The sequence below is a fragment of the Gracilinanus agilis genome, chromosome 2 (genome assembly GCF_016433145.1).
Source record: "Gracilinanus agilis isolate LMUSP501 chromosome 2, AgileGrace, whole genome shotgun sequence".
NCBI lineage: Eukaryota > Metazoa > Chordata > Mammalia > Didelphimorphia > Didelphidae > Gracilinanus > Gracilinanus agilis.
In genome coordinates this window covers 352,137,800-352,209,888 of record NC_058131.1, presented here as the reverse complement: position 1 = coordinate 352,209,888, position 72,089 = coordinate 352,137,800, and positions in this window count along the sequence as shown.

The window sequence follows — 72,089 nt, the reverse complement described above, 5'->3', positions numbered from 1 at the left end:
TCACTGTCATTCATTGGAAGTACTCAAGCAGTCCAAAAAACAAGAATCCCAGAAATCAGTAATGCTTTCAGGTGGCATGATATGTGTCCACATGAATCACCAGAAGTGCAGAATAGTCATCAGGCCTAGGAGGCTCTCTATCATGTCATGGAAAGCAGCAGACTTGTCTATTGCTAATGTCAGGTTGACAAATTGCTGCTTCCTTAGCAGAGATACCGATGACCATCATGATTTGTGTCTTCTTCCTCTGATCCTGCCTAGACAATCTCTTAACCAACAGCATCTGTGTACTCAGTCTTCCTCTGGCTACGGACAGCTGCATCTTCCTTTCCTCTCTGTTCTTCATGTAGTGCTTCACTCCCAATTTTCAGGGGTTCCTCTCTTCTCTTTCTCCTTTGTCATATGTCCTTCCAACTTCCAATCTCCTGGCATAGGTCAGAATTTTCTCTGCCTCTTCAAATCCTGTTTATTCTTTGTTTTCCCTTCAAACCTTCATTTCATTCAGCAGTGGAACTTTCCCACCTGCCTGATAGCCTGGCGAGTCCAGAATCATCTTCACTATCAGGGATCTTATAGAGGAGATTCCTCTTTTGGGTGAGAGATATGAAACTGGCATGCCTAGATGTGGGGGCAGCTTGGTATAAAGAACAAAATGCTGGGGTTCAAATTCCATTTCTTATATTCACTAACTGAATAACCTGGTTGGTCTTGCTGCCTCAAGTCTCTTCCCCAATCCAATCCATCCAGCTGCCAAAGTGATCTCCCGAAAGCACAGATCTGACCATGTCATTCCCTCACTCAGGAAACTTCTTTTCCTCCACATTACCACCAAGTTACCTCCAAGATCAAATATAAAAGCTCCACTACTGAATTCTCTCTTGTCTTTCCATCTTTTTACCCTTTACTGTCCCTCCAGGTCCTTTAAGATCCAGAGACACTCACCTTCTTCTAATATAACAATTGTAATAGTTAGAATGGGTGGTCGCCAAAAATTGTAATTAACCCTTAAGTCATATAGAAAAGAGGTGAAGAATTTCCTAGCCTAATAATCCAGAGCCTAACAACTCAGTGTCTGTCTCTGAATCTCAGCCTCAGAAAACAACAACACCCCCCACCCCCACCCCCAGCTTCCTGCTGGGTATCATCTTTTAAGTCCTTACTACGCCCACTAGCTCTCTTACATCACTCCCCAGGATCAACCACAATTCCTCAACTAGGCTCATTGGCTATTGGGGGGGGGGGGGCTGTGGCACAGTGTTTGGGTTTGGGGGAGAGGAGAGAAGGGAATGAACATGAATCATGTAACCACGGAAAAATATTCTAAATCAATTAATTAAATAAAAATTTTCAAAAAAAATTATAGATGGAGATGTGTAAGAATGATAGGGAGCAATAGGAATTGTATTTTCCTATATTCTGTTGAGATAAGCACAATAAGGAAAAAATGCTTCAAATATAAATAATAAACAAGATATTCTTTAATATGTAGAATTCAGATCTGGATGGGCTAGATGGCTCTAGGATTTATGGCACCTTAGACTATTTTTCAAATGACTTTAATAAAACTGAATTACATTATATTTTGAAATATATTTTTAAAAAATTCCTCAATTAGCTTGGTACCACTCAGTAGGGCAGTGCCTGTGGGATCAATTCTCTGGTTGCTGAATGACCCAAATTCAAAACAAATGGAAGGGAAGTCTAAAGCTCTGATTGATCAAATAAAAATACAAATTCCCTTTTCACACAATCCATCTCCTGACTATGCCTTTTGACTAAATGTAACTCCATTCATGGAATGCTTTCCCATCTTACTTCTACCTATTGGCTTTGCTGGTGTCCTTCAAGTCCCAGCTCAATCCAATTTTCTCCAAGAGATTTCTCCTTGTCTGCCTCAATACCAGTGTCTTTCCTCTGAAATGGCCTCCAATTTACCCTGCATATATCTTTAAAAAAAATACCTTCCCTTCCATCTTAGAATGGAATCAAGTATCACTTCCAAGGCAGAAGAGTGGTAAGGGCAAGGCAATTGGGGTTAAGGGACTTTCAGGAAGTATTTAAGGCCATTTGAACTCAGATCCTCCTAACCTCAGGCCTGGCATTCTGTGCACTGAGACACCTAGCTGCCTCCTGGCATATCTTTATGCACACACAGTTGTTTTCATGTTGTTTCTCTGATTGAATTGTTGGCTCCTTGAGAGCAGGGGTGGTTTTTGCCTTTTTTTTTCTTTTTTTTTTGTACTTCTAGCACTAAGCACAGTACCTGGGCATTGTGAAGGCTTAACAAATGCTCACTGATTGGACTTGACCTTGGGCAAGTCACTCATTCTCTCTCAGTCTCAGTTTCCCCATTTGCAAAATGCAAACATTATTACCCATAGTACCCTGTCTCACAGAATTATTGGGAGGCTCAAATGAGACACTGTATATCTATAATTACTTGTGATTATGAATTCAAGTCACTTCCAACTATCATATTCTATAATCCTAGTATAACTCTTTCACTCTGGAAATGAATGAATGAATAAAAACCCATTGAGTGTTCACCACCTACAAAGAATTCTGCTGAGTTCTGGGGATACAAAATAGATAAATAAGACAGTCTCTGCTCTCAAGGAACTCACATTCTAACAGTGGAATGGGGGTGGGGTGGAGTTGATGATGATAAAATGAGGAATCTGGTGTGTTAAGATTATTTGATTTGCTCAAGGTCACACAGTGTCGATTCACAACTCTCCCAGATTTTTCCAAAGAAAGTACTCCTGTATAAAACTTTACATTTATTCCTACCAAGTTTCACTTGACTAGATTCAGCCCAATGCGCTGGTATGTCAAGAACCTTTTGGATCTTGACCATTGACTATTGTATAAGCCAGCCCTCCAAGCTCTTCATCCACTGTACCACATATACCCTATCCAAGTTATTCACATATATGCAAAACAGCAGAGATCCAAGAGCAAATCCTTAGGTCACTCCATTATAGACCTCCTGTCAGCTAACATCCAAACAAAGACTTGTTTAGTTGTTTTTAGTCATGTCTGACTCTTTGTGGCCCCATTTGGGGCTTTTCAAGACAAAAATACTAGAGTTGTTTGCCATTTTCTTCTCCAGCTCATTTGACAGATGAGGAAACTGAGGCAACCAAGATTAAGTGATTTGGCCTTACATAGGAAGTAAAATGTGTGAGGCTGAATTCGAACTCATTTTCCTGACTCCAGGCTTGGTACTCTATTCACACATCGCAAAGACTAACTAAACCAAAGAACCAAAAACTACTAATCGGTATTCAGCTATTCAGCCATTTTGAATCTATCTCATACTAGCTTCATCTCTTTTCGACAAGAATTATAAGAGATACTTCATCAAATATTTTGCTAATGTCTAAATAAACTATATTTCCAGCATTCCTGATTTAACAATTTAGTACCCCATGTTTGGAAAGAAAAAAAAAAGGAAAGGTTAGAAGACATGCATGATCTGTTGTTGGTAAAGCCACGTTGGCCCTTTGTGATGATAGCTTCCATTTCCAGACATTCTAGATCCATCTGTTTAGTGAGCCCTTCTAGAATTTCCCTAGAAATCAAGCCCACTTCCTATTGTTGCTGACTCTATTGTTTTGAAAATCAGAACACTGGCTCCCCGCCATCCCTGTGGTACCTCTCCCATTTTCCATGCTCTTTTAACCATCACTGGCAGTGGCTCAGCAATCACATCTGCAGTCCTTTCCGTACATGACGATCTAGTTCTTCAGGGCCAGATGCCTTGAATTCATCGAGGGCAATGAGGTGCTTGCTTAATATTGCCCTTTGAGCCTTAGACATCAACTCCCCGTTATGTAAAGTCATGTCAATGCAGTCTCCCACTTTATTTAGGAATTCCTTCTACAGCATCCCAGACAGGCAGTCGTCCAGTCTCTGCCTGAACACTTTCAATGATGGGATTCTGCTTCTTTTCCTACAGTGCTACTTGCCAGTTCTTCCTTTTTACTAAACTTCTATTTCCTCCCTCTCTCTCCTATCTTGGCCGTAGTTATTCCCTCTGGAGCTGAGCAAAATCAATCCAATGCCTCGTTCCTATGGCATTCCTTTAGGTATTTGGGGAAAATATCTTGCATAGCCTAAAGCTCCTCTTCTTCCAAACCCTCACCTTGCATCTTAGAATCAATACTATGTACTGGTTCCAAGTCAGAAAGAGCGGTAAGGGCTAGGCAATGGGGGGTAAGTGATTTGTCCAAGGTCACCCAGCTAGGAAATGTCTGAGGCTAGATAAAAGTCCAGTGTGATGGTTAAGTTCTCCAGTCTATTTTGAAGACTGCAAAGGATGCAGAGAGTTTTGTCTGTCAGTCTATGAAAAATAGTTTCTAACGTATAATTCTTGGCCCTAGGTCTTGTCTTTCTAAAGACTTGATAAGTACTAAAATTTTAGACCAAGGTGACAATTGAAGTAGCTCAGCTGTTTCCCTGTATAATTTATACTTATCATTAAGGCTAGACTCATTCCCTAAAGAATTAGTGCTCCTGCCATTTCTAGGGGCCAGACCTAGTATGGAATTACCATCATAAATCTCTGTTTCCACAAACAAGTGCTTATGGCTCCACCATTTGCTTGATAGTCTTTTTTTTTTAAACATATTATTGGCGAAATTCATGTGGGTGTTACTGATCGAGAGTTTTTTGATTTCCCTTTTAAGATCCTGGTCTCATCTTAAGCTTCTTATCCTAGCCAACTCCAGCTTTCTCCTTTGACATCTTTAAGCCTGATGTATTGTGCCTGGAGGAAACCAACATATCTGTAGGTATCATCTTCATTCACTGATTCAATGTGCCCTCCAGATTCAAGCTCAAAGTCTTCAGACTCTATCTTTATTTGGCACACATTAAGAATTTTATGCTTATTGAGCCCAGATGACATTCCGATACCACTGGAGAAAGGTTTGCTAAGATGAAGAAACTGTTTAACTTGGTTTTTGTGGAGCCATATAAACTCAATGCATCCTTATACATCAATTGGTTGATAAAATGTTTTGGTTTTGCTTCTATCATTTGGAAGCCAAAGCTAGTCCTATTTAGGTGAGATGATAATGGATTTAAAGCTAGGCAGGACCATCTATCATCAGCTTGAACTGCTTCCCTGAAAATGCCATATTTAATATGAATTATTGCTGACATTATTCTATTGATGGTATGTTTTAAATAGAAAGCAGTTCCCCAAGTGGTATAAAAAACTCATCTTCCTGAGTTCAAATCCAGCCTCAGATATTCACTAGCTGTGTGACCCTTGGCAAGTCACTTAAACCTGTTGGCCTTTCTGTAATTTCCTCATCTGTAAAATGAGCTGGAGAAGGAGATGGCAAACCACTCCAGTCTCTTGGCCAAGAAGACCTTAAATAAGGTCACAAAGAGTCAGACAAGCCTGAAAGTAACTGAACAAAAAAATCAAATATTCGAACATTCTCACCATACTTTGATATGAATAATAAGAATAAGCCATGAGGAAGAAACTGCCAAGACCATGTGTTATTCAACAAGGGCAATTTATAGGATAGTGCTCCTGGGTATCTTGTTCACTGGTTATTCTACTAACAATGCACTGCTCTTTATTTGGATGCTTTGGCACAGTTTTTTTGGTCCATAAACAATACATTATTTTCTTTTGTTTATAGTTTTTTTAAAATATATACAAACACTGTAAACAATTTGTATAAAATACATAAATACCTTACTGGCCTATATTGGGAAATATTCTTATCCTTTCATAATAAGCCATTGGATCATAAGCTTAGAATCTGATGGGACTTTAGAGGTCAGCAAGTTCAATTCTCTCATTTTACACATGAGAAAAATGAATCACAAGGAGATGAAGTGACTCATCCAGGTTCACACAGTTGTAATTGGCTGAGGTAGGATTTGAACTCTAGTCTTCCTGACACAAAATCCAGGACGTATGTACTATTCTACCTCTTTGGTTCTTTCTATTAAGAAAACTGGTGTCAGATTCCATCTGAGTAGAAGCTGGTAAAAAAATCTTCTTATTCATTTTTCTAGCCCCGTCCCTTCCCAGTTTTCCAGAGAGGTTAGGATTTCAATGATCTCTTTTGCCACAATAGTTCTGTCCCTTACTGGTGTGCAAGCTATTTTAATTTGATCCAACTTGCATTTCTACTGCATTAAACTTCTTAATACCAAATAGTCATCCAGAAATTTTCTGCGACTCTTCTTTGTCTGGCCCTTGCTTTCTTTATTTCTCCTGTGTTTAAAAATAAAATGAGATTGATTTTTATAAAAACACTTGCCTGTTGTCTTAGAATTGATATGAAATGTCATTTCCAAGGCAGAAGAGAGGTAAGGGTTAGACAATTGGAGTTAAGTGACTTGCCCAAAGTCACATAGCTAGGAAGTATGTGAGGCCAGATTTGAACCCAAGACTTATCAACTCCAGGCCTGGTGCTCTGTGTTACCTAGCTGCCCCAAGATTTATTTTTAATTGTTTATTTTGTTCTTGATATAGCCACCTTTTCCAAATTGTTAGAGACCTCAGGGCTCTCTTTGTTATTTGTTTCATTATTGGATAATTTTTGGAGTTTGCATTGAGTAAAGATTTATAATGGCCTGTAAGCCTTCAGCCTTTTCCTTTCCAGATTTTAGTAACTCCCCAACTTCATTTAATTTAAGCTTAGAGATGAAGTTGTTGTAGGCTTGGCTCTCTATTCGCAGAATTAACTGGCTTTCCCCACTTCCTCCCAATTCTTATGGTCTGCAATGACTATAGTTAGTACTCAAAGAACCCAAGATGCCAAAGAATCCTCTGGGGGGTCAACGGGTAGATATAAACTCATTAGTAGGATGTTCTTAACCAAGGACAACTCCATGCAATATTGTTGGGTTTCCCCCGTTTGGAAAACTTTGCCTCTGAAGTTGGCTGTGACCTGCTATTGAAGCGAGATCTCCCTCTTAAGCGATGAGAGAGAAATGGACTGTAATTATTTCCCAAACATTTTTATTCAATGTTCTTTTGAGATCTGAACTAAGAGACTGTTTATCTATGGGGCACTGGGTTGCCAGAGAAATCCCTGTGAGCAAGGATTCTTAACCTTCTTTGTGTCATCGACCATTTTGGCAGCCTGGTAACTCCTATGGATCCCATCTCAGAAAAATGTTTTTAAATGTATAAAATAAAATACATGGTATTACAAAAGAAAGCAATTATACTGAAGTACAGTTTTCAAAGTATTTTTAAAAAGTCAGACTCCAAGGTAAGGATCCCATCCATGTCTCTCTCTCTCTCTCTCTCTCTCTCTCTCTCTCTCTCTCTCTCTCTCTCTCTCTCTCAAATCCCTTACCTTCTATCTTAGAATCAATACTGTGTATTGGTTTCAAGGCAGAAGAGTGGCAATGGGGGTTAGATAACTTGCCCAGGGTCACCCAGCTAGGAAGTATCTGAGGCCAGATTTGAACCTAGGAGCTAACATCTCTGGGCCTGGCTCTCAATCCACTGAGCCACACAGCTGCCCCCTCTGCTTTCTCTCTTGAGACAAAATGGTGGATTAGATCAGCGTCTTGGGGCATATATGTCAGAGAAATATTCATACAATCAAATTAACAGGTCTCCATGGAGAGGACTTGACTATAATTGAAGTTAAGCAATAAGTGACATTTGAGTTTATTAAATTAGACCATCTTTAAGGTCCTTTTCAACTTGACTTTTTTTTAACCCTTACTTTCTGTGTTAGGCTCGATACTAAGTATGGATTCTAAGAGAGAACTGTTAAGGGCCAGATTGGAACCAGGGACTGTCCCCTGACTCCAAGCGTGGCAATCAATCCACTGAACCACCTAGCTGCCCTTTAAGCTTGACTTTCTGGGTTCAAGAAATTGGGACACATGGGGAGAGGAGGGCCCTTGGCATGGGGAATGCCCTCAGTGTCCTCTTCTAGCCTCCTCTTCAGAGGCCAGTCCATACCTCCCAGAAAACAGAAACCAGATGCTCCAAGTCAATGCGCCCACTCCAGGGCTAGAATGTTTATGCTTTAATAGTCCAATAGAGCTGCGCGCTCATCTGCATGGGTGTCTCCTCCATGACGCAGCCCCCCATCCTTGCCTGTCCCGGGCCACTTTCACCCACAACGTCCCATCCATTCACCTCAGAGGGTCTCCTCAACATGTCCCCACCCCGGTTTCTCTTGGCACCTCAAGGCTATCGATGGAGTACACAGGCTGTCCATCAATCACTGCGGGAACGACCCGACTATCTTATTCTCACAGCGGTGCATGTCTCTGAGAACGTGAGAGGAACTGGGGTGGAATAAAAGGGCTGGGCATGTAGTCAGGAAGAAATACTTGGGTTCCAGTCCTGCTTCAGAGACTCTGTGCATCTGCCCAGGGCCTATTTGAAATAACAGTGGTAGAGCGTCTGGTGCAACGTATCCCTCGGAGCCCTGGGGTTCAAGCAAACAGTCCTTTAACTAAAAACATCTTCCAGTATCCCCAGGTAGAAGCAGTTCCCAAGTTACCTCGATAAAAACAGTTTAAGAAGATAAAAACAGACAAAAGCCCCCCACAAAGAGATAAGAAGCAGTGGCAAGGAGGTTCCCGGGGTCGAAGAGGCTCTGTGCCAAAATCCTAAAATTGCCTTTATATTTGTCATGCCCAGCTGGGGGCAAAGCTGACCCAAACCGCCCCGGCTCTGTACAGCTTCCTTGCTCATGGGAAACAGTCCTGGCTGGTTTTATGAGTGTAAAGGGGACAGCGAGGTGGTGGCGCGCCGGGCCTGGAGTCAGAAAGACTCCTTTTCCTGAGTTCAAATCTAGACTCAGATACGTACTAGCTGCGTGACCCTGGATAGGTCATTTAACTGTTGCCCTCAGTTTCCTCATCTGTAAGATGAGCTGGAGAAGGAAACGGCAGACCCTTCCAGTATCTTGGCCAAGAAAATCCCAAATGGGGTCACAAAGAGTTGGACACAACTGAAATAACTGAATAATAGCAATGGTATTCCACCAGCATCCTGGCCCATTCCCCATGATCTAGGCCTCGGTCTGTTCGTCTTTAAAACGAAGACGGCAGACTCAATGGCTTCTAACATCCTTTCCAATTCAGAATCCATGATTTTGTGACATCCTTTTCACCACTTCATCGTGGTATTTTCTCCTATGCAAGGCACAGTCACCACCTGTTCCGACTCTCCTCCAATCTCTCCGCTGCTCTCGGTGTGCTATTCACTTCATTTTCCTCACAATCCAAAGAGTTTACATAAAGTACCCTACCTGACAGGCCCTGTATGAGGAGAATGGGACCAATAAGGCAGAGGAAAAGGACATGGCCACGAGCATGGTGATGGCCGGGGAAGTTTGCAGAGGGCCACTATGAACGTCCACTCAGATTTCAGGGCCTGTAAGTAATACTCCATGGTTCCCAGTAGGAATTCTGATGAATAAGAAATTGTGAAAAAGCTTAACCAGGAAAAAAAGGGCGTTTACCCCCCCTTCTCTTTCCCCCCAGTGTTTGGTGGCCTCCCGGTGGCTGCTGGCGGCCTGGGGGAGCCTGCTGGGCCCAGCGACAAGCCTACTTTATCTGCCCTCTTGGCTTTGTCAACAGTTCTGTGTTTGACCAGGCTTTGAAGCTGACTCACCGAGAAACCAATTACAAGGCGCAGCAAACAGAGCAGCCCCTTTCTGAAGAGGCCGCCCACACCCTGCCACGGCCGTCACAGACCCGATTCAGCTGACATAACAGCAGCCCGGCTACCCCACTGATCCTGGCCTGCCCGCGCTGCGCGGCTTTCAAGTCTATTGGAAACAGATGACAGATGCCATTCCCACCCAGCAGGAGCCACCTGCAGCCCGCGGAGGGAGCCCGGCGCGAAGCTTCCCAAAGCCCAGAAAAAGCTCCGGGACGCGCAGGAAGGGACAGGAGCTCCCCAGGCCGGAGGAGAGGGCGAGGCGGCGCCTCCTCCACAGGGCCTTCCAGCTAGAGATCTGTGAGCCTCTCAAGGCGGGAGCCCCGCTTCCCACGAGCCACGGAACTTGAACCACTTAGATAATCCAGTGCGGATGGCTAGGCCATTCTCTTTAAAATCATTATGGATCTCAGTGGAGACCTGGACGAGCTTTCGTATTTTTTTTAATTCACTCTAGGGCAGCGGGGTGGCCCGCGGGATAGAATGCAGGGCCTTGAGTCGGAGAAGGATCACTTTCCTGAGCTCAGGAAATTTTTTATTTTATTTTTTTATTAGCAGCGTGACCTTTGGCAAGTCACTTCACCCCGTTTGCCTCGGTTTCTTCATCTGTAAAATAGATAGGTGAAAGAAATAACAAATCACTCTCAGTATCTTTGCCAAGAAAACCCCAAGGGGGTCAGGAAGAGTCAGACCCTGAAAGATGATTGAAATGTTCATTCTAATACAAGGACATCTGGAAGGCTTCACCATCTCTAGGGAATTCCTTTTCCATTGGCCTTTGCATAAGCCATTGTCTATGGCAGTGGTGAATATCCAAGGAAAAGCCTATGTCTCTCCGATTTTCGCCTCTCTTAGTTTTGATACTCAATGAATCACCAAATCCTATGGAGTCCCCTTTGTCCCACCTCTCCCAGAATGCAAACTTAGGTCTTCCTTACTTTGGGGCAGTCAGTTACAGCTGAGTCTTTGTAAATGTTGTTTTTGTATTTTTACAAAACTGCCCTATTTATTACCTCCCCCAAATCATTTTATTTGATAATAATTCAATTAAATAAGCATTTACTGAGTGCTTACCATGTGCCAGGAACTGTGCTAGGACTGGGTACACAAAGGCAAAAATGCCTTGAACTCAAGGAACTTCTATTCTATTGCATAGAACAAAATGCAATCTTTTTTTTTTTTAAACCCTTACCTGCCATCTTAGAATCAATACTATGTACTGGTTCCAAGTCAGAAAGAGTGGTAAGGGCTAGGCAACTGGGGTTAAGTGACTTGCCCAGGGTCACATAGCTAGGAAGTGTCTGAGGCTAGATCTGAATCTAGGACTTCTGGTCTTTAGGCCTGGCTCTCTATCCACTGAGCCACCCAGCTGCCCCCAACAAAATGTGATCTTTAAGGCTTCTCCAACCCCCCAAAAAGGTATCTCTAGAGGGCAATATGGTACAATGGAAAGATCTTTGGATTTGGAGTTGGGGACTTTGGGTCATTTTCTCTCTGGGCCTCTCAGTTTTCCTTCTAAAAAATTAGGGAAGTTTACTTGATAAATTTGGTGATCCACTGAGTTATGTCTAAGACTGTATTAGAACTCAGGTCTTCCTGACTCTAGGCCTGATGATCTATCCACCATACCCTCTAGTTGCTTCTAGATGCTGCCTATGGGTCTACAGAGAAGTTATTAGTTTCCTCATCTGTAAAACGGATAAAAATAGCACCTACCTCACAGAGTTGTCGTGAAGGCCAAAAAAACAATATATAAAGCTCTTTGCAAACCTTTAATTAAATACTATTTGTTGTTGGGTCATTTCAGTTGTGTCCAACTCTTCATGACCCCATTTGGGGTTTGCTTGGCAAAGATAGTGGTATGGTTTACCATTTCCTTCTTCAACTCATTTTACACATGAAGAAACAGAAGCAAACAAGGTTAAATGACTTGCCCAAGATCACACAGGAAGATGAGTTGCCCTGATTTCACATCTGGCACTCTACTTACTGTGCCACCTAACTGTCCCTATTAAGTGTTATATAAATATATGGTATTATCATTACGGCTACTATAAGACACCAGGGGAAGATACAAAGTTTAGATAAACCGTAGTCCCTGGATTCATATAACTTTGTCATTTAATGGAGGATAAGACCCCAACTGCAGGCAGTTATAAAAAAATTGGCTCATTATTCCCTTTTACTTAAACACACACACACACACACACACACACACACACACACACACACACGATGTCGATAATATATTCCCTTACCTGTACCTCTTAGAATTGATAGATTTCTCAAGGGTCACCTTCTTTGTAAAGCCTTTCCTGATTTCCCCTAACTACTAGGTGCCTTCCTCTCTGCCCTGCACCAGAAATTATCTGGTATCTCTTCTGTTTCTACTAATCTAAGTACAGGGGGCCTTCTCCAGCTAGATCAAGGGTTTAGTCTCTATGTCCCTTGGCTTTCAGGATATCTTCCTGTACCTCTATTTGATAAAGAAGGAAATAAATTCCAGAGTCAGAATACCATGCATATGCACACAAGAAATAAGATTAATTTTGGCAGGATAATATAGTTACCAAATACTTCTTGTCCTTCCTGATATGTTTTTTCATATAAATGCATGAAAAATAAATAATGAATTCTGAGTGCAGATTGAAGTGCACTTTTTTATACTTTGCTTATTTGCCTTGCTTTTTCTTGTTTTGATTGTTTGCAACATGGTGAGAGAATTGATGGTATTAGGTTAGCAAATGGTTAATTTGTGAATTAAGTGAACCACGCGCCTCAATTCTGGAACAAGCTCAATTCCCTATTTAGTTATGGGTCTTATTCAATTTCTGTCTTGTAAGAAAACTTTATTAAATTGTGGAAATTGGGAAGAAACCTTATTGCATTGTTAGGAACTCTGCTTGTGTTACTAGAAAACTGATACGTGCTGCTTAAGCACTTCGGTTATTTTGACCAGAAATCATGTCGGATTCAAAGATTGATTCAAGGAGTTTTCTCGAAGTTGTACATCTCAAGCACGATGTCTTATTTGAAAAATGACCCATAGTGATCAGTCAGTTATTGTTTCTATAGTCCTTTGATTATTCACAAACACTCCGGAGGATTGCTATCCCTCCTTTATTGAATTCAAGGAACTGTACCTGCTTGTTTTCCCCCTCCCACGTTGGAAAGTCCCTACTTTTCCTCCAATTAGTAATCACATCACTTAATGTTGTTTTGTTTCCTTGTAATAAATTGGTCTTATTTGATTGTTTTAACATATAAAAGTTTGTCTCCTCCTATACTTGGGGTTCAGCCCTAAGCTGAGGAAGGGGCCTGGTCCCAATTTGTTAAGCAATTGGCATGCATTGCTTAATAAATCAATATGCTCAGAAAATTGGCTCTTTGCTTCCTCAATCATTTCATTTTTCACTTGCCACAGTTTTTAAGGAAACCAAACCAGGCCCTCTGGCTTTCTGAGCTACTCCCTAGAAAAATTTCATAGAATATTCCAGTTAATCTTTTATCCAAGGGACTTAATCCCCGAAGACTTCCTCTGGAGATTGGACTTCTACTCTTGATCCCTATTTCTTCTGAGCTAATATGGAAATATGTTTTGTATAACTTCATATGTACAAATGGTATATTGTTTGCCTTCTCAAGAGGTAGGGAAGGACCAAAAGAGAATGTGGAACTCAAAAAAAATACCCCCCCCAATGTTTAATGTGATTGAGAAATATTTAATGAAGTAAACAAAAATACAATTTTTTAAAAATAAGTTTTTCATACCTCCTGGAAGCAAATGTACCCTGGTTAGGAACCCTCAAGCTAGAGTATAAGCGCAATTCTGTGTACTTAGCTTTCCTTATAGTCCACTCACAGTTATATAACACTATTGAAAAAAAAACAACATAACTTTGATTATATGGACCTTTTTTGGCAAGATGATGTCTATCCTTTTTAGTATGCTGTCCCGATTTGCCATACCTTTCCTTCTAAGGAGCAAGCATCTTTTAATTTTATAACTGCAGTTGCCATCTGCATTTATCTTTGAGCCCAGGAATATAAAATCTGATACTGCCTCCATTTCTTCCATCTCTATTTGCCAGGAAGTGATTGAACCAGTTGCCATGACCTTGGTTTTCTTATGGTAAGCCTCAAGCCAGATTTTATACTCTCCTCTTTCATCCTCATAAACAGGCTTCTTAATTCTTTACTTTCTATCATCAGAATGGTATCATATGCATATCTAAGATTATTGATATTTCTCCAGGCAACCTTAATTCCAGCTTTTGATTCATCTCCCTTGGCATTTAGCATGATGTACTCTACACATAATTTAAATAAATAGACAATATACATTCAGCCTTGTCATACTTCTTTTCCAATCTTAAACCAATCAGTTGTTCCATGTTTGATTCTAACTGTTGCTGCTTGATACAAGTTCCTCAGGAGATAAGTAAGATGATCTAGTACTCCTTTCTCTTTGATGACTTGCCACATTTAGTTGTGATCCTATATATAGTCAAAGGCATAGGCAGGGAAGCAGGAGTAGATGTTTTTTCTCAAAGTCCCTGGCTTTCTCCATAATCCAGTGAATACTGGCAATTTGGTCACTAGTTCCACTGCTTCTTCAAAAACCAACCTTCACAAGGTAATTCCCATATCACTGAAACTTATCTTGCAGAATCTTAAGTATAGCCTTGCTGGTGTGTGAAATGAGCACAACAATATGGTAATTTAAACGTATTTTGGCACTGGCCTTCTTTAGGACTGTGACATAAACTGATCTTTTCCAATCCAGTGGCCACTGTTGAGTTTTCCAAATCTGTTAGCTACTCGCCTTGTTTTCTCACCCACTAGAATGTATGCTACTTGATGGCTGAGACCATCTTTTCATCCCTTTTTTATATTCCCAGCATTTAGCACCCACCTGGTGGGTAGAAAGCAATTAACCCATTTGTATGAACAATTAAGAAGGAACTGACACCATCCTTGAAACTTTTGGTTCAGGGGACTAAGGCTCTAGCCATTGATTGGGATTTCCTGGAGGCCCAAGTATGAAGAGCCAAACTCCAGGATATCAGCAACTCCTCCAACAGATTTTGGACTGATGGCCAACACAGAGTCTGGGAACCTGCACCCAAATGAATCTTTGCCAAATGACTTTTCCCTGCTACCGGAAACCTTTGGTTAATTGATAGATGGTGTAAGAGTGCCTCATTTCCTTTCACTTTCAAACCTGAAACACACAGACTGGCCTAGATCAACAATGAATATCTAGAAAATACAGAAGGACCCAGAAGAAGGCCTACAAACACTTCCATGGAGTATTCTATGGAAAGACATGAATAGGATTGGTGCAGGATGAAGAGGTAAGGATGGGCTGGGAGCTACACCACTGGAGGGCAGGAAGGGATCAAGAAACCATCTAAGTAATCCGGCCTCAGACACTTCCCAGCTGTGTGACCCTGGGCAAGTCACTTGACCCCCATTGCCTACCCTTACCACTCTTCCACCTATAAGTCAATGCACAGAAGTTAAGGGTTTAAAATAAAAAAAAAATTAAAAAAAAAAAAAGAAACCATCTAAGTAAGACAGGTGAACAATTCCATTTCCATCCCCTTCAAGGGACCAAGGATCCTGTTCCTTACAAGCCCTGCCTTAAAGCAGTCCATAGGGAACAGTCCTAATCTCAAAAGCTTATCTGCTCTTTCCTCTGGGCAGGGAAGGGGGATATCAATTTTGTAGTCAGACTGTAAAACCTCCCCAAACTAAAACCTACCAACAACATAAAACAATTCCCCCAAAAGACAGATAAGCAGAGAGATAGTGGGGGCCCTGCCTTAGCCTTGTCCTAAGGGGCTTTTCACATACAGAATCCTTTCTTTTATTTCTTTCCAAATTTATTCCCTCCAAATTCTAAAGCTGGACTACTTTCCCAATGAAAACAGAAGTCTGATTACCAAGGATATGGGGGTGGGGAAGGGAAAAAAAGAAGGGGACTGCAAACTAAGGGGGAAATAGAAAAGCCTCCCCCTCTCCAACATGAAGTAAAAGGAGAAAGTGTTTGCATCTAGGTTATTTTGCTTAGCAAGAATATGCAATATCTGCAATTCAGTATTTGTTAGCTCCAGATTGAAAAGAATAGTCTATTATTCTCTCACCTCCTTCCTCCCACCCCCAAATTATTCTGTATTTATTTTATATATAATTGGTATTTCCTTCTCTGTGTACATGTTGTTTCCCCTCCAGTCAAATGCAAACTCCTCCAAAGACAGATCTGTTTTTGTGTGTTTAGGTATTTCCCTGACACATGCCCTCTTTCCCCTCCTCAATAAGCTCTAGTGGCTCCCTATTACTTGCAGTACTGAATAAAAAAAAATCCTCTGCTTGACTTTTTTTTTTTAAACCTTTACCTTGCATCTTAGAATCAATACTGTGTATTGGTTCCAAGGCAGAAAAGTAGTAAGGGTTAGGCAATGAGGGTTAAGTGACTTGCCCAGGTTCACACAGCTAAGAAGTGTCTGAGGTCAGATTTGAACCCAGCATCCCCCATATCTAAACCTGACTCTCAATACACCCAGCCACCTAGCTGCTCCCTCTCTGCTAGGCTTTTAAATTCTTTCACAACCAAAACCCTTCCTATCTTTACCCTTTAGAAATATCCCTCCAAGGAACTAAAAGACAGAGGGAAAAGGACCATTCCGTCTCAAAGCATTTTCTTGTTGTTAAAACCCTTATCTTCCATCTTAGAATCAATATTGTGTATTGGTGCCAAGGCAGAAGAGCGGTAAGGCTAGGCATGGGGGTTAAGTGACTTGCCCAGGGTCACACATTTAGGAAGTATCTGAGATTAGATTTGAACCTAGGACCTGCCTCCTTGCTATTCTTTCTTCTTTACCTTCCATCCCTTACCCTTAAGGAATTTACATTCTACTATAGCTAAGTTTTTAGGGTATGGCCCAGTCATCAGAGCTACCTCCAAGGTGGGCGAGAGAAACATCAAGAACAGAATGCCAGGAGAGAAAATGCAGCAAGACACCCAGAGTGAGGAATTAGAAGAAAACACAGGTTGGAGTGCCCACAAACACAGTAAATCAGGCAAACAGTGGTTCCTCAGTTTGTTTGCCTTAAGACTGGATTGACTGTGTTGGCAAACAGATGGAACGCAGACTTCTGAAGCATCTCTGGAGAACTTGCCCTAATTCCTGCAAGTTCTAGAAAGTTTATATGTGAGAACAGAGAGAGAGCATTGGAGGGATTGTGCTGTGTTCTCTCAGGGCTGTGGGCATCTTTCTGACTGGGCTGCCAAGCTGATCTCAAAGTGCTGACACTTGAGAGCCCAGGGGGATGAGCTATAATAATAAGATGTCTGTTAGGGTTAGCAGAAGTTACTTCCCCCCTGGAAGTACGAATTCCAAGCTCCATGGCCACCTTAAAGGCCAACAATTGTGGGATCCAATCATCAAGGAACCCTGATACCTAAGAAGCAAAACTAAAACACCAAAGAGACCTGCCATCAGACCATCTTGGCCACTCACATTATATGTCAGGATTTGACTCTCAAGAGAGATTGTTAAATGTCTTTGGAGTGCTGGAAAGAGCACTTGATTTGGAATTCTAGATATTTTGGAGAAATGTTTTCATTTTATTTCTGGAGGGGAGTCTCTTCCCATAAAAAAAAAAGCTACAGGATTTTCAAAAAGTACACAGCACCAAATATGGGAACTGAGGGCAAAATGAACCAGGGGACCCTGACTATATGGAGTATGAGGGCCCTTGAGAAAGAAGATATTGGTTCGCAGTTGTTTTCTCTACTTTAGCTCAGAAGTAACGAGGTCTCTTTTCCTAGAGATTAATTCTTTCTCCTTTTATGGCTCCAACTAGAAGATATTGGCTTCATTTGTGATTTTTGCCCATACAAATGCTGCTACTGCTATTCCTGGGCAAGGCTAAGAAGCTGGCTCACATTAGGCTAAAACCACACTGGCTTTTGTCTTTCACTGAGATCACTGCTAGAACCTGTATAGGCTATGTTTGTAACAAATTGGAGTGTTTGTCTTTCAGAGTGATGTGGTCTAATCATGGGCTCTAATGTATTTGATCACTGATGTAGGAGACTGAAGATTTAGAGATTAGGGGCAGATCCTCCATCTTCCATATTGGATGTAATTTATGCTTTCTATTGTGAGAAGTCACTTTTCAAATATCCAAAGGCTACATCTCTTCTGAAAATAACCTCTTTATCTTTTCCTCTGCATTTTTTAGAATGAAACTGATGTGATCTGAAGTGTCCCATGGACATGGCCAAGTAGCTGTTCACAATCAAAAGAACACAGAAACAATAACTAGTTGATTAGGATGGGGCTACTTTTCATATAAGACACAGGGGTTGCTTAGATTCATAATTATGAGAAAATGCCTCACATCAGTCTTTAGACATAACCCCAGGTCATTTGTTGGGGTCTCTGGACAGCAGTTACAGGGGATTCAGTTTCCCAGTCACACAGGACTAGGTTCAAACAATGCTCAATTTCCACACTTCCTTGGAAACTGCAGAAAAAAAAAAAAGCAAAGCTTGACCTAAAATTTTCCTAGCTATTCAATATATCATTAACATCTTATTTACATTGCAGTTTACAAACTTCCCCCCTGCCCCACCACAATGGGCAAACAGTGAACCATGGATAAAGCCACACAGACCAAAGTGGACCACGGATGAAGTGACATTAGTTCCCTGGAGACATAAGACAACAACGGCCCAAACAAATGACCCCTTCCTTAGTAACTAATCAGGATAAAAAGCATCCCTAAAAGCCTCTACTTTTTTATTCTCTCGCTCTCTCCCCCATTCCCTCTCTCTGACTCTTGCCTTACTATTCTTGCTCCTCTGTTACTATATTATCTGATAATAAAGCTTATTTCCTCAAAATGGAGTCAGTTTGTGCCATCAATCAATTCCTTGCACAAGACCCAATCATTTTGTCTCCATCAGAATCTTTCCATGCAGGCTCTAAGATGATGATTTGACCTACAGAGTACTCAGTATACTCTGAAGGGAAGATTAAGGATGATGACTTTGCACAACTCTGCCTCTCTGAAATCCAACTCAGAAGCAAGTCAAGACATCACCTTCTTGATGTCATTGGCTTACTTTGAAAAAGAATGATGAACAACTCAGTATATTTAATCCCTTCATTGTAAATGGTAAAAACACAGAGTATTTATCAAAAATAAAGGAGTCTTAATATGCTCCAAATCACTATTAATTAGAAAAATGCAAATTAAAACAACTCTGAGGTACCATCTCCTATCTCTCAAACTGGCTAATACAACAAGAAAGGAAAATGATAAATGTTGGAGGGGATGTGGAAATATTGAGACACTAATACACTGTTGGTAGAGCTGTGAACTAATAAGCCATTCTGGAGAGCAATTTGGAACTATGGCCAAAGGGCCATAAAACTATGTATACTCGCTGACCCAGCAATATTATTACTAAGGCTCTTATCCCAAAGAGATCAGAGATGGGGAAAGACCTGCAAGACTTGTATAAAATATTTATAGCAGTTTTGTGTGTGTGTGTGTGTGTGTGTGTGTGTGTGTGTGTGTGTGTTGGAAAACAATTGGAAACTGAAGGGATATCTATCAATTGGGGAGTGATTGAACAAGTTGTGGTACATGGTTGTATTGGAATACTATCATGCCATAAGAAATGACAAACAGGATGATCACAAAAAAATCTGAAAAGACCTATATGAAATGATGAAAAGTGAAGTGAAAAGAGCCAGAAGAACATTTTACTCAGTAACAGCAAAAAGTATGATGATCAACTGTGAATGAATGAACTACTATTGGCAATGCAAGAATCCAGAACAATTCTAAGGGATTCATGACAAAAATGGATATCCACCATCATAAAAGGAAATGATAGAGTCTGAGTGCAGACTGAAGCATACAAATCTTCACTTTGTTTCCTTCATGAATTTTTCTGTATGAATATGTCTTCTTTCACAACATGACAATCATGGAAATATATATTGCATGATAGCACATATACAACCAATACTGTATTTCCTGCCATCTCAGGGAGGGAACTAGGAGTATGGAGAGGAGTAGATGGGAGAGAGGGAATATGGATTGCAAAATTTCAGAAAATGATTATTAAAATTGCATTGACTTATGTGACCCTGGGCAAGTCACTTAACCCCAGTTGCCTAGCCCTTACCCTCTTCTGCCTTAGAACCCATACTTAGTATTGATTCTAAGACAGAAGGTAAGAGTAATTTTTTTATTTAAAGATATTTTATTTTCCCAATTACATGTGATAATTTTCAAAATATGTGCCAAAAATTATAAGATCCAAATTGTCTTTCTCCCTTCCTTCCTTCTCCCCTCTCAGAGATGGGAAGCAATTTGATCTGGATTATACATGCATTATCATGCAAAATGTACTTCCATATTGGTCATTGTTATAAGAGAATACTCATCTAAAACCAAAACTCCAAAATAAAACCATAAATAAACTTACATAGAAGGTTATAGTACGCCATCTTATTCAGAGAAAGAATTGTGTCCAACAGCTCTTTCTCTGGAGGTGGATAGCATTCTTTGTCACAAGGCCTTCATAACTGTCCCAGAGCATCGTATTGCTGAGAGGAGCTAAGTCTTTCACAGTTGATCATAAAGTCCTCTTTGATACTAGTCATCTTTGAAGCCTAAGCCCTAGAACTCAGCCCAGCTGATAGATGACTGAGTCCAAAATAGTACTCTTGATCCATTCTCTTCACTGCTCACCTTGGACACCAGCCATCCATTTGTCTGCCCAGACCATCTTATCACCTACCTGCTGCTGCTTGAATGCACCCTCTCTGTGACTCCCCAAGTCAAAATCCCATTCCCTGGCCACCACTCCTTTGAACCTGTTATTGTCTCATATTAGAAGGCAAACTCCTTGAAAGCAGGGACTTGTCTCTCTTTGAATATTGCTACCTTATCATATTATGTTGTTGTTTTTTTTATCCTTTCTTCTGACTTAGAATCAATACTAAACATTGGTTCCAAGGCAGAAGAGTGGTAAGGGCTAGGCAACTGGAATTAAGTCACTTAATTGGAATTAAGTGCCCAGGGTCACCCATCTAAGAAGTATTTGAGGCCAGACTGAACCCAGACCTTCTGTCCCCAGGCCTGGCTTTCTATCCACTGAACCACCTAGCTGCTCCTATATTACAGCTTAATAAATGCTTTTTTCATTCATTACACATTCATTAATTTCAGCATGGAGGTGACTCTGGCTTCTGGAACTCTGTGCTCTATAAGGTCCAACTGGGATATAGAGATTGAACATCTGTCATAGGAGAACTAGCCAAGATAAATTCAGAAAAATGTTGTATCAGTCAGTTAGTAAATTAATAAATAGGCTTTAAGCACCTTATAAAGGTTGGGGTAGGGCATGTAGGTGGTGCAGTAGATAGAGATAAAGTCAGGAAGACTCATCTTCTGGAGTTCAAATCTGATTTTAAATACTTACTAGCTATGTGACCCTAGGTTAGTCACTTTATTCTGCCTCAGTTTCTTCATCTGTAAACTGAGTTGGAGAAGGAAATGGCAACCACTTTAGTATTTGTGCCAAGAAAACCCCAAATGGAGTCATGAAGAGTTGAACATGAATGAAAATGACTACAATAACATGTCGAGCACTGTGCTAAGTGTGCTGGGGGATACAAAGATAGGGAGAAGACAGTCCCTGCTCTCAAGGAGCTCAGACATTCAGTTACCAGATAGGATTTTTTTTTCAGTTTTAGTAAAGAATTAAGATGATCTACTGCTGTATCAAGCTGCTTCTCTATAGGCTAGTCCTTCCAGTATTATGTCTAGCTGAAACCTTCTTTTCTATTGGCTTAAATACTTCCAATTTTTTTAAGTGACCTTCAAAAAGCATGAACTTCACCATCCTGAGTGGCCCCTCTGGATGCTTGCTCTCCAGCTTATTAACATTCTTCATCAAATGTCATGAACCATTATGATTATCTTCTTAAATTACCAAGTAAGATTATACTTCTATTCAGCTGTCATCTAATGAACTCACATTGCTACTTCAAGTCTGGATAAATAATCAAATGTCAGGGCAGCTAGATAACACAGTGGATAGAGCCCCAGGCCTGGAGTCAGGAGGTCCTGGCTTCAACTGTGGCCTCAGACCCCTTCCTAGCTGTGTTTCCCTGGGCAAGTCACTTAACTCCCATTGCCTAGCCCTTTCTGCTCTACTGTCCTAGAACTGATATTAAGCAGAAAATAAGGATTTTTTATAAAACTAGCAAAATACTTCAATACAAGAAGCTCCCAGACCTACATCTGAAAGCAACCCAAAACTTCCTGGGGGGACAGGTGATGGACATTTCAAAGACAAGTCCTTTGAGTGATTTTATGGGTAGTTTCCCTTGGAATATATCTCATTCATACTGATTCTATCCATGCCTCACACTAAAGTAATTACTTTTTCGTCATTTTTCATTTTGTCTTTTATCTGAAGAGTCTAGCACAGTGCCTGGAACATAGTAGGGTCTTAATAAATGCTAGCTCACTGAATGATCTTACTCAGTTATCCCAGCCATAGAGAATGACAGCTTGGTTAAAATCAGGCTGAGAACCGAACTCTAAATGTGCCCTAATTGGAGCCGTACGAGCGTTAAGGAGCCCAAACAATCTCCGATGAAGTAACCATAGCCATTATCTTACTATACTCATCATTGGCTCATTCACCCTAAAAAATCTCACTATCACCCAAGGAAATATGTGACCACTCGCATCAACGTGACCCCTAGCCAAAACATGGTATATTTCCACACTAGCCAAAACAATCCGAGCCCCTTTTGATCAAACAGAAGGAGAATCAGAACTGGTATCAAGATTCAATGTTGAATATGCCACAGGCCCTCCCACCATATTTTTCCTTGCAGAATATGCCAACTTAATTGCAATAAATGCTGTAACCACTATCCTCTTCTTAGGAATATCTATTAATTACAAATATGAATGGCAAGGATACCAGTATTGCTACATCTCATGAAATTACCATCAATTAGTAAATTTTCTTTTTTCTTTTCTTTTCCTTTCTTTTTAAACTCTTACTTTCTGCTTTACTAACATCTCTAAGATAGAAGGGCAAGAATGAGGAAATGAGCTTAAGTGACTTGCCCAGGGTCACATAGCTAGGAAGTGTCTGAGTCCACATTTGAACGCAGATCCTCCTGATTCTAGGCCTTGCTTTCTATCCACTGTGCCATGTAGCTGTTCTTGATTAATAAACTTACTTTGTTTCTTTTTTCCTTCCTCTCTCTCTCTCTCTTCTCTATTCCTTTCTTCTGTTCTTCCTTTCTTTCTTTTTCCCTTACCTTTCATATTAAAATTAATTCTGCATCTTGGTTCCAAGGTGGAAGACCAGTAAGGGCTGGCAATATGGGTTAAATGACCTGCCCAGGGTCCCACAACCAGGAAGTGTCTGAGACTAGATTTTAACCCAGGACTTCCAGTCTCTAGGCCTGGCTCTCTATCCACCAAGCCAGAATTACCTGTACCCTCATAAATTTTTACTGTGTGTATTTATACTTCTGAAACTGGCAATCTACTTGATTTGCTGTTATGTTGATTTCTAGATTTAAGAAAGTGTTGGTAACACAAATTAAATTTGAAAGTATGCATGCATGCTTTTTTTCCCCAGTTTTTAAACATTCCTATAAGTCAGTGGGAAAATCCAGCTATCCTCTGCCCTAATGGAACCACATCCAGATTGAATTTAATGATAAGATGAGTATCCACCAAGGGGCGACAAGGATAATTGGGACACTGGTGAACACGTCCCAGAAGAACTGGCTGAAGGAACTTTGTTGTTGTTCAGTTATGTCCTACTCTTTGTGACTCCATGAGACCCCATTAATTATATCGTCCATGAGGTTTTTGTTTTGTTGTTTTAATTTGTTTTTGTTTTTGTTTTTGTTTTTTGGCAAAGATCCTGGAGTGGCTTGCCATTTCCTTCTCTAGAAGGATCTTTAGTCTGGAGAAAAGATGGCTTAGATCACATAATGTAACCACAGCCTTCAAGTACCAGAAGGATAGCCATATGAGGAAAGAATTGAAATTGTTTTGCTTGGCACAAGGGATAGAACTAGGAATAAAAATTGACAATTTTTAGTGGAGAATCAGACTTAGGTTCAATGGAAGAAAAACTCAACTATTAGGGCTACACAAAAATAAAATTATCCACCTTGGGAAGGAGTAAGTAAGCTTCTCATTCCTGTAGGTCTTTATTTTGTTTTATTTTTAAAGAAACTTTTGCCTTCCATCTTAGAATCAATACTATGTTTTGGTTCCAAAGCAGAAGAATGGTATGGGCTAGATAATGGAAGTTAAGTGACTTGTCCAGGATCACACAGCTAGGAACTGTCCAAGGCTATATTTGAACCCAGGGCTGCCCACCTCTAGGTCTGGATCTCTATTACTGAGCTACCTAGCTGCCTCCAAAAAATGTAGAGTAGAGGTATCATTTCCACCCTCCATGCCGACAAAAGTGTGGCCAGACCAGATTAAAATATAATTGGGAAATGTTTAATAAAACAAATAGAAATATAACAATATATAGATAATATTAATTTGTGGTTTTCAAAGTCAATATGAGGCCTGCAAGGACCCATTACTAGAGGATGCCTCGCTCTGGCATGGCCAAGTCTAGAGACTTTGGTAGTTCCTTCAAGCTCCAAGATGCTAGGATATGGAAAGATGACTTGTCAAGAATGTCCACAGTCCCATCCTGTGTAGAGCACAGATAGTCATTGCCCTTAACTCACCTCTCTGGTGGTTATACCATCCTCAGGGACCAATTTATCTACCTGAAATTGTATAACTGCTCACTCAGCAGGAACAACGGGAGGCAAGCCTTTATTTAACTGTGTAACCTTCAACATCTACAGATATATTTCTACGTTTCATTTCACAGATGAATCTGGATCCAAGTAGTCTATACATTCGTGCTGCCCCAGAAATTCTTTGTTCTCTCAGCTTCCATGTACTCACTGCCTCTCCTGAAGACTGCCTCACCTGGAATGCCAAAGACTCCAGCTACTGGGGTAAGAAGTCACTATTTAGCAAAACCCACTGAGAAAACTGGATGTAAACTCCAAATGCTTACATAGCTTAGACATAATCATAAACAAATTAGAGAATTAAGAAAGAAATTTCCCTTTAGAAATTGGGATAAGAGAAATTCAAAGGAGAAAAAATGGGAAGTTATTATACCCTGAAGAAATAAAAGATGGGAAAAGGACTCATTTAACTTATATATATATATATATCTTTTTGTGATAGCAAAGAACTAGAAAGTAAGTGTATATACATTCATCAAATGGAGAACAACTGAGTAAGTTGTAGTATATGAATATAATTGAATTCTACTGTGCTGCCAAGAAAAGATAAAAGAGATGGTTTCAGAGAACCTGGGAAGTACTCTCTGAACTGATGAAGTGAGTAGAACCAGAACAAAAGAAATAGATTACAAAAATATGAGATTGTAGTGAGCAGAACCAGGAGGACAGTTTATACAGTAAAAACAACTTTGTAAAGACAAGTAATTTTGACAGACAAGAACTTTCATCAAAATAATGACCAACCACAATTCTGGAGCATCAGTTGTAAAGAAAGTTACCTGTCTCCTGAAAGAGAAGTGAAGGACACAAGATGCATATGAGATATCTTTTGGATCTGGCTGACATGGGAATTAGTTTGACTGCATATTTGCTGTAAGAGTTTTGGTTCTTCTTTTTTCCTAGCAGAAGAGGGGACTAGGAGAGGAAATAAATTTTTTGTTAATTGAAAAATAATTTTTAAAATAACCTTACCTTCCATCTTATTACATTGGTTCTAATGCAGAAGAATGGTAAGATCTGGGCAATGAGGATTAAGTGACTTGCTCAGGGTCACACAGCTAAGAAGTGTCTGAGACCAGATTTGAACCCAGGTCTTCCTGTCTCTAGGCTGGGTTCTCAATCCACTGAGCCACCTAGTTGTCCCCAAAAAATAATTTTCTCGAAATAAAGCAAATAAAGAGTTCTACTTCTCTGCTACATCTAACCTTTCTCCCTTTTCCTCAGGTGCCAGAGGAACTTAAAATCTCCTCCAGCTTGAAGGACACAGATCAGCAGGAAAAAAGTTTTTCAAATAGCTTTGCTTCCCTAGGCATAGCGAATTCCTAAGCTGTTCTGGGAATTTTAGGGTGATTCTGTTCCCCAGGACACAGAAACCGAAGAGCAAGCCCTTCAGAGACATCCCTTTGATCGAGTTCCCAGTTAATAAATGCATTTCACTGACACCCTGAGAAAGCAGTAAAAGCGTGCAGAAACAGGAGAAGAAAGACTAAGCATTTCCCCCAAGCTCTGCACAGAGGGGAAGTGATGGGATGAGAAGTTTTGCCAATATATCCCCAAATGAAATTATTCTGCATACTTTCAGTTATTTGGGTATTCTATACGTCAGTCCTCAAAGACCTAGTCTTTCTTCTATTTCTTTTTAATCATCCTTGAACCTTTTACTTTCTAAGGAATGCATTGTCCTGAAACAGACCACAGTCTAAACTGTACATCCCTCTTGCAGCTGGACACCTGTGGTGGTACCCAACTTCCTGTCCCATCCTGGCATGTCTACCAGCTCCCAAAGTGAAGATGTGGTTATAACCATCTCCCAGGAAAGCTTAGCTCTAATTGAATGTATGAGGCAAACAGGTCGAGGAAAAAGAGAAGAATGATACACTCCAGGGCTCTGAGTCCATCTGCAGTTTCAAAAGAAAGCAGAGTATACCATCAACATCTGTATCCAGTTAAGATCTGATTTGCTATCTGTTATGTGTTTTTATTTAGAAAGATGCTTTGATGTATGACAATCGATAAAATATGGAAGATACATGAACTAAAAATATGCTGGGATGGGTAGAAAGTGCCCCCCCCCAATTTGCCAACAGGTAACCATGCTAATCAAAACCATTGACCCCATAGCCCTTCCTCTCCATCGCCCATCTCCTACATACATGGTCAAGAAGATAAAATGAATGAGGACAAATCCCACCCAATTACATTGACTAATCATGAATCTCTGATTAAGTGATATGAATTCCCACAGCTGGGAAGCTGTACAACGATCATGCATCCTGCAGAAGTCTCACAGAAATTTCTGAAGAATAGGCTTAATATTTCTTTCCTTGTTGATCAATACTGCACAGTGTTCATAGTCTCAGGGTTATTAATAATCAGTCATTATCATTTAGGATTTATTATATTAATATAGTATGCCAATGTAGTAATTTTATTTATTAATATAATGTATTAATAGTTATTAATAACCAGTTATTAAACATTGTTACACTTAAGAAAGGACAAATATGCAGAAATAGGAAACCACAAATGAAATTATGTAAAGTGATTTGAATAGAACCAAAAGCATTTACATGATGACCACAATAACAGAAAGGAAAACACCATGGAAAGAATTTCAGAACTCTTACCAATGCAGAGACTCATATTATTTTAAAAAACTGATGGTGAAACATGACTCCCCTCCTCTTGGCAGAGAGGTGATGGACCATAGATAGAATCAGAATTCAGAACTGTCAGGCCCAGCCAGAGAACTGAATTTTCACAAATGCATTTTATGAAAAGAAAGGGGATTCTTTTGGGGATTGGGGGAATTTGGGAGGAGAAAAGTGAAATGAAAAAAGAACATCCAAACATATTTTAAAGAGATTCAGCTACTATTTTTTACCTTTTAAAAGAGAAAATAAATAATTTAGTTTATTTCTCTTAAAAGATTAATGAGAACATTAGTCCCCTTACATACAATTAAGTCCCAACCCTCAGTGGTAGTAGTAATGAAGAAGAGAGGATCTCTTGACACACAACAACCATTTCCTAGTCATTTGGAGCTGTGGCTCCTTGGCCTCTGATTTGGCACAGAATAACTGTCACCAGGACCAATCAGGTCTCAAAATGATAAGGAGCCCCACCGAAAACTGACATTCTCAGAACTCGGGGACCTGATGCCATGTCCTCTATGAAACCAACTAACAAAAAATGGGTTCTTCTTTTTCTCAAATCTCTCATACTACTCTGTTTGGCTTCTACTATACATTAATCACATTCTTATTTGGATTGTAACTATCTTCAGTCTCTCCCTTTGCTTACCCATTAGATTGTAAGCTTTCTGAGGGTAAGAATTTTGCCATTTAAAACCTTTTTTATCACAAACACACACACACACACACACACACACACACACACACACAGTTCTTTCTGCACAATCGCAAAATCTCTGAATTGGAAGAAATCTCAGAAGTCATCTAGCCCAAAGGTGTCAACATTGGGCACCTTGTACAAGAACCAGATTAAAATGTAATTGGGAAATATTTAACGGTTAAAAAAATACAACACAGGTGATGTGAATTTGTGGTTTTCTCAATCATTCTGCTGATCTAGATCATCTTAAAATTGAACAGGAATTCCTTCTGCCTCTCTAGCAAAAGCTCATCCAGCGTCTTACTGAAGCCAACAAATGAAACTTGATAGCTCCAAAGTAGCCCATCTCACTTTAGAATAACTCTGATTGTTAAGTTTTTCTTTAAATTGAACTGACATCTATTTCTCCATAACTTTTCTTATATTCTCCCCTACAGATCCAAATAGAACAAGCCTTATTCCTTTTCTGCATTATGGTCTGTCATATACTATATGACAGTGATATTCTTCCTAAGTCTTCTCTTCTTCTTAAATAGCCATTATTCTGGATTTAAATCCCACCACCAAATTTCTCCTCCTTAGAATACTACCTTTTATTTAATTAATTTAGAACATTTTTTTCACGGTTACAGGATTCATGTTCTCTCCCTCCCCTCCTCCTACCCCCCTCCCATAGCCGACACACAATTCCACTGGGTTTTACATGTGTCATTGATCAAGACCTATTTCCATATTTCCCCTCCTTAGAACAGACTGTAGCTAGTCAATTATTCTTCCTAACATGTAAATTCTATTAAATATCTAGTGAACTAATACTGCACAAATTTTTAATTAAAACTAAGAGGGAAAGTACGCTACCAAACTCTCTTTATGAGATATATGTGGCCCTAATTTATAAAACAGGGAGGGATACAGAAAAGTAAGAAAACTATAAAACAATGTCAGTAATGAATATCAATGGAAAAATTTTAAATAAAATTCTAACAAAATCACTTCCAAAGCAGAAGAGTAATAAGGAACTAGGCAATAGGGGTCAAGTGACTTGCCCATGGTCACAGAGCTAGACAATTTTTGAGACCAGTTTTGAACCCAGAACCTCCCATCTCCAGGCCTAGCTCTCTATTCAACTAAGCCACCTAGCTATCCCCAGAAATATATTTTGAAATGCATTTACTCAGATCAAGTTGGATGTAAATCAAGGATGCAAAGACAATTCAACATTAGGAAATAATTAGCATAATTAAATATTTTCCAAACAAAAATAACCAAAACTACTTGATCATATTTATAGATGAAGAAAAAATATTTGACAAAACACACAATCCTAAAATGAAGGGGGATAAATCACAGAAAATATAGGCATAGAAGGGAAATTTCTTAATATAATAAAAAATTTATAGCTAAAGCCATTATTTGCAAAGGAGAAACATTAGAAACTTTCTCAGCAAAATAAGGAGTAAATCAAGGATGCCTCTTCTCCCCACCATCACTTGAAATGATTATATAAATGCTTGTGATAGCAAAAATTCAAGAGAAAGAAATTAGAAACATAAACATGGTAAAAAGGAAATAAAATTATCCCTATTTGCAGATGGTATGATGGTTTAGTTAGAAGCTCCAGAGATTCAGCAAAGAAACCAATTTAGACAACTTGTAGCTTCAGTTAAGAATCAGGATACAAAATAAAACCTTAAAATTGACTTCATTTCTATTCTGTATAGCAATAAAGAAAGCAGGAAGAAATAATAAAAAGAAGTATCTTATTCAAGACAACTTTAAAATTCACAAAATATCTAGAAGTCAAACTACCAAGATACATTCAAAAGTCTGTAAATAAATTGACACAACACTATTTTTTTTAATTAAGGAGGAAGGTAGGTGACTCAGTGGATTAAGAGCCAGGACTTTCCATTCCTAACTACCCAGAAGCCTTGTGGTCTGGGGTGCATTGAACATGGAAGCCCCTGACCTTCTTATGCTGTTCCCACACCTGGAGACAGGAGATCCTGGGTCCAAATCTAGCCTCTAACACTTCTTAGCTATATGACTCTGCACAAGTCACTTAACCCCAACTGGCTAAAAAAAAATTAAGAAAGAAAACAAATTGCAGGGATAGTCATTGTTCATGGTTGGGCAGTGGCCCATATAATAAAATGGCAATAACTACTTTAAGTACGTTAGTGCTCTACCATGTTAACTACCAACAGGTTACTTTTCAGAGTTAGACAAAATAATAATAAAATTTATTTGGAGAAATAAAAAGTCTAGTATCTCAAGGGAAATGATGAAAAAAAAAATCCTGGAATAAAGGGAGAATAGCACTTCCAGAACTTAAGATATGTTATAAAACATCACTAGTTTTGTTTGTTTTTTAAAGTAGATAAGTAGAATGGACTAGATAAGCAAGGATCAGAAACAATTAAACTCAATAAACCGTCGTTTAACAAACTGGAAAGCATAACCTAACTATTCAAGAACTCCTTGAAAGCAGCCTGAGCCCCCTCCAAAAAAAGTTTTAACCAACAACACAGAAGAGTAAGCTCTAAACGGATGCTTTCCTTTAAAATAAAAAGATTATACAGAGAGACAGACAGAGAAACAGGCAGGCAGACAGACAGACATAGAGAGAAATGGATGGTGATCTTTCCATAGCTATGGCAGGGAGAATTCTTTTTTTTTTTTTTTTAAACCTTTACTGTCTGTCTCAGAATTGAAACTAAGTATTGGGTCCAAGGCATAAGAGTGGTAAGGGCTAGACAACTGGGGTTAAGTGATGTGCCCAGGGTCAAACAGCTAGGAAGTATCTGAGATCAAATTTGAACCCAGGACCTCCTGTCTCCAGGCCTTAGCTCTCTATCCATTATGCTTCCTGGTTGCCCAGCACTGTGAGTTCTTAACCAAAGGTTACAAGTGATCACAAAAGATAAGTTAGATCATTTTGATCACATCAAACTGAAAATCTTTAGCATGAATTAAATCAATACATCCAGAATAAAATGGAAAACTGTAGATTAGGGAAAACCTTTGCAATCAAGGATCTCTCTTAAGGGTATAATTGTTAAGATATGTGGGGAATTAAAAGAAATATATGAAAATAAGAATCATTCCTCAACAAAAGTGATCAAAGGATAAGAACAAATAAATGTCTCTCAAAATAAGAACTTTAATTTATTAATAAACATTCGAAGGAATGCTCCAAATCACCAATAGTAAGAGGAATTAAAATGAAAGCAGTTCTGAGATTTTATCTCACACCTAGCAAATTTGCAAAAATAACAAAAGATGAAAATAGTCAAAGGAAGGTCTGCAGGAAGGCAGGCTGGTATTAAATGTCTTAATAAAGCTATGAATTAGTCTAAGCATTCTAGAAAGAAATTTGGAAACATGCTTTAAAAAATGTGATTTTAAAAAATGTGATGTCCATCCCTTTGGTTCAGAGATCCCGCTGTGAGGCCCCTTAGATACTGTTCTAAATGTCAAGGAGATCACGGACAGAAATGACTCTCATATATGCCCAAATAGTCACAGAATCACTTTTTCTGACTAAAAAATAAAAACAAGTGAATTACTAAATGGGCACTTATTAATTGCTTATTAATTATTAACATGATGCGAATAATTAATTAAATAATTGTTAATGATTAGGTGCTTACTCCTGTTCTAAGCACTCATGACGAGCTGTTGCCCTAAGTGGCCATCTGATTGGAGAAGGGCTGAAAGGACTGCAGTGTATCCATGGAATGGAATGTTATCATTTTGTAAGCGATGACACATATGAAGAATTCCAACAAGCAAGGACATCTTATATGAACCGAGACAGAGTGAAATAAGTAAAACCAGGAAATGCCTTTCTCTCTTTTTGTTGGAAAAATTGGGAACTAAAGATATATATTCAGCATATGTTGTCAGAGGCTGTCAATTGGTTTTGCTGAACTGGTTCCCCCCTCCCTTTTTTTTCTTTTCTAATCTTTGTCATAAAGGAATACATATTGGGTAGTGAAGTAGCAGAGGGACAGATTCAGAGAAGAATAAGATGTGAAAGAAAAAGGCATCAAAAATCTTCTTTGTTAAAAAGTCAAATGGGGGAAGGCAGCTTAAATGGCTCAGTGCACTGAGACCAGGCCTAGTATCCTGAGTTCAAATCTGCTCTCAGACACACTTCCTGACTGTGTGACCCTGGGCAAGTCACTTAACCCCATTGCTTAGCCCTTACCACTCTTGGGCCTTGGAACCAACACACAGTATTGATTCTAAGATAGAAAGTGAGGGTTTAAAAAAAAAAAAAAAGAATTAAATAGCCTCAGACACTTCCTCGCTAGTGTGATCCTGGGCAAGTCATTTAGCTCCCACTGCCTAGCCCTTACTGCTATTCTGCCTTGGAATCAACACAGGATTGATTCTAATATGGAAGTTAAAGGTTAAAAAAAAGAAAAGAATTTAATGGCCTCAGAAACCTCCTAGGCAAGTCACTTAATCCCCATTGCCTAGCCCTTGTGGCTCTTCTGTCTTAGAACTGGCACTAAGACAGAAGGTAAGATTTATTAAATGGAGCTGTGCTGGCCAGTGGCAAACCCATTTCCAGGCCTTGGAGCTCAGGAATGTGGTGAGGCTTTGATTCTTGGCAGAACACCGAGGTCATGATTTTTATTAGATGCTAAGTTGGGCCCTCAGAACCTGCGCAATACAATCCAGGCTGACCAGCCTGGTTCAAGGAAGACCATAAGCTAATATTACAGAGAAGGAACCTGCAAAAATGCAGCGTAGATCTTTAGCGATGTCAACTCTGCAAAACAGAGGGTGGGATAATTAACACTAATGAGAAAACCTCTTTGCTAATAAGAGTAATATCAGCGATGATAAGCCAGAGTGATAGCTCATATTTCTATAATGCCAACGCATCTGAAATAGGATCACATTTTCTTCTTTTAATAACCCTGAAAAGAAAAATATTCCAAAATAATTAAAGTTTAAAAAAAAAACAACCTTGCAAAGAAGGTAATAGAAATAAGCAGAACTCAACATATATAGAGATTTTTAATGACCTGCCAGATTCTTAAACAGTCAGAGGGAACACAGGCACTATTATGTCCGTTTTCCTTATTTTATAGGCAAAAAAAGAAACCAGGGACCAATGAGGTTAACGGATTTGTTTAAGTTACAAAGTCACTTAATGGCTGTGACAGGATTAGAACCCAAGTCTAATGATTCTGGGACTCTTTCTGCTACCACAAATTGCCCCATCCATGCACCTGAGGATTAAATGTACCAGGGTGCCAACCTCGGTCCCAGAGAACAGACAAAACGTTCTGTTCCTCTTGGTAGAAAAGTAGGTGTGAAGGAGGGAAGGTTGGAGAGAGCAGATGATTATATGTGTTAGCAGACTTGGTTGTTATAGTGACTTGTTTGGCTTCACCATTTTTCCTGGTGACAAGAAAATGTGGAATTTAAAAAAAAAACCAGCATTATCAATCTTTCTTAAAATTGAAATTAAAATTTTAAATTAGAAAAAATGTAATGCCTTAGCATCCAAAGAAAAATATGAAGTATGAAGAAGAAATGACCCCCACAGGGCCTCATCTTTGTGATTAATAGATATGTGTTAACTGTCTACACATGGGGCTGCTGTTTCTTATTAGCAGACTTTGGCAGAAAACGATGTCGATTCCTTTTCTTATCATCACAAGTGACCCAGGTTGTAAACAAAATAAAACACACACACACACACACACACACACACACACACACACACACACACACACACACACACACAAAATGGCATCAGTAGCTTCATGGGAGAAAAAAAATAGTGCTTTCAGGTTTATGAAGTACTTTCCTCCCCACAATGCCATGAGAATGGCAGCGTAAGGATTATTATCACTATCTGCCAAAGAGAAAACTGGGTCTGAAGAGGTTACTTGCCCAGGGACACCCTGTGACTAAAGGCAAAGCAGAGGCATGGAAATCAGGGCTTCCGACTCCAAAGCGTGTGCTCTCTCCCCTCCCAGGGCCTAACACTGGCAAGAGAATTTCATAAACTGAGTCAGACTATCGATGGGAGAAGTGATGTTGCTGCCGCCCTGCACGTAACAGCTTTTGGAGCCCCCGTGGCTCGGGAGGAATGTTCCACATTCCCTGCAGGAGCTCCCCTCCTGGATCCACAGCTATCTGTGTGCTTCTCATTTGTTTTCCTAACACTTAGCTCAATTAGGCAAGAGTAATTACACACAAAGTAAGTATCTAAACATCACACCCGAGGGGGGCTGAGCCAAATGTATCCAGGGAGGAAGGTACTACTTTAGTTTGGGAGCTCTTAACCTGGATTCATGAACTTCATCTAAAATATATATATATATATATATATATATATTTTTTTTTTGATAATTGAATTTCAACATGATTGGTTTCCTTTGTAATCCTCTGTGTTTTATTTATTGTTTATTTAACAAATAATAATGTTTATTTTATTAAAATATTTATTCATTTAATTTTTTTGAAGATTTAATTCCACTGTTTAAATTTAAATTTAAAATAAATAAATAAAAGTATTTTTAAAGTATTTATTAGTTAGACCCTTACCTTCCATCTTAGAATCAATACGATGTATTGGTTTCAAAGAAGAAGAGCAGTAAGGGCTATGCAATGGAGATCACACAGCTAAGAAGTGTCTGAGGCCAGATTTAAACCCAGGACTTCCCATCTCCAAGCTTCGGTCTTTATCCGCTGAGCCACCTAGCTGCCTCCTTTTTAATGCATTTGAAAAAAAAATTATTGTAAGAAGATGTCCATGAGGGACAGACAGGTGGCTTAATGGATTGAGAGTCAGGTCCAGAGATGGGAGGTCCTGGGTTCAAATGTGACCTCAGATACTTCCCAGCTGTGTGACCCTGGGCAAGTCACTTCACCCCCATTGCCTAGCTAGCCCTTACCACTCTTCAGCCTTGGAACTAATACACAGTATTGATTCTGAGACAGAAGGTGTAAGGGTTTAAAAAGAAAAAGAAGACGTCCATAACCTTTACCAGACTGTTAAAGGCGTACCAGACACACAGAAAGGTTAGGAACCCCTGTTTTAGCTTCCCACTGCACCCCAAACAAAGGCTATTTTTATTGAAGCGATTTCTATCTCAACCAATTCCTCACAGGTGACTGCAGTAGGGTGACCGTGTCCTCAGTGGGCAGCGTCCCCAATGAGACAGTAATTGAGTCCCCTTAACCTTGACCACCTCGACACCGACAAAGAAGAATGAGGTCCCCTCCCCGCTCTCCAGGACAGCTTCTGCCAAGCCTGGCTAGTGGCTGCTGGGACGACTCTTCCAGCCACACTGCTTTCCCAACGCCGTGGATCCGAGGAGCAGCTGACAGGCCCAGGGGGAGCCGAGGGCCCGCTGCCCTCCGCAGGGCTGTTCTTTGGGCCCAGCTGCCCACACACTGTAACTGGACCCGGTCTCTCGGAGAAGCTTTTCAGCCCTCCGCAGGATGCCAGTGATTTTCTACTGACCTCATTGTGTCACTGACTCCATTTTAAGTTCCATGGGGATGGCCAAGTTTGGGGACAGCGTGTCTCTTTCTAATTCCACGAGGGGTTGGCGCCATCTTCTCGAGCCAATGAATTTTAATGCTTCCCTTTCATTGACAAGTTGGGCCACTTGTCTAGGACTTAACACCAGAATTTCTAAGGTAGATGCTTTGAAAATGGATAACTGAGCTTAGTCTCTTGCCACTGAGTATTTGAACAGATGGTTCACAGTCCAAGATCTATGATGAAGCTGAATGAAAGCTCCTTGAGCTAAGTGCCCAGGCTGCTGACAGATAGCAACTGAGCCTCACAAAGTTTCTGTGGCTTCCAGTTGCTTTTACAATAAAATATAAATGGGGCAGCTAGGTGGCTTAGTGGACTGAGAGCCAGGCAAGGAATTGGGAGTCCTGGGTTCAAATCTGGCTTCAGACATTTCCTAGTTATATGACCCTGGGCAAGTCACTTAATCTTCATTGCCTGCCCTTGCTACTCTTCTGCCTTGCAACCAATACTTAGTATTGATTCCGAGATAGAAGGTAAGAGTTTAAAACAAAAACACATCAAGTGACAACATTTGTACCACCCAGTGGAATTGCTTGTCTGCTCTGGAAGTGGGGAGGGAAAGAAAATGAATCAGGTAAACATGGAAAAATATTCTTAAACACACACACACACACACACACACACACACACACACACACACACACACACACACAATAAAGGAAAAACTCTTCTGGCATTTAAAGCCCTTCACAGTCTGGCTCTATGCCCCCTTGGGTCCAGGGTATCATATGCTGTTTCCTCTTCAGGCAAATTGACCTACTTTTTGTTCCCACCCCCAGTCCTCCATGCCCTGAGTCTCTATGCCCTGGCACAGGATACTCCCCTGCTAGGGATGCCTTCCCTCTCCTCTACCTCATAAGGCCCTGACTTTCTTCGACATTTAGCCCCAAAACCACTTTCTACTCAAAGCCTCTACCACCCTTGTAGTCTACCCTTCTTCTCCCTTCCCTACACACATTGCTTCCTGTTTATTTTATCAGCGTATCTCTCTCCAGATTGTTTTTTCCTGGTAGAATGTAAGCTCCTTGAAGAGAGGGGCTATTTTTGTTTTGTCTTTGTCTTTGTTGCCTGTACAGTGCTTGCTGAAAAAATGGACATGTCCTAAACATTGTTCACTCTGCAAATGATAATCATAATTAATAATGGGCAGCAAGGTGCCAGGCCTGAAGTCAGAACATCTCATCTTCCTGACTTCAAATCTGACCTCAGACATTTACTAGCTGTGTGTCCTTGGACGAGTCACTTCATCCTGCTTGACTCAGTTCCTCATCTGTAAAATGAGCTGAAGGAGGAAATGGCCACATAACAATAATATTCTAAAAAATATTGCATATAGCCGTGCTCTTTGTGGTGGCAAAAAATTGGAAAATGAGAGAATGTCCTTCGATTGGGGAATGGCTGAACAAATTGTGGTATATGCTGGTGATGGAATACTATTGTGCTCAAAGGAATAATGAACTGGAGGAATTCCATGTGAACTGGAAAGACCTCCAGGAATTGATGCAGAGTGAAAGGAGCAGATCCAGGAGAACATTGTACACAGAGACTGATATACTATGGTAAAATCGAATGTAATGGACTTCTGTACTAGCCACAATGCAATGACACAGGACAGCTCTGAGGGACTTATAAGAAAGAAAACTAGCCACATTCAGAGGAAGAACTGTGGGAGGAAAAATACAGAAGAAAAACAACTGCTTGAACACATGGGCTGGTGCGGATATTATTGGGGATGTGGACACTAAACAATAACTCTAGTCCAACTAGTAATAATATGGAATTCGGTCTTGATCAATGATACATGTAAAACCCAGTGGAATTGTGCGTCGGCTAAGGGGGGCTAGGGGGCCTTGGGGGAGAGGGAAAGAACATGAAACATGTAACTATGGGAAAATATTCAAAATAAAAATATAAATTTTAAAAAAATATTGTACAGGGAGCAGCTAGGTGGCTCAGTGGATTGAGAGCCAGGCTAGGCAAATCACTTAACCCCCATTGCCTAGCACAGTGGATAGAGTACCAGGCATAAAGATGGGAGGTCTTAGGTTCAAATCTGGCCTCAGACACTTCTTAGCTAGGTGATACCCTGGGCAAGTCACTTAACCTCAATTGCTTAGCTCTTACTGCTCTTCTTCTGTCTTGGAACCAAAAATTAGTAATGATTTTAAGATGGAAGGTAAGAGTTTAAAATATATACAAGTGTTTGTGTATTAAAAAAATATATATCATTTTAATATTTGCAGAGTTCTTTCCTTCTAAGTTTGTAAAGTATTATTATGCTGATTTCACAGATGAGGAAACTGAGGTAAAGAGAGATTAAGTGATGGATGTGCCCAGGGTCATGAAGGCAGAAAGTGAGAGACTTGGGGGGAAAATACCTTTATTATTCCTATAGCATAATAATAACAATCTCATGTGGCATGTGCTTTTCTACTTTCCTAAAACAGAAGGGAGGTCCTGGGTTCAAATCTGATCTCAAACATTTCCTTGCTGTAGGACCCCAGGCACTCTCTGCCCTATTGCTTCCACATGAACACACCGAAGGCTTATTCATCTCAACCCCTTTTATTCCATATACATGAAATGGCTTTTCCCAACTCTGAACATTAAAAACAAAACAAAACAAAACAAACAAAAAAAAAACACCTTACTTTCTATCCAAGTTAAAACTGTAAGGCAGAAGAGTAGCAGGAGTTAAGGAATTGGGTTTAAGTTACTTGTCTAGGATCACCCAGGTAGGAAGTGAGTGTCTGAGTCCAGATTTGAACATGGCACCTCCCATCTCTAGGCCTGGCTCTCAATCCACTGAGCTACCTAGCTCCCCCTTACTCTGAGCAATTTTAATGGCTGTCCCCCATGCCTGGAACTCTCTCCTTCCTCATCCCTATCTCCTGGCTTTCCTGCCTTCCTTCAGATCTCAGCTCATGTCCCAACTTCTGCTTAATCTCCTTAACCTTAGAGCCTTCCTTCTGCGATTATCTCCAGTTTATCCCACCAACACCATGTTTGTACACAGCTGTTTGCATATGCCCTCCATAGCTAGACTATGAGTTTCTTAACAGCAGAGACTGAATTTTGCCTGTTTCTTAGCAGGAGCCTGGCACATAGTAGTAGCTTAATAAGTCCTAGTTGGCAGACTAATTGATCTCTCTTTTCTGTGTTTGGAACAAGAGAGCCCTGTTAGGACTGAGAGGTTGGCTCTCTCAGGTTTGGTGGAAAAGCCTGCATGACTACTGTCCTGTGTCAGGACCATCATTTCTGGACATGAGTCCTACTTCACCTAAGGCGTCACTGATAAGAGGGATCACTATGCTCACAAGTTATGTGGCACAATGGAAGGAGACCTGGATTTAGAGTCAGGAGATTTCCTGAATTTTTCCTGGCTGTTATTTACTTTGCTGTTGCTGTTAGCTGTTTCCAGCTCTTTGTGACCCCATTTGGGGTTTTATTGGCAAAGTGGTTTGCCATTTCCCTCTCTAGCTCATTTTACAAATGAGGAAACTGAGGCCAGCAGGGTGACATGACTTATGCAGAGGTCTGAGGCTGAATTTGAATTTAAGTCCTTCTGATTCCAGGCCTGGCATTCTATCCACTTCGTTGCCCCTTTATAAATTACTCATAAGGTCATAAAATGGTAAAAATCATTTCATCCCTTCTATGCCTCAGTGTCTTCATCTGTAAGATGAAAGGCTTAGCTAGAGGGCCTCTATGGATTTTTCTGGCTTTATATTTATGATCTATAAAAATGGTGATGTATACAGTTATAATCTATAAAACCACATCAGGAGTTCTTAAATTGAAATCTAGGAATTTGTTTTATTTTTAATGTTTTGATAACTATTTTAATAGAGCTGATTTCCTCTGTGATCTTACAGATTTACATTTATACATTTTAAAATATCATATAGAGAAAAGGGCCTAGGCTTCACCAGACAACTGCCAAAAGAGTCTAATGTACACAAAATGTTTAAGCATCCCTGGACCAGAGGACCTTGAAATCTCTTGATCCTAACATTCTATGGAAATGTAAAGATGGGAGCCAGTGAAGGGTCATCTCTCACCTAGGCAGATAAAACGCTTTTTGGGGCCACCAACTGATACTATTCTTATATAAGAGTGGGAAGACTCATTCATTTATCCCTGAAATGTCCATTTTTCCCTACTCCCTCCAGTTGGACACCATTCCTGTCACACACAACCCTAGGTGAAGGCACTCCTGATGAAATACTCCCATTGGAGATGATCCCCTCTTTCTTCTAGCTGCCCTGGCCTTGGGCTCTATCCCTCTGGAGCATGAGCTGGTCAAGATGGATTCTTTGGAGATTTAAGAAATGACCTACTCAAGCAACCCATCCTCTCCCTATCATGCCTGGCTCCCCAGTGCTCCACTATTGAATCTCAGCAGGTTAGGCCGAGTTTATAATGAAAGTAGATTATCTTTCATTACTGCAATGTGATACCATATAAATAAATCCAGAGAAGGGACCCTGGGGGGCTGCAGCTACCACAACGAGGCAGGATTCTGTGAAATTTCATTATCTAAGGATTCTAGGAGAAACTCAAGCTTATTCCAAGGAAAGAAAATAAAGACCACCACATATAAACTGCAGCCATCCCACAGGGCCTCAGCAATAACTATAACCTTCTGCTGTTCCTCCTCCCTCCTGAAGTTTTGCTTGTCTCCAGAGAAATCACTCTGAGGTCACAAGGAAATGCTAATGACAGTTAATAAAAGGCCCTCCTTGTTCCTGGAACAGAACCCTGGGGTCTAGATTTGTCCCTTTTTAAAAATCACCAGATGAAGGAGAAAGGAAAGTGCTTGAAAATGAATTTTTCCTTGGCCAGATTTTGTTTTTATGCCAGGGTACACACAGATTCATAGAGGTGGAGATAGATAACCTTTAGAGATAACCCAATCCAAACCATGGAGCAAGTAAGCACTCATTAAACACCAGCAGGCATTGCACTAAGCCCTGGGGATTCAGAGGCAAGACAAGCAGTTCCTGTCCTTAAAGAGTCAACTTTTAATGCCAGAGAAAACTCATAGATAAATACATACATACATACATACATACATACATACACTTGATAGACACAGATAGATAGAAAGATAAACATACAGATGGATAGATGGACAGATAGACAGATATATACATACATACATAGACTGATAGACCCAGACAAAAAGATAGATATAGACAGATGGATGAACCAATAGACAGATAGATAGATAGATAGATAGACAGACAGACAGACAGACAGACAGACAGACAGATAGATAGATAGATAGATAGATAGATAGATAGATAGATGGATATATACAGACAGATGGACGGACAAATAGGTAGACATAGATATAGACAAATAGATGGATGGACAGACAGATAGACTGATAAACAGACAATAGATAGATATATAGACAGACAAATGGACAGAAAGATAGACAGATAGACAGATGGATGGACAGACAGATAGATAGACTGACAGATACACAATAGATAGATATATAGACAGACAAATGGAAGGAAAGACAGATAGACAGATAGACAGATATAGACAGACAGACAGACAGATAGATAGACAGATAGATAGATATTTTGGTGGTGAGGGCACTAGGGTCTGGCCAGGACAGGAAAGACCTCATTTAAAAGGTGCTGCTTAGGCTCAGGCTTAAAGGAAATCAGGAATTTTATCAGTGGTAGCAAGGAAGGAATGGAGGGTCAGGCAGAATAAAGGCAAAAAGATGAGAAATGGAGTGTGTCATACGTGAATATGATGGCCAGAACGGCTGGACTAAAGAGGAAGTAGAAGGCAGTAAGATACAAGAAGGACAGAAAGGCCAAAAGAAGAGTTTCTGTTTGATCTGAAAAGTAATGGGGAGTGGCTGGACTTCACTGAGTAGAAAGACAATATGTTCAGGCCAAATCCTCATGGGACAAGGAGGAAGTGCACGCTGCTCCATACTCACTGCCACTTTCAGATCTTCCCCTCTCCCTTTAAAGTTCTTTCCCCCTGCCCGAACCCACGTTACTGTCATCTATGGAATTCTGTTCCTCCCCCTCTACCGCAGGACACTGAATAGCTGCCTCACAGCCTTCTCCTCCTCTGCCAGCTCTTATCCTCTTTGAATACTCCTGACCTTTTGTTTTTCAACATCCCAAACTCCTAGGACCTCTGTCTGAGACCCTGGGTTCAAATTTGACCTCGTATCCTTCCTAGGTATGTGATCCTAGGAAAATCACTTAATCCCAATTGTCTAGCCCTTACCATTCTTCTGCCCTGGAACCAATCCTTATTATCAGTTCTAAGACAGAAGGTAAGGGTTTAAAAATATTTTTTTTTCTTTTTCTAGCATCCTGGAGGCTAATCCCTCTTAAGGAATCATATAACTCAATTCAAATGACTTCCATAGCCATCTTCTTAGGTTCATGTCCCAAACTGGGGTTTACAGAGAATAACCACAATGTGGGAAGAAAACTAGCAGGAGGGAGATGCAGAAATTCTCAGAAGATAAAATGCCAATCCAGGCAAGCAATAGGAACAGGCAGCATGATGTATTAGGAAGGATTCTGGATTTGGATTTTAAAGTTCTGGATTTGAATCCTGACTCTGGCACTTCCTACCTGGGTGATCTTGTACAAGTCACTTTCTTTCACAGGGTCTCTGTCTCCTTGTCTATAAAATGTGAGGACTGGACTAAATGACCACTGAGGTCCCTTTGAATTCTACCTCTAGAACTCTGTGTGTGTGTTTGTGCATGCGTCTAGTCATTTTTCAGTTGCATCTGACTCTTCATGACCCCAATTGGGGTTTTCCTGGCAAAGACACTGAAGTAGTTTGCCATTTCCTTCTCCAGCTCATTTTATAGAGGAAGAAACTGAGACAAATAGAGTTAAGTGACTCGCCCAAAGTCACCCAGCTAATAAGTGTCTGAGGCCAGATTTGAGCTCAGGAAGAGAAGTCTAACTCCTGGCCCTTTGCTCTATCTACTCTACCACCGCGCTGCCCATCTTATAACTGTATTTTCCTCTCTTCCTTTCATGCTACTTCTCCAAATGTAACTTCTGCTAGGCCAGCTTGATAAGTTTTCCTTGAGTCCATGGTTATTTATGAAAGCAAGTCACTAACGAGACCTAATGCAACAATAACAACTCACGGTTCTAGAATCCCTTGAGGTTCAAAAAAAGCAATCTCTGATGGGATAGATGGTGCGGGGATTATAATCTCCATTTAAAAGAAGTGAAAAGGGGGAGAGAGAGAGAGAGGAGAGAAAGAGATAGAGACAGAGACAGAGGGGAGAGAGAGAGAGCATGCAAAAGAGGAAGGGAGGGAGAGAGAGGTGGGAGGAGGAGGAGAAAGGGGGAGGGAAAGGGAGGAAAAGAGGGAAGGAGGGAGAGGGAAAGAGGGAAAGAGAGAGAGAGACAGACAGACAGACAGACAGACAGACAGGCAGACAGACAGACAAAGGATGACCTAGAATCCCACAGCTAATAAGTGGTCCAGAGTGAGGAAGATCTGATTTCAAATCCAGCCTCTGACACTTACTAGCTATAATGATCTTGGGTAAGTGGTAACTTCTTTTTGCCTCGGTTTTTTAATCTGTAAAATGGGGAAAATAATTACATGTCTGTCCCAGGGTTATTGTGAGCACAGTGCCTGGCATAAAGTGGGCTCTATATCAATGCTTAGCCCCTCCCCTCTCCATTTGAACTTCTCAACTCCAAATCCCCAATCTTTTTACCATCCTATACTGATTCTCCATTGCTGGGCCCCAGGGATCCTAGATTGCAGGAACTTGGCTCAAGGAGAATTAGGGGCTTTTTTGAAGTGAAGCTGTTTGCCAAATGTCACTGTTTCCAGGCCCCAGAACAAGAGGCCATGCAGCCAAAGGTGTGCTGCTGCTGCTGCGATGATAATGATGAGAGAAACAGTCCAAGCTCTCACAGGTCATGCCCTAAAAGGTCAGCACACACTGATGTGGCCCTTCTAACCCAGAATGGCAGCATCCAGGACCGGAGGCTGGGGTAATTGGGCTCAGACCTTGGGGTTAGGTGGGGTGCATGAGGACCAGGAATGTTTGAAGGTGCTCTCCCTATGCCTCAGTTTCTTCATCTATATAAAGAGTTCAGTGATCTTTAAATCTTCTTTCAATTCTGAATGCACTGTCATTTCAACCCACCCAGGCCTCTCATGCCAAGGACCTTCTGCTCAGTGAGAGCTCTTAGGAAATGGGGAGGAGGATACACAGAAAACCCAAATATTCCTGCCCTCAAACCACTTATGCAAACTAAAGTCCTAGTTTGTACATCTATAAAATAAGGGACTGTTTTATCACATGAGATAAATCTTAGAGCCTGTGAAACATGGTGGATACCAAACTACCATAGACCTCAGAGTCAAGAAGACCTGGGTTCAAATCCTGCTTTTAACATATTTTAGTTATTTGGGAAATTCATTTTAAGCTTTCAGTGTCCCCCTGGGAAATGTTTAAAACTATAAATTGCAGAAGAATTTAGATCTGTGATGGTTCCCAATGGGATTGTATCCCCAGACACCGTAGTGGGGGGGGGGGGGGAATAGTTAGAGGAAAGAATGTTCTTTATGGGGAAAAGGGGGCATGTGCCACCACAATCATCGCCTGGCATCTCCACAGTGTCACCTCATGGTATCAGGATGCCCGCATTATGCCCCTGGCATAAACAGCTCCAATATTAAGCTGAGTCACTTCAGAAGGGATCCATTAACCAGGGAGGTCTTACTCCATAGTTTTTCCCACTGAGATGGCTAAGTGGCTCAGCAAAACTGAGGGGATATGAGACTCATTCATAGCTTGAGGGGGAAACAACACAAGTGGCCTAGGCCCCATTCTAACATGTTTCGGTCTGTCAGAGAAACTTAATTATATAGAGGCAGCCCAGTGTGCATTTGGAGTCACAGTATCTGGATTTGAATGCTGAACCCGCCACTTATAAAGCTTAGTTTCTTCATCTGTAAAATGGGAAAAATAAATAACAATAATCCACAGTTATAATTTAGGGGATGATCAAGTCAGGACAAAGCAGGAGACAAATCAAGAGAACTTAATTATTTGGGAGACTAAAAGACCATTTGATTTTACTTGGAAAAAAACAAAAACCCTAGCCTGTCTGGGGCCTCCTCCTCAGGTTACCTCTCTGGGAGTCAGGAGGCATTTTCATTTAATGCACAGGAATGCACAAATGCCGAACACCTGGAGCAGTCTGCCTTGATGGCCTCTGCTATGTTTATTTAATTTACTATCTGAAAACGTCTGGCCAGAAAAGGTATGCGGAGGAAGATGGGCTTTCCAGAATGGATGGTGTAGGTTCTGGCCCAAGGAGCTGCTTTATGCAGAGGTGAGCATTTCATGATGGACGTGGTATTTCTGTCTATGTTTATATATGTTTATGTAGACCCCTAAGCGTACCCCATACAACCAATGCATCATGTGTATATGTATGAGCTGGGGTTTTGCTGTTGTTGTTTTTTCAAACCCACAGATATCTTTACATTCCTCTAGGTCCCTATTTGTAAATATTTTATTTGAACCAGATGCATCTACTGAGAAAATTCATTCGTCTGTTTTTATTTTTTAGTTTCATGTTTTATAAAAACAAAAAAAACTGCTTTAGGGGGAAAAAGGAATCTCTTAAGTTAAAAGAAAGAGAAGCTCTCTTAAAGCCATTAAAAATAATCTCTTATCTTTCATCTTAGGATCAATATTGTGTATTGATTCTAAGGCAGAAGAGCATAAGAGATAGACAATGGGTGGGGGGAAAAAAAGTGAAGTGACTTGCTCAGGATCACATAACTAGGAAGTATCTGAAGTCAAATTTAAACTCAGGGCCTTCTACCTCTATGCCTGGCTCTCCATCCACAAAGCCACCTAATTGTCCCCTTAAAGTCATTTTTAAAAGGCAAGAAAGTCAGGAGAACTTATTATGGGTGAAGTTGGGACTTAAAATCTATTCTGCTTAATAATGAGTTACTGATATCTTTTCCCTCTACTAAACAGTGGAATCTGTGAGAGGAGGGCTATAATTTATCAAAATTCTGTGTTTCTCCCCCACCCACCCCCTTGCTACCTTGCCACTAATACACTGTTCTATACAAGGCAGGTATATAAGTAGTCTTTGTAGATTGACTAAAAGTAAGTGAATGCTTCCTTGGGTCTCAGAAGGGAGCCTCTCCTCCTAGAATAGTAATGGCGAACCTTTTAGAGATCAAGTGCCTGAACTATACCTTCACACTGCATGTGAGCCAGTCCCTTACCCCAGACAGGGGAGGGAGGAAGTGTTCCTATTGAGCTGCTGGGCAGAGGGGTGGGGCATGTGAGAAATGTCTTCAGTCTGGGTAGAGAGGGGGAGGGGAGTAGCCCCCTCTGGCACACTCCAGCACACGTGCCATAGGTTTGCCAACATGGTCCTAGACTGTCGATTTCATAGAGATAGGCACAATATCTTTATTCACTTTTGTACTTCAGACCATTACTGGATGAATTCTATGAACATAGGGCTAATCAAATAAGCCACATCAAGTTGGATGTCCCTTGCACCCCCAAACCATAGATTAAAAGTGACATAGCAATGTTAGTGTCCAATTCATCTGTGTCCCTCCAACAGGACTTCATACAGGGCCATACACATATCAGCTGTTCAGCGTTTGTGAACTCATTCATTTTGGTGAGCTGCCTGAGAGTATAGAATTGTATGGTATGAGGTAGAGCCATCTACCTATTTATAAAACAGGCCATCTCTGAAAACATGGAATGGCACAATGAAAAGAGTCCAGAATTTGGAGTCGAAAGACTTGGGTTCAAATCTGAGCTTTGTTAATTGTTTCTTTTTTGACCTTATACAATTAGGCAATAGCCTCTCTTGGTCTCAGTTTCTGTATCTTCAAAAATGAACAGGTTGGACCAGATGAACTCTGAAGTACCTTCCAGTTCTAAAATTGAATACTGAATGAGTATCTTCTATGTGACCTAAATTCAGATTTAAGTTTTCATCCACCCAAAGTTGCCTAATGGCCTTCCAGTGATTAATCCCAGTCATTAATCTGTCACTGGGCACAAAAGGAAAAGAGAATGATATAGGGTAGTTACTCCAATAAAATCCATCTTTTCTCAAAAGATACAAATTCACTGCCCTCTATGAAAGAGCCCTAAACTGGGGGTCAAAAGACAAGGGTTCAGATCCAAGTTTTGCCAGTGTGACTTTAGGCAAGACCCAACCTGTCAGGCCCCTCATCTGTAAAGTAAGGGAGCTAAGCAAGTTTATACATCGGAGAATTGTTCTAGGAGAACATTCAGAAGATTATCTTATTTGAGAATGTTATCAATTGAGGGAAAAGACAAGACAACTTTTGTTCCTATTATAAAATGAAAGGAATGAATTTCACCAATACTGTAGTTGAATTTTCCAATAGGTTTCATTCAGATTTCATTTGTACCTGAGATTTTATAATAATTTTTATTTTTAATAAAAACAACCAATATTCTTCAGAGAAGGAAACATTTATTAAATCTAGTATTATATGGGCTAAGTGCTTTATAAATACTCTCATTTGATTCTCACAACAACCCTGGGAGGAAGATACTATTTATAGAAGAGGCAGATAGAGGGTTAAATGATTTTGCCCAAGGTCACACAGCTAATAAGAGTCAGATACCATATTTGAACCCCAGACTTCCTGACTTTGGATTCAGTACTCTATCCACTGAACCACCTAGCTGCCTCTAAGGTCTTCTTATGAAAAGCAGGGAATACAAGATATGATGTATTTATAATCAAATTCTCTAACATTCCAATGTCTCTGTAATCCTCATCAATGTGGGCTGGTCTCCCCCTAATAATGCAGATCACCTACTCAGCCAGAGACTTTAAATAGACATTTTTCCCTTCCTTGATCTGGGAAGTTGGTTTCTTAAGTCCTTCTGAACAACCTCTCACTAGGGAAACAGAGCCACAAGAATAAAAGCTAATGGAAAGTTTGCTTTTTTTTTTTTTTAGGACTTTTTTTTTTTTACCCTTGTACTTCGGTGTATTGCCTCATAGTACTTTTTTTTGCTTCTAAATTGACACCACTGAACAAAAATGGCCCCAGTGAGCCAGTCATGCCAGGGAACTGAAGGTCTTGAGTATGAAGTTAGAGGGGAGGACATGGAATCCTAATAATTAGGAGCTGAAGGGGCAAAGCTATATGATATACTACCCCAAAGGAGGCCTTAGCCTGTCTCTGTATGGTCCAGTCTAGAAGTAAAAATTGAAGCCCAAATCTAGGATTTGCCAACTGATGAGATTTGCCATTCCCATACCCAATGACATAGATTTACAGATAACAGAAAACTTTGAGGTGACCTCATCTGATCTCCCAGCTCCCTCATTTTCTGGATGAGGAAACTAAGGCCTAGAGAGGTTAAGTCATTTTCCCAAGGAAAAAACACAGGTAGTAACAGAGGCAAGATTTTTACCCACATCCTGACTCCAAATGTAGTGCTCATTTTACCACACCATCTGCCTTCATCCTCATTCTCACCTCTTCCCTTCTCTAATCCCTCTTCTTCTCATCATAACTCTACAACTACTGACAACTTAATGACAGGTGAAACCATTTAGAATCTTTGGATGGAAATCAAATGCCTAATAATAAATCTTACTAATAAAGACTACACAAAAGCAAAAAAAATAAATCATAGAGTTCAACATAAAGTAAACTATATCTAATAGATATAATTAGAAGATTTTAATGGACAAAGAAAAAAATAAACAATTTCCCAAAATGCTCAATGAACACATTTCTCAAAAAAGACTGCCTGTTGAGTCACAAAGAAGATATGGTTAAACTCAGAAAAGCAGATTTATTTAATGCTACATGTAAGTATCATATTTATCATAATACCATACACATCTATAAGTAAATAATGTCACCCTCAGTAATGTGGAAACTAAAGCTAAATTAATAAATAATGCTTGAGTGAAAGAGGAAATAACAAAAAAATAGCAGATATATGAAAATAGCTACAATACAGATACCATATATCAAAATCTATGGAATGCAGCCAAAGAAATCCTCAAGAGGCAAATTTTTAGTGCCAAATGCCTAGGTTAATAAGGAAGAAAAGAAAAATCTTGGCAATCTGTACAATGGAAGTTTAAAAAAAGAAACAAAACAGTACACCAACAGAAATGAGAGACAAAACCAAAATGGAAAAAGATTAATAAAACTGAAAATGAAAATTATAAAAAATCAAAGTGCTTTTAGAAAGAAAAATGTTAACAAAATTGATGTCTAACTTAAAAAGAGAAAACCCAGATTACAAATGAGAAAAAAGTACTTAAAAGAGAGAAAAAAAATCAAGAAAATTGTCAGATGCATAGTCCTCTGATAATATATTTGAGAATTTATAAGAACTTGAATATTTTTGAAAACACAAAATACTAAAATGAACAAAATAGTGTGGCAAGTGAAAGATGAAATGCCTGAGGAAACAAAGGTTCGAGTTTCCAAGCATTTTGATTTATTAAGCAATGCATGCCAGTTGCCTAACAAATCGGGACCAGGCCCCTTCCTCAACTTAGGGCTGGATCTCAAATACAAGGGGATACATACTTTAGTATAGTAAAAACAATTAAGGCCAATTAATGAAAAGAAAACAATTGACCAGGATACATAATTAGATAATCTGATATCTAATTGGAAGAAAGATTAGGGGCTCTCCAAGTTGGGAGAAGAGCAAACAGGTACAATTCCCTGAAATCAGAAAAAAGGGGTGTCTTACTTCCCTCAAGTATATGAAAACAATCAAAGGAACACAAAAATGCTAACCGATAGATCAGTATGGAGCCAGTTTTTTTTAAACATTTATTAATATTCATTTTTAACATGGTTACATGATTCATGCTCCTACTTTCCCCTTCACCCCCCGTGGAGCCAGTTTTTAAATAAGACATATGAATCGCTTGAGAAGTACAATTATGAGAAAACTCTTTGCTTTAATCTTTGGGTCTGATTGTGTTTCTGGTCAGCATAACCTATGTCATTAGTTAAGGGTCTCTAATCACCACATAGGGTGGTCCATAGAAGGTGGACATGATAACTAAACTAATCTCAGGAGGACCAAAAAGATAGGCAGAACTACTTGGCTAAAAAGTAACTAGGTCAGTCAAAGTCACAAATAAATTCTACCAAACTTGTAAAGAACAGGTCATTTCTATATGCCTGGACTTGTGAAAAAATAGAGAAAAATGAAAGACTACCCAACTTCTATGATGCATATGTGGTTTTGCTTATTACTAATTCTGACAAAAGTAAAGCTCTCAAAGGAAAAACAATATGTAACTCCATTAATAGAAACAAATATAAAATAAAGTTAGGATTGTTTTCTGTTAAACACTAAAAATATACAGAACTTTTCAAAAGATAATTTTTAAAAAGTAAATATTTGAATCTAGAAGCTGTTAATTTCTATCATGAAGAAATAATAAAGGCATCCACCAAAAACTCATGTTGACAATTGCCCATTGTCACAATTTCTACTTAAAGGTTTGCCTCAGAGATAGCTGTTTGCCAAAGGTGTGACCATTTTTGAAAACCCAAGAGAAACAACAAAAGCATTAATTGAGGTAATAAACAATTTTAGTCAAGTAACAGGCAATGTTATCTTGGAGCTGGCTGTAGCTAAGCTGATCCTTAAATTGCCAATGTGAAGATTTATACCTCAGAAATCTGCAAATCAGGACTTGATTTATTGTTCTGAGGATTGTATAGATTTAAGAAAGTAATTGAAATGTTAATTATGCAATTAAGCTTTAAAATATTTTATGTTTACATGTCTTTTTTGGGGATAGTTGTTAAACATTTACTTACACACCCCTGTTAACTGAGCATAAAGTCACCTATGTTTCTATATAACTATGCATATAAATTAAAAGAAAAATATTTATATATGAATGTAGAGAAGAAAATTCCACTTATAAGTAAGATGAAATCAAATATTTGGACATTAAATACTCAAGGCATACAAGAGACCTATAGGAAGACAATGGTAAAATGATTGTGACAGAAATTAGGATTACAGACTTGAACTAGAAAGGACATTAGAAGTCATCTAATACACTGTTCTCCTATTTTAAAGATGAGAAAACTCCTATTTTAAAGATTAGAGGTTAAACAACCTGGTCAAATTTACACAGGGAGTAAATGTCAGACCCAGAATTTGAATACAAGGCCTCTCATTCCATTCAGCTCTCTTTCTATTACATCTTATCCTTTGCACAGTGACAGCAAGTAAGTAAAGTTAGCTTAAAACATACTTTCTGAATTAGTCTACAGATTCAATGCAATGCCATAAAAATACCAAGAAGATACTTTTTTAAAAAATCAAATGTTAACAGGAAAGATGAGGGATTTTCTAAGTTAGAGAGAAAAGAACAAATAGGTACAATTTCTCTGAAATCAAAAAAATAGGTGTCCCACGCTTCTTCAGTGTCTGTAAACAACCAAGAAACAAAAACTAGCAAAACAGTAACATAAAGGATGGACAAAATGCCTAGTGGAAGGGGATTCATTCCATTTGATTTCAAATTTTATTATGTAACATTTATGTTTATATTTATGTTTATAATTTATTATAAAAATTGGTATGTGAAAAAAACTGAGATACAGGATAATATAAAAAATTTAAAACTCAGAAATGCATCCCAATATACTAGAGAGATTAATGCTTTGTAAACACTAATGGAGACTGGAATTTGTTATCTTAAACGGTGGGAAAATTAGATAATGAAAAACAGTTTTAGATCTATTCCCCACACCACTGTGTACAATAAACTCCAACTGCATCAAAGATCAAACATCTTAAAAATCACTTATAAACTGGAAGAAAAAAGGAATACTTGTCTCAATTAGGGAGGAAAATGTTCGAACAAATGGAAGAAGTTACTGAAGACAAAATAAGTCTTGATTATACAAAGATAAAAGAGTTTTGGACCAAAAGGAAAAAAAACAACCCCAACCCAACAAGATCTCTAAAAGTAAAAGAAAGGGAGAGATTGAGGGAAAATATTTGCAGTAAAAAGAATTGATAAAAACCTGACAGCCAGAATTTATAAAGGAACTGATACCCATCTATAAGAATAATAGCCATTCCCTGGTGGGAAAATGGTTCAAGGACATAAACAGATAACATGAAAAATTATTTGAATTTCCAGAGAAATGCAAATCAAGACAACCTTATGATGCCAAATTACAGCCATTAAGTAGGTAAAAACAACAAAAAGTTGTTTTTTTTTTTAATTCAACATTGGAAAGACTGAAAGGAAATGGGCAATCTACCATGAAGTGATTATCACGAAGTTGGACCTGCAGACCAATGTGAACTTTCAGGAGAACAATTTAGCACCATGACGTGGGGGGTTGATCAAGTGAGTTCCCTCATCAATTTGACGAGCTTTTATTTGAGGGAAGTGACCCTTTATTTGGGATTTTGTATCCCTCTCTGAAAAATGGAAGCATTCACTTGATGCATTATCAACTCAATAGGGATCAACTTCAATGAATTGGTTGGCTTGGAATGCTGTGTGCTATATACCCTTTTATATTGGCCCATAAAGAGAGTTTTCATTTCAGAGTTGGCCTTTAGCCCTTTTTTTACTTTTCCAAACACAGACCATACACTAGAGAATGAACTTTGGTCCATGGAGCATCCTTGCACTTAATTCCCTAGACACTGATACCTCTTCCACACAAGTAATGGCAGAAGCCAGGGTAACAGTAAAGAATTGAGAATTCATGGACTCACAGTCTCTGAACTCAGCCCTGAAGATGCATTGGCAAAGATATGGATAGTCTCAATCCAATGATAATCCTGGAGAGTGGAACCACAAGACCCGAACAGGCCAAGTTCCTAAACCCCAGCTTTCTGGAAAAGTATCAAGAACTCCTGAGCTCATTGCTTGATCCGTAGAGGAGGAGAAAACTCAAGGGCAGCAATATCCCAAAGTCCAGTCTTTTAAAGAAAAGAAAGACATACTTGAGCAATCATAATCTTGGAGTTTCTTTGTTGGCACCCACAAATTCTAGAGTTCTGTACCCAGTCTTCTAGAAAAAGAAGAGTTCTTATGTAAACTCCTGGAACCTGAGTCTCCTGACCCTAGCCCTGAAGAAGCTAGAGAGAACAGAATCATGGTTTGTGGCAACTCATTGGCTGTCAACAAGGAATAATGAAGTTGAGGAGCCTGAGACAATTGGAGGAGCAAAGATCTGGACTTTGTCTTCCATGATTACCGTGAGTTACTTGGCTGCTTTAGTTACAATATAAAAGGGCTAATTCTAAGGGACTTATGAGAAAGAACACTATCCACATTCAGAGGAAGAACTGTGGGAGCAGAAACATGGAAGAAAAACAACTGCTTGATCACATGGGTTGATGCAGACATGATTTGGGATGTAGACTCTAAACGACCACCTCAGTGTAACTATCAATAATAAGGAAATGGGTCTTGATCAATGACACATGTAAAACCCAGTGGAAATGTGCATCGGCTACGGGGGGGAGGGGTGAGAGGGGTGAGAGGCCTGGTAGGGCAGGAGAAAGAACATTAATCATGTAACCATAGAAAAATGTTCTTTAAAACAATTTTTAAAGGAAAAAAAACCTAGAATCAAGTTGGAAGCTTTAACATTCATGCATTGAGATGTTTTCCTAAAGATTTCATCTCACAAAGCCATGCCATACTGAATAAATAAATTAAATAAGGACAATGATCACTTCAAAGGGCATTTATCATTTTACCTATTCAAAGTTATTCCATAGGAAAGAGTTTCAAGGATGAAGTTTGCACATTTGGATTATGAAGATTTAATAATCTGCCTTTACTGCTTCTTTAAGTTTAAAATGTTGGAATAGTGGTACTTAATGCTATTCTTATTAATTGTTAAATTCAATTGTGCAGAGATAGAGCTATTTTCCATATTTTTATTATAAAACAATTTCTTTAAAAAATATCCAACATAATCATTACTCTTCCCTTTACTTAAACTTCCTTAAAAATCTAGTATGTTGTTTCCAAAGCCATTTTATTAATTATTAACAGAAAATGACCTTACGGAGGGGAAGTAAGGGAAAACTCTAATTTGTTTTATATCTTTCTAAAAAATAAGTTTTTGTAAAAAGTAAAAAAAAAAAACAATATAAAAGGGCTTACTTCTAGAGCAATCTCAGGGACATTTCCCTTCTGAGAATGTAATCCCTCAGGGTATTATGAAATTGGATGTGTCTATCTATCTGTGCAAAAGTAGGATTCATAAAATTATTGGAGAGTTGCTTTTCTAGCAATTCCAAGTTCTTTACTATGAAAGGGAATTGGAATCAAAGTATGGTGACATGGAAGACTGAAAGGGAAAAGTGGGACTCAAAAGAGGAGACATTGTATCTATCTAATGTTTCTAAGTGGCTGTGAGTCTCTCATGTACTCTATATTTTCTGTTACGTAGAACAAAGGATATCCTATATTAGATTTATGTGCTATTACCCTGGATGCTTGTACAGGATCTAGGGACACTTTTATGTACATCTGTGGAGAACTAGACACAAGCTATCTTTGCCCTAAATTTATATTCTAAGATTTCTCAAAGGCCAAGAGAGAGAATGATGGGTTTTTGTTTGTTGTATTTTTTTGTTTTTAGCATCCAAAGTGGACCTAGTAGATGTAAGCCCAGAGTCTGGCATTTTGATTCATGGTATACTAGAATGAGATTCACAAAACTGAGCACAGTCTTTGACCTAACCATCCCATTGCTGGGAATTTACCCTAAAGATATAATAAAAAAGGAAAAAAAGGAAGTGATCGATACAAAAAAAAAAAAAAAAAAGTAGTATAACTGCTTTCTAGGAAGGCCAGGAAGTGAGTAATCTCTGAAACCACAGAGAAGACAGAATTCAGAAAGATGGTCTTTTCTCAGTTCTCATATTCTATGACTTTTCTTGTAGCATTTGATATTGTTAAATACTTTATTTCTGGTTTTTGAGACATGGCTATCTCCAGATTCTCTTTCTACCTATCTGGTCATTATTTTCGAGAAGCCTTTGCTGGATCAACAACCATCTCCTAATCTTTAGGTTTGACACTCCTCCTAGGGAAATGCATGGTACAAGGCATTATGGTATAGTAGAAATTGCTCTGAATTTATATTCTGAAGACCTGGGCTCAAAGTCTGCTACTATCCCATTGATTTGGTCACAATCTTTGTGGGCCTCAGTTTTCTCATTTGTAAAAGAAAGAATCTGGATAAGATAATCTATAAGTTCCCTTCCAGCTTCAAATTTTTTTTTTCTTTAAGTGGAATTAGAGGCAGAGTTTGTAGGTTGGGATCCTTTCTGTGTCACTATAGGCAAGTCATTTAGCATATCTGATTATATGTGTCCTATAAAATAAAGAGGATGGCTTAGCTGACCACTAAATTCTTTTCAGCCTTTAATCTGTAATCCTATGATCCTGAATCTCCTTCTCTTCTCTTTTCACTTCATTCCCTTTCTTGATGTGCTCATCTACTTCCATGTTTAGTTCTCAGCTCTAAGCAATTAACTCCCAAATTGATATAATCAACCCTGATCATTCTCTTGAACTCTGGTCCCACATTGCCAGCTGCTTAATGGACATCACACATGGGATGATCATGTTGGCATCTCAGATTCAACATCTGGAGCAAGTTCAAAACTCTCTTGATCATCATCACCATCAATTCTTCTCCTCAACTCACTTCTCTTCCCAACCTCTTGATTTCCACTGGACACTGCCATTATCTCAAAAACCCAGATTCATTACCACAAAGTTATCCCTGATTTTTTATTTCTCAACCACAATAATCAGTTTTCGTGTCTTGTCAATTCTTTGTTGTTGTTGTAATGGTGGTAGTGGTGATGGCTCAGTCATTTCAGTCATGCCTGACTCTTCATGGTCCCATTTGGAGTTTTCTTGGCAAAGATACTGGAGTGGTTTGCTATTTCCTTCTCCAGATCATTTTCCATATGAGGAAACTGAGGCCAAGAGGGTTAAGTGACTTGCCTGGAGTCCCATTACTAATAGGTGTCTGATTGCAGACTGGAACTCAGGTCTTCCTGACTCCACGCCTAAATATGTACCACATAACTGACCTTGTCAATTCTACCTTCCTAATTTCTCCCTTCTAGGAATCTTTCTATTCATTCACATCACTCCCAGCAGACTTACATCATCCTTAGCTTAACTTGTTTATTGATCCCTCTGCCTTTAGCTCTGACATCTACAATCTATCTTCTACACAGTTGCCAAAATAATCTTTTAAGCTTACAGAGCTGACTATGAAACACTTTGCTCAAAATGTTCAATGGGGGGCAGCTAAATTGCTCAGTGGATTGAGAGTCAGCCCAGAGATAGGAGGTCCTGGGTTCAAATCTGACCTCTGACACTTGCTAGCTTAAGTCACTTAACCCTCATTGCGTAGCCCTTACTACTCTTCTGCCTTGGAACCAATACTTAGTATTGATTCTAAGGTGGAAGGTAAGAGTTTAAAACAAACAACTTTCAGTGGCTCCCTATTGCCTGCAGGATAAAAATCAAACTCCTTAGCTTGCCACTTCAATCTAATCATCTTCATAGCCTTATTTCATGTTGTGTTTCATAAATGCTTACTGATTTATCATCTCACACCTCCCAAATTAGCTAAAATGATAAAAGGGCAAAATGACAAATGTTGAAAATGTAGAAAATGGGGACACTAATACACTGTTGGGGGAACTATGAACTGATCCACTCATTTTGGAGAACGACCTGGAATTATGCCTAATGAGTTATAAAATTGTATGTGCCCTTTGATCTGGTAATAACACTGTTATGTTTGTTGCTTAAGGTGATTGGAGAAAAAGGAAAAGAAATGATGTTCTAAAATATCTATAACAGCACTCTAGTAACAAAGAACTGGAAACTGAAAGGATGCCCATCAACTGGGGACTGACTAAACAAGTTGGAGCATATGATTTTGATGAAATACTACCACATTATAAGAAATGTTGTTTTTAAACCCTTATCCTCTGCCTTAGAATTGATTCTAAAAATTGGTTCCAAAGCAGAAGAGTGTGCAAGTAAGTGACTTGCCCAGAATCATACAGTTTACAAAGTGCGTGAGGCCGTTTTAAGCAGATTAATTTTTTAAAAATACATGGAAAGATCTACATGAAATCATGAATAGTGAAACAAGAAGAACAAAGAGAACATTATATGCAACAAAAATGTTGTTTGAAGAATGGCTTGTGTATGTCTACCTCCAGAGAAAGAACTGATATACAGAAACAAGGAAGACATAATTTTATATATTCATCTATCTTTTTGTCAAGTGATGCCTTCTCAAATATGAGGAGGCAAGGGGAGGAGGGAGATAATTGGGAACTTTAATGTAATGGACAAATTAATTAATTTTAAAAAATAGATCCTTGTTGATTTGACTTTCCTTCATATGCTCTGCATTCTAGCTACACTAGGATTACCTGACCTAGAATGCATTTCTTCCTCATCTCTACATTTCAGATTTCATTCATTGTTTTCCTTCAAGGCTCAGGTCAATCATCACTTTGCATATGAAGTTTTTCTCTTTCTTGATTTCTCCTAGCTGATAGTTCTCCTTCTCTCAGATCTCCTTGTTTTATACTCATCTATGCACTTGTTTTCTCCTCCAAGGGGCAAATGAGGTCCCTGGGCAGAGGGTGTTTTTTCTTTTTATCTTGGTGGCTAGAACAACGTTCAACACAGAGCAGACACAAAAGAATTGAAGGGGGGGGGGATGATTAAATGCTATAAAGAGGAAAAGAAATATGAGAATTGAAAAAAAAAGAAAGAAAGAAAACACCAGCCCTGGATTTGATATTTAGGAGATCATCGGTAACATCTGAGAAAGCAGTTTCAGTTGAATGGTGAGTGATGGAAACCAAATTATAAGGACACAATAAAAAACAATTTGAGGGGCGTACAGCTAGATGACTCAGGGGATTGAGAGCCAGGCCTGGAAATGGGAGGTCTTGGGTTCAAATCTAACCTCAGACATTTCTGGGCAAGTCGCTCACACACACTCCACCCCACCCCACACCACCCCCATTGCCTAGTCCTTCTCTTCGGTCTTAGAATCAATACATACGGGTTTTAAAAATAGCAGTAACTTGAGGGATCTGAACATGTTTGTAGGCAAGTAGGAAAGTCAGTGGGGAAGAGGGTGAAGCTGTGTGAAGCCGACAGGATGATATCTAGAAAAATCAAACAAGCACAAAGCATCTGTTATACTATGCAGCAAATACTGGGTATAGAAACTCTAAAATAAAACAATTCTGCCCTCATGGAGTTTACATTCTATTGGTGGAGATGATGTATACATATAAAAGCATATACAAAATAAATAAAAGGTAATTGGAGGAGGATGTTCCTGGAGGAGGGGAAATAAGAAAAAAAGGATTCAAGTTAAGAGGTATCACTTGAACTGAGTTTCAAAGGTTCTAAAAGATGGAAATGACAAAGATGTACATTCTAGACATGGTTCAGATGTAGGTGAAATAGGAATGGTATGATCATGTGTGTCTGTGTGGGTTTATCTTTAGAGAGAAATGGGAGGTCTTCTTCCTCCATGGTGGGAGGGAAGGAAGAAAAAGTGGATGATTCTGCACAAAAGTATTAAATATTGGAGGAAAAGAGATGAAGGAGCTTCAATCAGACTTCCAAAATGTCAGTGAAGTAAGAGGCTAAGCCATCTGCTAGAAATATGGTTATGAGGGCCTGAGGAAAAAGGGAAGGAAGACTTTGGTCCTGTAGCCACCATTACCAGCTTCGCTCACAGTCAAGGCTGCATTCAGAGGACAATTCACATGTGAAAAGCCCTGGTGTTTTTGTGATTCTTGACTTCATACCAAGTGCAGACAGTGGAAAGAATTCCTCATTCTGAGCACACAGATTATGTCTCAAACATACTGAAAACTTTCTTTTGGCTGAAATTTCTTTCACTTGGGAAAGAATACCAAGATAAGCTCTTGTGGGCTTTCAACCACCACAGTAGAACTGTGCTAGGCAAGGAGAGGCCTTGAAGGGCCTCTTCTGATATGGTGAGAAAACCCTGAGGGCAATGGAGAGGCACAGGCACATCATAAATAGAAGTCTGTTATTTAAAGTTCCACTTTTTGTGGGCTTCATGCGGAAAATTGTTTTTGACTTACTTGAACAAATCGGGTTTGCAAACAGTTCAAAAATTACAAAATAAACTCAAACTCTACAGCCTATACCCGTAAAAATGTTGTCTTTTTTAATTAGCTAGAAATTTATTTTTAAAACTTTTGCCCTTTGCATGTCAAAACTAATTCTCCTTTCTTAAAATGTTGTCCTTGGTCAGTCTGAAATTACAGAACTGTGGTTTTTGTTGAGATATAGCATGGTGAGAGTAGATCAAGGACCAGTTAGACTCAAAAAGATGTACTCAAGTCTTGCCACTGCCACATTATTTACATGACTAGGTGAATAACTTAATTCCTCAGAATTGCTTGTGCCATTATGATTATCAGTTACAGAGAAATTGGTGGAGGGACTTTCCACACAATAAGAGTTCATTCATTCTCTCTCTCTCTCTCTCTCTCTCTCTCTCTCTCTCTCTCTCTCTCTCTCTCTCATATATGCATGCTTTGCTAGGGTGAGTGGTGGTGCTTTAAACCAGTCTTATTTGTGGATTCAATTTTTCAATTTGATAGCTCAAGACCTATTTATCTGTGGCATTTTGGGCTTCCAAACATGTTCATCTTGTTTGTTACTCCTGGGTGCAAGGTATTCAAGAGTCAATCATCTATCTCAATCCACAGCTCATGAGCCCCCATTTCTACTGAATCTATTCTGGTCAGGCTAGAACAAATATTGGGACCTCATTGTAAAGCAAAGGATATTTACTTAGAACAGAATTAAAGGTAAATAAGAAAGAGCCAAATCAAGCAGCAAGCACTTTTACAACCCATTTCCCAAAGTTACTACTTCCCATGCCACCAGAAACTAAAGTCTACAAATTCCCTAACTATGTATTTTTTAATACAGTAGGAGAGAGTCAGGGGCAATTCCACTCAAATACTAAATGCTAAGGGGTAGTATACATGTTCTTTTTTTTTTTTTTTTTTAATCCTTACCTTCCACCTTAGAAATCAATACTTGGTATTGGTTCTAAAGCAGAAGAACAGTAAGGGCTAGACAATGGGGATTAAGTGACTTGCCCAGGGTCACACAGCTAGGAAGTATCTGAGGTCCAATTTGCACTCAGGACCTCCCATCTCTAGGCCTGGTTCTCAATCCACTGAGCCATCAAGCTTCTCCCTTACATGTTCTTTGCTTGGTCATCTCCCTTCTCAGTCTTGGAAAAGCAACTAGCATACATCATCTCCTGACATCAGACTTGCTAATGTCATGGCCAGGTTTCTGCCTTTCCCTTCACCTCCTACCTTTTCCTCTCTCTCTGTCTCTCCCCTCTGTCAATTCTTCTCTCTGTGTCTCTCTCTGCCCCTTTGTCTCTGTTTGCAGGATCATATCTATACACTGCCTGCCTTTTTTCAGAGTACACAAAAACTTTTTCCTACTGAAGAGTTCTCTAGTTGGGGAAATTCTTCCTGCCACTAGAACTGGTGTGAACTAGACAACACTCCTATTTCTCTCTTCCTTTATATCTAGTCCTGCCCATTTGGTCTCCAACCTTCATCTTGAATAGCAAAAGATTGCCATCTTCCTTTTAAACTGGGCACACTAAAAGACACCAGGATAACATACGGGCTTCTTGTAGGTGTAGTTCCTCAAAGAGAACATTATCCAGATATACCCTTCCCACAACTCATCCTGTACTCAGTGGAGTAAGGAGGGCATAAATTGGCAGAAATCACAGTCATTCTGAGGTGTCAGATGGACATACCTTCCAAGAAAGGAGAAGCAAATTTCCCACAATTCCTGGGAGCTATTACAGCTGCTCACCCCTTTGTTGCAAATCACTGAAACTGTTTCTTAAGTTTAATCCTGGCCACTTCTGTTTAGAAACATTTCTTTCTGGGCCATTCACTTCCACTCCTGGTGCTCCCATGTTTATATCAAAGAATTGCCCCCCAAAGCTCTTATTCCTGTAACTTAGTTTCCCAAGAAAAGGTTCTGGATCCCAATGTCCTTTTTCAGTTCTTCAAGACCACCTTCTGTAGTGCAGAGGTTCAATCAACCCCACAAAATGCTAACTGCAGAATTTCTGGCAGTTAAGAGGGCTTAGAACCCTGACTAAGGGCAGTTGATCCCTGAGGCTTGGACAGAGCAGAGGGGGCAACTGAGCTCGGCCTTCGGGCTGAAACTTGGCCTTGAATTTGTGCTTTTTTCTTGAGATTTTGTAGCTTAGCTAATTTCTCTGGATCTCCCTGACCTTCCCTATTTCATTCCCCATTTCCTTTCCTGATTTCCTGTGGATTTTGGGAGAAGGGTGGATTTTGGGTGGTAGCAATCAAACTTTGAAGACTTAGTTTTCCCCATAGACAAGTAGGGCTTAATCCTTGATACAAACTATCTCCTGATTCATTGTTTATTACTTCCCTAACCTTAAAGGCAACAAAACCTCCCCGGGTTGAGTGAGAATAGGCTCCTTCTCAGTCCACACCATTCCTGTGTCCCTCCCCCACCTGGAGCTTCTCCCTAGGTGGTTGTTAGAGAAACCTTGTATCCCTCTGTCCTTTATAATCAACCCTGAAACTTAATAAACCCTGTTGTTATTTAATCAAACCTTTTGCTAAATCATTGGTTGAACGATAAAAGAAGGATAAGGAGAGAAAGGAATAGTTTCTCCCTGGGTCCTGAGGGGAGTTGGAGGCGTCCATCTTGGAGGAAGTGGTGATCTCTATACTTCCTCTGAGAAGCCGTCTATTTCACAGACAGGGAAGAGCCCTGGGACTCTGTCTGTGTGAACTTGAGAAACTGACTAGAAAGCCCTCTAGTTAGTTTCAAACCATTTCTGACTGGCCCCAACTTTTTGTCTGTAGAAGTGCCCTTCCTACCTGAAAGGGTTCAGCCTGTTTCCCTTCAGTGTCCTCTGTCTCAAGCCTGTGTACCCCGTCTGTGTATCCCTGTTGCAGCTGCCTGCCCAGCTACCTCATCCTCTCCCCTTGCCTCTCATTATACTTCATTGTCCTGTATTTCCCTAAACTCAGCCATTCCCTTACATCTCTCCTACCACCTCAATCTACTACCTCCACTATTGCACTCTCCTTTCCCACCTACTGACCTAGGGACCCACAAACCCCATCCACTTGCTTTATTCCCTTATTACACTTCTAACCCGTTTGGATGAAAGAATCTGAGCCTAAGAAAAATGCTGATGGGTGGAAACAAGATGATAAATTTAACAAAGTAGAATTAACAGGGATAAACTTACATACCTAGTTCCCCAAAATCAATGGCACAAAATATAAAACAGGTGGAGAATACGAACCATTTTAGGGACTAAATGTCTAGGTTTTCATGCTACAGGTCTCAGATGAAGCAGCAGTGTGATGTGGTATCCAAAAAAGCCACTGCAACCTCTCTCAAGTGAGAAGAAGGATAATCTAGCTATTTTCAGCCCTAGTCATATTAGATCTGGAATACTGTGTTTTAGGCCCAGGAGTCATGTTTTAGGAGAACACAAACTAAAATACTGACTGGGGTGATTTGGGGCCCTGGAAGCTGTGTCACATGAAGACCTGTTGAAAGAAGTGGGCAAGTTTAGCTGGCAGAAGAGAAGACTGTGGTAGGAGAGCAGGCAAGAAGATTGCTATTGGGCAACCAGGTGAAGCATTGGACCAAGAAGTGGCCTTGGAGTCAGAAAGACTTGAGTTCAAATCCAGTCATAGATACTAACTAGCTGTGGGACTCTGGGCAAGTTGTTTATAACTACTGTTCGTTCCAGTTTCCTTATTTGTAAAATGGGGAGGATGGTATCAACCATCTCCCAGTGTTGTTGCAATGATAAGATAATATTTGTAAAGTTTACAAACCTTAAAGTGCTCAATAAATGCTAGATATTACCCCCAAATCCAGAAGGTTGTAGTGTGGATGGGGGATAGGACTTTTGGTTTAGCTTCTGCGAGTCAAATTAGGTCCAAGGGACAAGAATCCCAGAGACAGATTTTTAGATCAATCTAAAGAAGGATTTTTAATGAATAGATTAAACAATAGAACAAAGTCCAGTAAAAACCCTTTCTCATTACTGGATATCTTCTAGATGAGGCTGACTAACATGGCTGTAGAGGGCAAGCAACGAAATATGGAACCTGCCTCCTGACAATAAGGTGATGAACTCCAGGTGCAGAATGAGATACACTTTTGTACTCGGAGAAGGTGTAAATTTGTTTTGCTTGACTAGTATCAAATATGCTTGACTTTGCTCGTATCAAATGTGCTAGCTCATATTTGATACAAGGGCTTTGTTTATCTTTCAGTTTTGAAGGAAGGGAGAGTGGTGTTATCAATAAGTTTACCAAAACAAAAAGAAAAGAAAAAAAAGGAAGAAAGGAAAGAAAAAGGAGTAAACATTTATTAAATGCCTACTATGTGCCAGGCATTGTGCTAAATGCTTTTTTTTTTGTTGTTTTTAAAAATATTGTCTCATTTGATCCTTATTACAACAACACTGTGAAATAGGGGCTATTATTATCCCCATTTTATAGATGAGGAAATGGAGTCAGAGATGAAGTGTCTTGCTTAGGGTCACACATCTAGCAAGAGTTATTGAAAATATTTTTTAATGCACAAATGAGAACAGAAAGAAGATAAGTGGAAAACACAAAGGAAGAAAGTTTTGAAAATAACATATTGAGGGGCAATTAGGTGGTTCAGTGGATAGAGACTCAGGCCTGGAGACAGGAGTGCTAGGTTCAAATGTGACTTCAGATACTTCCTAGCTATATGACTGTGGACAAATCACTTAATTCCAATTGCCTGGCTCTTACCACTCTTCTGCTGTATGCATTCTAAGACCGAAGGGATGGGTTTAAAAACAAAAAACAAAAAAGAAAGAAAGGAAAATGTTGAACTCGTTTACTTGGAGAGAGAGGCAAGCAAAAACTCACATGGTGAGGATTTGCAACTGCATGCACAAATGTCTTTTTCTATCCTGCCTTGCATATAGATTTACTCATCTTATTCAGGGACTGTTAAATTCAGGATTTTAAAAAAGAGGCTGGTTGAACATTTGTCACAGATGTTATACAGAGAATTCCTGCATTTAGATTGAAATTTGGATTCAAGGACTTTTAAGATCCTTTTCCTTTCCAACTTTAAGATTCTAGCTTTCCCCTTCTCATCACTGAAGTCAGCAAATTTTAACTTTGAAAATCTGGGCAAAAAACAAACATGAAAAAGGTGATACACAAACAAACAAATCATCCCCCAAGTAGATAATTTTTCAATGCTTTCCCCATGGCCTTCATTGGGAAGTCTGAGAACTATTTATGCCAGCTTCTGATCATAAATTTCCACTCAAAGAGTCTCTGGAAATTTGTGACAGAAAAGTTGATGTAAACCTTCCATGAAGACAAAGTCTTTTCACGGAACATAGGAGCTGATGCTAACTGTTCTAATAATGACTTAATAGCATTATAGTTTCATTTTGACCCTGGCCTAAATCTTAGGAGAGGAGTCATCAAAGACATTTTCTGTGTGTAAAGATGGTGACAACACCTTTACTCCAAGGAAGGAAACACCCTACCCAGGGTACTGTTTGTTTTGTACTTTATTTTGTTTGGGGAGAGTTTATTTGGTTTGTTTTTTTAAAACTCTTACCTTCTGTCTAGAATCAATACTAAATGTTGATTCTAAGGCAAAGGAGTAGTAAAGGCTAGGCAATTAGGGTTAAGTGACTTGCCCAGGGTTGCACAGTTAAGAAGTATATGAATCCAGATTTGGACCCAGGACCTCCTGTCTCCAGGCCTGGTTTTCTATCCACTGAGTCACCCAAATGCCCAGAGTTTATTTGTTTTTAAGAAACATAAATGATTCTGGGAAAGTGATTTCATAGATGAGGACCAAGTCTATTTCCTTCAGTAATATAGCCATGGGAACGTTTCTGTGTTTTTTGCAAAGGGGTCCCCAATAAACATGAATTATCTGATTTAACCGATAGTTCCTGGACAAGGAGCCTTCCTGACCAAGACACAAACTTGAGATTTCTGACCACTTTGGGCCAAAGAGCAAAAAAGACGTTTTCATGAAAACCAGAGTGAATAGAGCCATTTCCCTCTTGGAATGAAAGAATATTGAGAGGCTCTGGGCACAGGAGAGGCAGAGGCAGAGCTGGCTTAACACAAACATGGCTTGCTGATTATAAAGACAGCCTCCTTTCCACCGAAGCCTTTCCTCATCAGAGGAAGGTCAGAGAGACCAGGACCCTTTGGGCGCTGGATCTAAAGCAGCTGCTCTTCAGCTCATATTCCCTGAGCAGCAAGTTCTCTTTCCCACACGTCTCTGAGGTGAGAGGAATACGATCTGTGGTTTCCTGAGCTGTGAAATGAGGACAATAATAGCACCTACCTCACAGGATGATGGTGCGGCTTCAATGACATCATGTGCGTAAAGTTTGGGCATTTGGGTGACTCAGTGGATAGAAAACCAGGCCTGGAGACAGGAGGTCCTGGGTCCAAATCTGGATTCATATACTTCTTAACTGTGCAACCCTGGGCAAGTCACTTAACCCTTTTACACACCCTATATTCCTATACAATGTATAATAATAATGACACCTATTATCTTCTCATCTTTATCGATGGGTCTCACACTGATACGGTCGGGGGGGGGGGGGAAATCATCATACTGACTTTATTCTTTTCTGTTTAACGTCCCACTCCACAAGTGGATAAAATGACTGCTTTTTGGAGCTCAGTAGAAGTATTAGGATGCAACCTCAACCTTCAAGGCTTGCTGAAAGCAACCTCAAGGAGCAACTAGATGGTCAGCAAATTGAGAGCCAGGCCCAGAGATGGGAGGTTCTGGGTTCAAATTTGGCCTCAGACACTTCCTAGCTGTGTGACCCTGGGCAAGTCACTTAATCCCCATTGCCTGGCCCTTACCACTCTTCTGACTTGGAACCAATACTTAGTATTGATTGGGTTTAAAAAAGGGTTTAAAAGGATTTTAAAAAAGAAAAGAAAAAGAAAAAGGAAAGCAACTTCACTATGGCTCCAGTAGTAGACAGGATCATGGGGATGACATGAGTGCAAGTCTATGCTCACCCTTATGAATCTGTTTTCCTCTCTGTATGTTTATATCTCTGTATGTTTAAAGCTTTTCATTTCCATGTACCTGGAAAGTATAAATATAAAGTAAGGTGACATTTCTGAAAAAATGTTATTCCTAAGCTTTTATGGACCAGCGTTGTGTTGGAAAGATTGTGAGCAACAACAGTTCAGGTTATGATAATTCTCTGGTTTGAGTAAGTATGGTTTTTTGGGTGAGTTATCTGGGATATTTCAAGGACTGTATTTGCAGTAAGGGGATTTGTAGCTGGTCAGGCCATGAAATATGATAGGGAGCTTGTCACATATAATCCTAGTCACCAGATGGGGTCTTGGTGGGTATGCACAAGATGTTCATTTTTTATAGCTTTTGATGATGTGTTGCACAGTTTTCTACCGTTTTCCTACATCATTTACATGGATAATCATGTCTGGGTTCCTTCAGAATAATCTTTACATAATTTCTTTTTTTTTAACCCTTACCCTCCGCCTTCGAACCAGTAATGTGTGTTGGTGCCAAGGCAGAAGAGCAGTAAGGGCTAGGTTAAGTGACCTGCCCAGGGTCACACAGCTAGAAGTGTCTGAGGCCAGATTTGAAACCAGGATCTCTCATCTCTAGACCAGCTCTCAATCAACTGAGCCACTTACCTGCCTCCTCTTTATTTAATTTTTTTTGGCAATCATCTGATTCTGAATTGCCATCATAATCTCATTTCCATAAGCAAATCTGCATAATATAGCCTCTTATTTAATTCTTCTTTGCTGGCATATTATTGATTGAGTTCATGTAGCTGTTGCATATGAAGGAACCTTTTGATTCCATTCTTGGATCTTATCCATTTCATAGGAACCATTCAGAGGAAACTGCTTTTGGTTCTATATTCTTCATAACTCGATGGTGTATATCTCTGTTCATCCCTGATTATTGCTCAATGAAGTAATATTTGCTTGTCTGAGAAGTACTTTTGTAATTTTATGTCATGTGATATGAGATGAATCATTTTTCTGCTTTTTTTCTAATAAAGTGCTAATCTTTCTATAGCTACCCTAAGGTAATAGGCTCTATGCTTTCTTAATGTACAGGTTTTTGTTAAGAAATTTTTTCCAATCTGTTACAGCCCATTTTACAGTTCTAAAAGTGTACATTAAGACCAGTATTAGTATTATATTGGCAAATATGACAGTAAAGAAAAGTGATAAATATTGGAGGAGATGTGGCAAAATTAGGACACTAATGCATTGTTGGTGGAATTGTGAACCGATGCAACCATTCTGGAGGACAATTCAGAATTCTGCCCAAAGGGCTACAATGCATATCCTTGGCTTCAATAATACCACTACTAGGTCTGTATCTCAAAGAGATTATAAGAAAGGGGAAAGAACCTGTTTGTACAAAAATATTTATAGCAGTTCTTTTTGTGGTGGCCAAGAACTGGAAATGTCCATCATTTGGGGAATGGCTGAACAAATTGTGGTATATGTTGGTGCTATAAGAAATGATGAACAAGATGATTTCAGAAAGAGCTGGAAAGACCTACATGAAATGATGCAGAGTGAAATAAGCAGAACCAGAAGCACACTATACATACTAACAGCAATATTGTGGAACTGTGAAAGACTTAGCTACTCTCAGCAATTCAGAAGGGCTTAAGACAAAGGAATGCTATCTACCAACAGAGAAAGAACTGTTGGAGTCAGAATGCAGTTCAAAACATATAATTTTTCACTTTGATTTATTTGGGTTTTATAGTTTTGGTTTTATATGAATATTCTCTTACAAAAATGAACAATATAGAAATATAATCTCCATGATCATATGTGTATAATAACCCATATCACACTGCTTATCAGCTCTGGGAAGGGTGAGGGAAGAAAAGAAGGGAGACAATTTGGATCATATAACTTCAGAAAATTTATGTGGAAAAATTGTTATTACATGTAATTGGTAAATAAAATATCTTTACAAAGAAAAAAATAAAGTTGACATTGCTTTGGTGCTCAATGTTTTTAGTATATTCTACCCATTCAGCTTGGATTTTAAGATGCCAATAATTCTCTTAACATATTTAGCTGCAGCCTTCTCTCTGATATCTTTATGCCTGATATGTCTTCTCTGAATGAAAACAAGATATGTATGAGTTTTGCCTTCATCCATTGGTTCACTGTAGCCTCCAGATTAAAATTCAAAGCTTTCAGCCTAGTTCCTTGAGGAACATTAATATTATTATACTTGTATAAATGACATTTTCATCTTGTTGGAGAAAGATTTCATAAGATGGAAATATTTAATGTTTTTGGTGAAGCCATACAATATAATTCCATCCATATATATCAAATGAGTAATAAGATGCTTTGGGCTGACTGATTCTTTAAATGAAAAACCATATTTAATTATATTTAAGGGAAATAGTGATGGATTTAAGGCCAAGCAAAACTTTTACAAGCCTAAACTGTCTCTCTGGAAGATGAACTGTGCTTTACATTATCATGTTGGTGGTAGGATGAAGTATACATCTAGTTAAAGAATATTTAGGCTAGTTAGCTCCCTGAAGAGTATTCACTTCTGTACAATGGAGAAAAGTAGGCTTCTGAATGGATGCTTTATGCAACTAAAAGTATATGACAATATGTAAAATATAATAAGCATAATAACAATACACATCTTAGAAAGACTTGGCAAAAATAAACTCTACAACTCCACCAAAGGCCCAAGAAACTCTACATAAAGGCAGGGACTCACTATGGGTGCTTTTTCTCTGACTAAACCCCAAACTCTTTTTTTAAAATAACGTTTCCTCCAATTACCTGTAATATTTTTTTAACATTCTATTTTTAAAATTTTGAGTTCCAAATTTTCTCCCTCCATCCCCTCTCCCTGAAACAATTAAGCAGTCTGATATAATTTTTACATGTACAATCATGAAAAACATTTTATATGTTTTACATATAAATCATTTTGTAAATCTCATTTACATATAATCATTTTGTGGAAGAAATCTCAAACAAAAAAAGGAAGAAAGTGAAATATAGTATGTTTTGGTCTGCATTCAGACTCCATCAGTTCTTTCTCTGGAGATAAATGGCATTTTTCATCATGAGTCTTTGACATTGTCTTGAATCAGTGTATTGCTGAGAATAGCTTGGTTATTCACAACTGTTCATCAAAAGATATTGCTGTCACTATATACAATGTTCTTCTGGTTCTGCTTCACTTCACTTTGCATCAGTTTGTATAAGTCTTTCCAAGTTTTTCTGAAGTCATCCTGTTCATCATTTCTCACAGCACAATAGTATTCCATTACAATTATATGCCACAATTTGTTTAGTCATTCCCCAACTGATAGACATCCATTCAATTACTCTTTGCTACCACAAAAAGAACTACTATAAATATTTTTGTACAAATATGCCTTTTTCCCTTTTTTAATCTCTTTGGGATACAGATCTACTGGTGATACAGCTAGATCAAAAAGTATGCACAGTTTTAGAATCCTTTGGGCTTAGTTCCAATAGTTCTCCAAAGTGGTTGGGTCAGATCACCATTCCATCAACAGTACATTAGTGTCCCAATTTTCCCACATGGCCTCTGACATTTATCATTTTCTTTTTCTGCCATACTGGTCCATCTGATAGTAAACCCCACACTTTTAAAAACACTTATGAAGCCTCAAGCATCCTATGATTATGAGAGTGAATAGGTAAGAGGAAGAACTAGATCAGTGGTTCCCAAACTTTTTTGGCCTACCGCCCCCTTTCCAGAAAAAATATTACTTAGCACCCCTGGAAATTAATTTTTTAAATTTTAATAGTAGTTAATAGGAAAGATAAATGCACCTGTGGCCATCACTGCCTCCCTGGATCACTGCAGCACCCACCAGGGGGTGGTGGAGCCCACTTTGGGAATCACTAAAGTAGATGAATTAACATTGGAATTACTATTTCAATTAGGAGCCTTGGGTTTGAATCTTTAATACCTACTAGTTGTATGACCTTAGGAAACTGACTTTCTCTCTCTGAGACAAAGAAATGCTTTCACATTCACTAGCTACCTTTCAGGGCTATTGTGAGGAAAGAATTTTTAGGTTGTTTAGTGCTAGATGAATGTAAGCTATCCACAGAAATGGAAAAAAATAACTACAAAGACTTGCAAATGGTGGTTGAAGGGTATCGTCTTCACAAAACAAAAACAGAAGATTATTAGTGATCTAGTCTAATGGGAGGCAATATATTATAGTGAAAAAAGCTCTGGCTTGAGAGCAAGTAGGGCTTCTAAACCTTACTCTGCATCATGGTCCCCTTTGACAATCTGACAAAGTCTATGGATTCCTCAGTAATAACTGAAGGAAATGCTAAATTTTAGTTAGTGGTCAATAAAAATAATGATGTAATTTTTCCCTATTCCCTACCTAGATCAAGGATTGCCTAGAATCAGATAAGTTGAGTTCAAATTGCAATTCAATCTATTATTATATATTCTTGGGCAAGTCACTTAATCTCTGTGGGCCTCAGTTTATCCTTTGAGATTGAAATCAACATCTAGGTGCCTAGGATGGCCATAACCAGACAATGATTTGACCTTGTAGTTCTGGGGCTGGAAGCCCATTTTCCGAGTTTCCTTGCTATGAATGCCCAATGCATTTAACACAGTTCAAATTAACTTTCTTTTAGTGCTGTTCCATTAGGAAACAAGTCGTGGCATTCTATTTCTATTCTTTTTTGTTTCTTACAGTAGGATGTATATGTTGTACTATAGACAAAACATTTCTAAATTGCCAGTTGGATAACATATCCCTTGGAAAAAAGTGATCACAGAGGCCAGTGGAAAAATGTTAAACTACTTGCCAATAACAGGTTAATCATCCTGCCTGATGCTGCAGAGCTGCTGACACAAAGTGAAAAAGCAGAGAAAAAGCAGATTACAGAACTTCATTCTGACCAGATGTCTTTAGAGTAAGGAATCAGGAGGTTCAACTGGAACAATTCATATAGGCAGTTCTGGTCTAGGAGCAACCTAACTTAGTTTATTACTTACAACCCAAATTCTCCTAGCTTCATACATGGATTCTGGAGTAGCCTGGACCAAAACCAAAGACCCACTCAACTGATACAAATACCTGTGAACTACCCTCTCCCCAAAATGACACAAGGAAAGATCAGAGGGTTCATCACCATTGGCAAATATACCACTTCTTCCTACCTCAGTTGCATCAGTCTTTCCCTTACATGCCTTCATCACATTCTGCTCACTGCCATGGCTAGATTAGCTCGATCCAAGATCTACCAGCTCTTATCTTATCCCATCATCTTCTAATACTTTAATATTGTACTCCCCCAACCAGAGGTTCTTAACGTGTGTGTATGTATGTATGTGTGTGTGTGTGTGTGTGTGTGTGTGTGTGTGATGGACCTCTTTGGCAATCTGGAGAAGTTCATGGGCTCCTGAGAATAAAATGGTTTTTAATCATTGAAACATACTAAATTTCAATTAGAGGTTAGTGGAAATAAAGATGTAATTTTTCCCCCATTCAAATTCACAAATCCCCTTTAATCTATCCAGAAGACTCAAGTTAAGAGTCTTTACCCTGAATACTCTAGCAAAACTGTTTGTACAATTAGCCTCCACCTAGGTCAGTTGTTTTTCAAAGGCTTAATTGCAGAGTCTCATGGATACAGAACTGGACTTGTAGTTAGGAAGACATAGGTTCAAATTCCACCTCTGGCACTCATTAGCTGGTTTGCCATAGGCAAGGCATATAACCCCTCTGAGTCTTAATTTCTTCATCTCTAAATGGAAGTGCTTACTTCTCAGGGTTGTTGCAAGGCTCAAATGGTAGTATTTTATAAAGCACTTTGCAATCTTTGAAGTTATTATTACATTATTTTATATTATTATAGTATATTAAATATTAGTTATTATGATTATCATCATCCTCATCCTGGGAGCATCTTGCATGAGGTACCACCTGAGCCTTCCTCTTTGTTGCTCTGCACTCCCCTACACTTTGTGCAATAACACTTTTTTTTAAAAACCCTCACCTTCCGTCTTGGAGTCAATACTGTGAATTGGCTCTAAGGCAGAAGAGTGGTAAAGGCAATGGAGGTCAAGTGACTGCCCAGGGTCACATAGCTGGGAAGTGTGTGAGGCCAGATTTGAACCCAGGACCTCCCGTCTCTAGGCCTGGCTCTCAATCCACTGAGCTATCCAGCTGCCCCCGCAATACTACTTTCAAATAGAAATAGTTACAAGAGGTTGCTGCTCATAGCACGATGGACAGTCTTTTCATC